The sequence below is a fragment of the Ciconia boyciana genome, chromosome 14 (genome assembly GCF_034638445.1).
Source record: "Ciconia boyciana chromosome 14, ASM3463844v1, whole genome shotgun sequence".
Lineage (NCBI taxonomy): Eukaryota > Metazoa > Chordata > Aves > Ciconiiformes > Ciconiidae > Ciconia > Ciconia boyciana.
In genome coordinates, this window is record NC_132947.1 from 7,818,868 (window position 1) to 7,874,977 (window position 56,110).

The 56,110-nt window shown below is 39.8% G+C and overlaps 2 protein-coding genes across 3 annotated transcripts; one reads left to right on the forward strand and one right to left on the reverse strand.

The window, feature by feature from the left end:
* Window positions 1-26,012: 26,012 nt before the first annotated feature.
* Window positions 26,013-29,319, reverse strand: PFDN4 (prefoldin subunit 4). The gene is made up of 4 exons (XM_072879227.1): window positions 29,070-29,319; window positions 27,933-28,040; window positions 26,760-26,903; window positions 26,013-26,424 (listed from the first exon to the last, which is right to left on the reverse strand). The coding sequence occupies exons 1-4, from the start codon at window positions 29,091-29,093 to the stop codon at window positions 26,293-26,295; spliced, it is 408 nt and encodes a 135-aa protein (XP_072735328.1). The 5' UTR covers window positions 29,094-29,319; the 3' UTR covers window positions 26,013-26,292.
* Window positions 29,320-41,661: 12,342 nt separating this feature from the next.
* CYP24A1 (cytochrome P450 family 24 subfamily A member 1) lies at window positions 41,662-51,122 on the forward strand. Of its 2 annotated transcripts, none has more exons than XM_072879091.1 (12): window positions 41,662-41,919; window positions 42,010-42,200; window positions 42,635-42,728; window positions 43,450-43,546; window positions 44,764-44,855; window positions 45,650-45,761; window positions 47,145-47,290; window positions 47,605-47,771; window positions 47,958-48,036; window positions 48,463-48,657; window positions 48,767-48,878; window positions 49,751-51,122. In XM_072879091.1, the coding sequence occupies exons 1-11, from the start codon at window positions 41,662-41,664 to the stop codon at window positions 48,875-48,877; spliced, it is 1,542 nt and encodes a 513-aa protein (XP_072735192.1). In that variant the 3' UTR covers window position 48,878; window positions 49,751-51,122. The 2 variants fall into 2 exon arrangements, with proteins under 2 accessions (XP_072735192.1, XP_072735191.1); XM_072879090.1 differs by having other exon boundaries at window positions 49,746-51,121.
* The last annotated feature ends 4,988 nt before the right edge of the window (window positions 51,123-56,110 follow it).

Below are 56,110 nucleotides of genomic sequence, written 5' to 3' on the forward strand. Positions count from 1 at the left end.
TAATAGCCTTTTACTACTCAAGTAATAATCTGAGTGAATCTACTTCATGGGCATGTCTCATTTCTTTTTCATCCAAACAAATGTCCCCAAGTTATCCTCATTGTGCAGTATGGGGATGACCATGTTTTGAAGAGGATCATCCTGGCCAAGTGGCATGAGAAGGATCCAAAGGCCACAAGGACCAGTTTTTGTATTTAGCTGTCATGTGAAGACAGTTGAGTTGTTTTCTGGAGGTGGTAGCTGTGCCATTCTGTAGCTTTTCTGATTGAGATTCAAGAAGTCCTCCTCATAGCAAGACATGTAGTGTGCAACTGAGCAGACCCCAAACAGAGGGGTCCTAGAATTAACTACTCCTTTAATTAAAACTTGAGCTGGATATACTGTTTCCTGTTTTTATTTATTAAACCCAGTTGTAATAAAAGCTTGCATTTGAGCTTGCACAGTATGTGGTAACAACTATAGGAGCTGGCTGTAAAAACCACCTGTCTAGCACTAGTGATCTGTACACATATACTGAATTAATTATAGCAATAAAAAAATATTAAAAAATAGATTATGTTCCTTGATATTTTAGTGGCCAGAGCAATATGTATCTCTTCTTAAAAGCTCACTAATTAAGTAACTATTTGTTTTTACAAGTGTGTAGCTATTCTCATCTCAGTGGGTAATTTTCTTTACTTTTTAAGCTTCTCTTGATTGAAGCCTTTACATTTCGAAGTGACTCACAACACTGAATTAGAAAGGGTTAAACTTGCCTAGCTTATGTTAGGCAGATTCAGAAGACAGCTACGTATCTATATGCTGCAGTTATATCTTTATTTTACAGTCAGCTACATCCAGTATGTCTGTACAATGCAACTCTTGGCTTTACCCCAAGAGCAATCAAATACACAAATGACACAGATACACTTTTCTTTTAATTTGTTTTTCATATATTCATTTTTCAATAAATTCAAAAATTGTTCTCTGGAACTTGTTTCTGTTCTAGTTTACAAAACCCAGCTTCAAAAAATTATTATGGAATTTCAAAATAACACTGGCTATGGATTTTCCTGAGAAAGGGTATAATCTTCTATTCAACATTTTGGCTGTGTTCTTAAGCATTTGTTAAGCTAAAAAGCCAATACAGAATTGAACCATTATGAATTTTATAGCAGTCAGAACCTTTCGGGTATCTTTTCAGGAAGAAAAGCTAAATGATATACAGTAAAATATCTCCAGACTTAAAACATACTGGTCAGAAAAGACAGCTGTCTGGGCTGGTTGCTTTTCATAACCATAAAAATACCACGCAGAACTAAGTCGCAAAAGAACAAAAGCGCTATTTGGTCACAGTGGGCTTTTTATGTCAAGATTAGTTATGAATATATATTTGTTATGGAAGAAAGTGTATATTAAATTTTTATATGAGCTTCCAGTATCCATATAACAAATGTACTATCAGTTCAGTAACCTGCTAAACAACTGCTGCCTCCTCACCTCCTTCCTCTGCCCACGTCACAACTGTCAAACTGAAGTACCGTCAAAGCTGGGAGTTCAGCCCTGCAACTTCAGGATAAATAATCTCTGTAGCTGGTCAAAAGCTAGCCACTAAAGTTTACAATTCTTTTGAATAAAGCCTAATATGCTTAACTTCGTGCTAATACTGCCATTTCTCTTTTTGAAGAGTACTTTTTTGTACGTGTAAATTGTAGTGGGCACAGTAGGACTCCCGAGGGGACTTGTTTGAGTCACGGGGGTTACACAAATGCCTTATTAACTGTAGTCAAAATTGATGTACTCAGCATGATTAACTCGTAGCTCCATTACAAAATGCTTAAGTAAAAAAGCAGAATAACAGTTTAAACAGAAAAGGGTCTTTAAAAAGGAAAAAAATTAAAACCTTAAATAAATGGAGGCAGATGGGAAGGTATTTGTTTTAACCCTGTTGTGATTGCCCTGGTACAGAAACAAGTGTATTGTAAAACAGATTCAAAATAGCTTCAGAAATTATATCGGTAAGCCTTCTAAATTCAGACTAAGAGCTGTTTGGCCAGGCCAATTTCTAGGTTAGAAATAACACTTAGTTGTTGTCTTTTCTAGTCCAGTGCAGGCATAACTTCTAAGAGCAATAATCTGCTTCAGTTATTAACTGGACCTAAGTCATGAGTCAGCAAAAATGTTGCAAGGTTCTGTCCTGCATTTTTAAATGATCTAATATCTAATAATTTAATCACACATTATGCTTTATGCTCTCCTATGAGTTATTCTACACTACCAGGTCATCTGCAAACACTGTAGTGATCCTGCTTTGATTAGTTGCACGCCTTTTTCCTGTTCTTTCTAATCTATAAATTAACAGATCCAACATGAGATCAAAGGCTAGCAAAATGATCTATCCAACTCTGACGCGTGTTAAATGAGTAATGAAACACCAGTTTTCAGTTCAAAGTAGGCCTTCCATAGCTATTTTTAAAAGTGTTAAGAATTTTTGTTCAGTGTCCACAGAATATAATAATCATGAGAAGCAGAATTCCGCTCTTTGGTGTATGTATAAATGCAACACGTAGAAGTTGATGGTTTGTTTTTGCCATCTTTTTTTGAATTTTCTGAGCAACCTGATGTGTTGCTAAGACTTCTCTTTCAAGCTCAAAAAACTTTGTTAATTTAGCTATTGAAATTCTTGATGGTCTTCAAAATTGACCTCAAAGTAACGGCTCTCTAGGTTCTGATGTCATTTAGTTTCTCTGGGTCTGAAGCCTCAAGAACTCAAACTGAGACTGTTTATGAAAAAAGCAATTTCTCAAGGCAGCAAATGCTTTATGACTTGGAGTTGGCACAAAAGGCTGATGTGAAACTAAGTGTACTGTTAATTAAGCACTGTCAGTGCTAATTTAACAGCAAGAAGTGAGCTCAACTCTTTGCAAGGGTAGGCCAAACACTGCAACAGGAGAACCGGTCCGTAGTAGGCCAGTCTCTTGTTGATCTAAGACTGTCAATGCTCTGGGATAGGGACCCCTACGAGAGTGAAGCAGGGGCAGCTCTTACCTGGTAGGGCTGGACCTCACAATCTCCAAGAATTTTATAAGCCTACCATACGTTGTCTTTTGACTTTCTGTCTTAACAGTGACAAAATAATATCTATTATGCTTAATAGAACGATGTATTGTAAAACAAGAACAGTATAGCCTGTTTATTTTCAAGATGATACTAATATGATATTATTCAGTTGCTGTTTGTTGGAAAATGTAAGGCCATTACTTCATGGAAGACTTAGCTTTTTCTTTATGGCCTTTTTCTTACTCAGCCCAAGTTGTCATGTGCCTGAGAATCCTTTAAGGCACTTAATCATTACAAAAAAAAAAAAAAAAAAAAACCACCCAAAACCAAAACTATGAAGTATTTGGAAATCTGCATCATGTAACAAGTTGGCTTTTTTATCTAATGTTTAAATGTGTTTGTTGTTGGACGTGTGCCAATGCTAGCTGAGTGTTACTCATTGGTATTCATGAAGTTGAAGAGAACTTGTTTCTATGTAGTCCTTGCGTTATATGCTACCACAAAAAGAAGGACATGAGATATGCCCCTACTTTTTATGGGGGAAAACAATCTTAAACAGGTATCTCTCAGTTCAAGAATAATGTAACCAGTTTTGGTATCTATAAATTCTATCAGAACACTTAGCAACTTTTTATGAAAAATGAAATGCTTGTTCCTTGTCTTTTTGCAAGGCACTACAAAGATTTTCTATCTGAATTGCAGTAAAATTAATGGGAAGTCATTCTGGAAAAGTTTTAATTAAAAACACTATGTAGCAGCATGAGGGGTGAAAGAAGACATGCAGAGTATGGTCAGGTATTCTGACTGCAGTTTTTTATACATGTCATGTCAGTGAGTTTAATTGTTCATAGAAAGGATATTAACATTTTTATCAATCCAAACAAAAAGCAAATTCATTAGTGCCATGAGAGAATAATTGTCAGATCGTCCACAGGTAGTTATGCAGCTAATGACCTGAACATGGGAGTGTAATTAAAGCCTTCACTCACAGGCTTCACTCACTCTAATATCCTTTCCTGTCTCTTCATTTATGTTCTATTCATTAAAACTGTACAGCTCATTAACTCATTAATAACTGCAGAATGCAAATGCAGTGAAGTAGAGTGAATTTAATGTCTCCTTGGTTGTGAAGTATGTTCCAATGCTGGGGTGATAATTTTTTACAACTGCTATTAGAGTGGTTCTGTCAAGGAAAGAAGGTCCTCAATAAAAAAAAAAAATTAAAGCTAACAAAAATTAATATTTCACTGTTAAATAGTAAACCCAGCCACCAGACAAGTAAGGGAATAAACTGCTGTTCTAAAAGATACATTTCAGAATGTTACTCTTTACTTTCTTGAAAAAAAGAGCTGTTCCTAAAGGTACCGGTCTTGCCCTTTTTTCCCATTGTAATATAGGAAAAACTACCTGCATCTTTTCATTGAGATTATCTCATTAACAGAACTCTAGCAAACACGAACAGAGGTTAGGCAGAAAAACTGGAATGAGTTATGCATAATGATTAGTTGCATAATATATCACATCATATGTGTGTCAGAGGGTTTCTTCCTCAAATCTGAGATCTACTTGGGCCAGTTGAGGGATCTGTTGAAGACAAGCATCTTGCCACCTGATCCCGCAAACCCTACAGTCGCTCAGCTTCCACTTAACTCACTGAAAACCTTTTGAGTCAAGAACAAATAGTAAAAGATCTCATAACAAAAACACTGTTTCAGAGCTATTTCCTCTTGTTTTCCTCTTGATTTCCTCTTGTGACTAAAAGTCCATTGATGCCAGGACATAGACTTAAGGTAACTTCTAATGAGAAGGATGGCCTTGCAGACTGCATTCAAGACTTGGGGTCAGTCCTTGGCTATGCCATGTTTCTTCTGAGCATCCTTGCCCGAGTTCTCAAGGGCCAGAATTTCAAAACAGCTCCACTTCCACTGTCCTGATCTCAGGAAAAACATCACTGCTTAATGGGAGGTCTCTTTAGACTTTCTTTTTTGTGACCTTTAATTTTTCTATGCCTCAAATTCCCATCTTCAAAAGGAAGATACAGGTTTCTCTGTCACTGTTATAACAAAGTTTTGCTTGGTGGCAGAAAAGTAGTAAGAGGAGGAGTGTTCATGGAGGTACTGCTGTAGTAATAAAATACTAACTTCAGCATTTTGTTTTACATAGTGTGGCATATCTGGGGTGCACTATATGTTGCTGTTATTCATAATTAAATCACTGATGGGGCAACAGTTCACCCAGATCAAACTACTGGTCTTTTTCTAGGCAGTTCAGTAAGCTTTAAAAAATTATTATACTTTTACAAGTATCATAGCAAAAAAAGTTAATTAACGGGCACTTAATCACTTTTTGGGCACCAATACATCAGGTATAGATGTCATTTTCATTAATAGCCTCCAATATTTATATTTCTCAAGACTCTGTAAAAGTACTGTTAATGGACTCGAGAAGAAGAGATAATTTTCTTGCTGAACCGCGTCTGTGTGATTAAGTGCTCAGTCTCTGGTATCAAATGAATGCAACAACCTTTAAATCCTTTCCATACAGGCAAATTAATGTATTTCTCATAATAATATTGCTGGAAATCTAGACAGGCCAGTGCATCTTTGTGACTTGCTCTGCGTGAGTCAGATTTACAATGCTGCACTGAAAAAAAAGAAAGGGCTATGATGACAAGCTGATAAACAAGTTAAAATAATATAATTTGTACTGTGTCATTTGTATGCTGTCAGCATACATATAATTCCAAAAATTACCATGAGTAAATCCATTATAGGTCTGCTAAGTACTGCTGCGGGGTACATTGAGTCCTGATGCCTCCTCATGCTTTATACCCGTTAGCAATTTGCATGGCAGAGCTACCTAGCTCTTAACTGAAAGATGGAAGTCACACTTCCTATTCCAGTAGTGCTGACATTTAAATTTGATGTCAATGTTAGTCTCATCCTAATTTCAAAATCCCTTGTGCTAATAGTGCTTAAGCCTTAATTGCACGTTTAATCATAAGAATTACAGAATCACTCTGGTAAGTTAGACAGAAAAAAATGCAATGGACATAGATACCAAAGCAAATCCAATAGGAAAGACAAAGAAAAGAAGACATTTTGTATTTTATGGAAAACGTTAAACATGTTTTTCAACCAATCAGCACAAATGGTAAAATATGAGATCCCTGTAAATATCACCTTTGTGCTGCTAAATGTTGTGTGCTTACTGTAACTAAGTATCTAAAATTTGTCTGTTTATCTACAATTCTAAATTGACTAAGGGACTTACTGCCTGCAACTAAAGTCATGGAGTTTTGTGTAGCTGGCTTTTTTTTTTCCTTTTTGAAAGCTCTGCACACCAAAAAAAAACCCCACATAAAAAGTATTCTGTATTTGAAGGGAGAGACAGATTTTTAACATGGTAATTAAAATACTTGGCCTCAAACAGAAAATCAATCCTATCTACAGGCTCTCTGAACCTGACACTTCAAGACTATCAATGAACTTGCTAAATGACTGCAGTCACCAAGGAAATCACCAAGTTAAAAAGTTTGTGAAATAATGAACTTAAACTGGAAGCTAAGATAGTTGAGAATGTTCAGTGTTAATGCTGAAATGTCAGAACTGCAATTTATATATCAGTGCATGGATCTCACGCAGCATAACTATTTTGAGAAAAGTAAAAATAAAATGTTGAGCCAAAGTCCATAGACATTAGAGAAAGCCTTACTACATGTGTTACCCTAACACATTTGTTACTGACATTTCTTCATACAGTGAAAGTCTTTTTATTAGGTCCGTAATGCCTAACATGATACTCTGATTTCATAATTACGCTGCCAGCTACTATCACATCGTTAGAACTGGGCAAAAATAGATCTCGCTTTTTCAGAAAAAGTTGCCCTTTTCTCACTGAAAAGTGATTTGTTCATAAAAACTTTAAAAGCTTTTTATAAAACATCCAAAAGTATGAAACTGATCTGGAGGCTGACCAAAGACATGATGAAAGACATAATCTAATCCTGACAGAGGGAATAGGTTTGCTTTTGTATCCAGCTAAATTCTACAGTCTACGCTCAGAAAATTGATTCAACTGCTTCTAGTTTAACTGCCATCAAAACCAAATTGATACTATGGGGAAAAAGAAAAATGATAAATTAAGATGTTTTTGACAACAAAAACTGTATGTTTGTTCATGAACTGGAAGCAGAAACTACAGATCTTTTGATACTCTATCTGATCATTACAGTTGTTGCTATTAGCATTCAAGATAGCAGCACAAAAGCAAAAAGAAGCTCAAAGTGCAGAGCAATGCTGGATTACAGCAAGACAAAAAATTAGTCTTTAAGATGTGAGTTTTCTTTCAGGCTTCAGAGGTGCCTGGTGACATCTGAAGGGATCTCTCTTCTCTGATAAGCATCATACTGTCTTTTGCTGCATCTTGAGATGCTGCAGTAATCAATGGCATTATAGCAATAAGTACTTCTGAATCACAGACAATACACTGTTGTATTGCATCTTGGGTCATCAAATCCTGAAAAGTCCAGTGGATGAATGGCATTCATTCCTTTCCATGATCAGGTGTAAATAAAGTCAGAAAATCTTGGAAACTCTGCCTTGTGAACCTGTCAGTTTTTGGTGCCATTTTCTGTGATATCAGCTCCGTGTTGCTGGTCAGACCAAACAATCCCAATGTAAACTGCCAACACAAGCATGCCTTCTTTGCTGTCAATAATTCCCAGCTGCGTTGATATCAATGTCATGTTGCTTGATGTTGTGCTTCAGTATTTCCTTAAATATTTTCAGGCTGCCCTGCTGACATACTCCCTCTTTTAGTTCACCAAATAACATCTGACTCGGCAATCTTCTCAAACTGTTGTCTTCCATTCCAGATATAAGACTAGCCCAGTGATGTGTGCTATAACGATCACGGTTTCAGCTCCCTGGAAGACTGCTATGCTCTAAAATGATTTGAAAGAAAACTTCTTCCTACCTTGAATGCACAGTGTGGTAAGCAGATGAAATCTCTCCTGAGCTGTATGCATTATCAGTAGCAAATCTGTGCCTTCTTGTATAGAAAATTAGATAAAGTATCCACTTTGCAGACCTTTAATTTAATCTAGAGACTGATACCATATTGCTTCCAAGCTTGCTTTCTTAAAAAAAAAACACAAAACAAAACAAAAGATGGAAAGGCTGTGCTAATTATATTTGACAGCTCTTTGTCCAAGAGAACACCCTCCAATATATTTCCGAAATAGCAAAAATTTTCATGGCTAACATATGTTGTGAATTAAAATGACTAATGATGGGCTGTGATACAAAATGACATGCATAATGTTCTTTTTCCCCAAGTTTATTACGAGTCCATACCTCTGAAACCAAGCTCATAATCAGCTTCATGATTTTTTGTGTACGTGCTTGCTTCCATGGGGCAGTTATCAGCAAATCAATGTGATTCAGTGCTTGTAAAACTTCATAGTTGTTCAACTGTGTTCACAAAACAGTGCTGGCCCATCAATGATACAAGGAGCAGCTTGCACCATCTGCCAGGCTTTCTGTCACAGAACAATTTCATGATACTGTCACACCTACTCATCTTAACTTGCTGTGGATGCTTTCCTGGCTTGCATCTGATTCTGTCTCTGGTTGCATTCTTGAGAAATGATCCTCTCCCTCCTGGGGCATGCTAAAAACCCAAGGCTCCTGAAGGCATTTTACAGGTATTTTGGATTTTTTTTCTTGGAGAACCTAACTTGCAGGTCATTGTGAAAGTCCAGGTCTTGACAGTGTCAAATGTTTTGGTCAAATTCACTGATAAGAAACAGAACAGATATGCTACTCTATCCTTTTCTGAGAAATACCTCACTGGCTGCATCTCTTCTGCATTTTAAGCTATATCATGAGTCAAATAGCACGTACTGGACTATATTATTCTCAAGAAAGCATTCTAGTAATGTGCTATCCAAGACAGGATAATTTTTGCTGGTTTTTCTTTTTTTAATTGTCAATGGTAATGAAAATGGCACTTTTGAAATCCTGCTTTTCCTATGTTTTCCAGTTTGAGGGGACAAAGCAAGCCCTGAGAGACCATTTTGAGGGAGTAGAGGGATACATATAATTAATAGCAATTGCTGACAGGATGTATCTTAAGCAAGGCACCAGTACACTGCATTTTCTAATAGACTTGTACACCTATTCATCAGTTCATCCACTTGATCTTTCTTATTTGTCAAGGTTTTTACTTGAACGTACCTGTCTCTTTTTGCTAGGTCTTTTATTCCCTCTGAGAGCCCAGCAGAATCTCAAAATGAAAAGCTTTTGTATTATTTATAGAACTTATGCATAGATTCCCATAATGTTACCTAAAGCTCCACAAAGCCTGTGGTGGGTTTTCTTCATTTATAAGTGTTTTATAACTCTAACTGTTTGCTTGGCTTGGCTTAGGTGTGAAATAGGTTTTATCTGGGTACCTGTCTAGCCCAGTGTTGCATACAGAGCCCTGATTCTAGATCAGTCCTTTTCTTCCACTCTTTATTGATGACCCTTCATAAATCAATCTGGGCTCAGTTTTGCTCTGACACTCATGAGCTATGAAGTCATCAGGAGCTTGCAGTCATAAATCAGGTAGCCAGGGCTCATTGTGCATTCATTGTTCATGTAACAATGATTTGAGATAAAAACCCAGATAAAACATGATACAAGCTCTACAAGCAGTAGGATATTATACTCTTGGCAACAAAACACCATGTATATCATTTATTGTTATTAAAGGTCAGTGAATGGGACTACACACACAATATTCAGAGGTATTAGTGTGCCTAATGTCTTGCTCACAATTTAGGTACCTATCTGGCTGTAAATATAAAACAAAATATTTACAGTAAACAGATATTATTTGCCTGATCTGTTCCTTGCTGCTGCTTAAGACCTGCAACTCTCACCAATTTCTGGCAGCTGAAGATGTTCAGTATCTGTAAATACCAAATAACTCTCTCCTCTGTTTATACAGAACTGAGTTCCTGATCTGGACTAGGATCCAAGTTCCAGATCCTTAGCACCACTCAGAAAAGCACCTAAGCCACAAGCTCACGTGTGAAGCTCTCCCATAATCTGTGTAATACAGATTAAGCAGCCTATCTTCCTTCCCCCAGATAGGAAGAAGTGTGGAACTGGACTACCAGACATATAGAGCTCAGTCATCGTTCAGCTTTGATCTCTGGCTGAGACCAGCCAGGGCCAAAACACAGAATGTTATAGCCCCAGTGTACAATATTTTTGTCCAGAGTTTTGAAAAACTTTGGACCTACTGCACATATGTCATGCAATTTTTTTTTAGTATATGCACAATATATCTGATGCAGCCAAGAATGCTTTTGTTTAGTGCAGATGTACAGAGCTTCCCACAAAAGCTGGAGTTACTATGATCTTCAGCACAAATACCTCTAAGCAACAACTAGCATCTCCGCTTACACTGGAAAATGTCTGAGACTTTTGAACATAGGGCAGCCCAGCGAGGAGACCTGGGCGCGTACAGTACTGTCTCACATTTCCATCTGCTAGTTCTATCAGCTCAGGCACAAATTCTTCAGAAAAGTACTGGACAGTTTTTTCCAGCAGAAAGAGGACACATCCAAAAACACTAGGCATACAACAGAGTTGCCTTTTTTTATATTTGAAAAAGGTAACACCTAAACTTGACATGGTTCCTTAGGATAAAGGCAAAGCTCTGTATTGGTATTCTGGTGTAGTCTTGCCCAAAAAAAAAGGAAGAGCGGTGTCATCACTTCTGTTGTCCTAGAAGTCAAAAGCAGGCTGGAGAATGGACAGGTCCAGCATTGTTCTGGTCCAACTAATTATTTAATCACTGATAGAATTTTAATGAATGCCGTAAGAAAAAGCATTAATTATCACCTTGAACATAAATGTTTTATTTGAATTATGCAGTATAATAAGCAAATAGAATTACATCCTTGTTTTCAGAATTAACTAGTGGACTCTGAAAACATCTTTTTGCTTTGCACCTGCCACTCTGTGTATCAAACAAATAACTCTTAAATCTCATCAAATGAACTCCCAAAGTCATTGAAGAGATAATAAACTAGGTTACAACACTCATCTGGTATACAGTTAAATGTCTTTCATATATCTTTAAGTGGTTATTAATCTCTGAATTAGTTTAGAATACATTAACCTTCAAGGTAAATTAGATCAATCAAGAAAATGACTCACAAGACTAGGTCTATCTTTTTTGCTCAAATTCGGAGTGTGTGCCAAGAACATAACAGCAGCGGGGATAAAGCATTCAAATGCAGCTTTTCCCTGAAAGTATGACATTTATCATGGAGACGGGCTGGACATTCATATTCTTCTTGATGCTTATGGATAAAGTTGTTCCTTAGGATAAGAGGAATCAATGACCAGAGGAGAACAAAATGTTTACAATTGTGCTAAAGGGGAATTACGCTGTGAATGCAGAATGACATGAAGCCCATGAAAATTAGGTGTCATCATATCCTCAGCTCAATTTATTTTCCACTCTGGGTTTATTTTAGCCTTGTTTACTTTAATTATAGAAGTGGCTGAAAAGCTTATTCTGTTCCATTTTGCATATGGCACAGTCCAGACATTTGTCACATTCTGCTTCAAAATTACTTCAATCTTCAATTTTTTTACTTCAGATCTTACAGAAGAGAGGTACTTAAATACTCATGTGGGAATGGACCATTGTTACAGTTACTATACATAATGTCATTCTGTGCATTGTTCTAAGAACCTATGAATTCAATGTTTAGCTGCTATTTTCTAAAGGAGTATGAGAATATTAACACTGAGTAGCAAGAAGACTAACCTGAAGTCAAGTGGTTTTTAATGTGAATGACTGATGGTATAAGCTTTGTGGTGGTTTAAGCTAATGATTTATTTTGCTGTTGCAAAATGCCATGCATAGTTATTCTGGCTTAGCTGACAAGTGATAAGTCACTGAGACAAATTCAGGCTCCTATGTTTGTGAGAAGATAGTTAACTATTTTTACAGGATACTTCAGATCACACCAGTGATCAGTGTCACTATTTATAATGCTATATTCCAAATCTACACTTAAAATCCTTAGCTATGTGAAGTGTCACAAGAGGTGCACTTCCTCTAACTGTAGTTAGTGAACCGCAGCTTTTGTGCATAGTCATAACACAGTGAAAACCTGAAGTAAATTGATATCTTGAAAACCTTTCCTTTGGCTGGTATGGGGATTATTGTATTAAAACTTCAAAGACTGCAGTTCGCAGTCTTTGACATCAGAATATGTAGAAGCATGAGATTTACAGTGCTGATAGTTGACATATTAAGACTCAATATGCTGCTTTACAAATAGACAAAAAAAATCTAAAACATAAATCAGACCACCTTTTAATACCAGTATAGTGTGTTCGAAGGTAAAAGAAAATACAGATAGAACTTGCAAAGTGAGATCTGAGAGCATGATGCAAAGGACGTAATATTGAATATGGGCTCTGGCTTGCAGATACTGCATATTAAACACCTGACTTAGGAAAGCATTTTGCTGTCATCAAAATTCTGAAATATTTTTATATTGTTTTCAGTGAGACTGCTTACAGGCTGGGACTACGTGCACTCTTCAGGCCTTTGCTGGACCAGAATCTAAGAGCTAGAGCCTGCCCTTCTTGCCTCTGGGGCACAATATGGTATAACCCAAGTAGTCTCGTTTAAACCATTCCTCCAGTCCACCGTTACTTTCCAGCAGGGACAAGAGCATCTTGCATAAGGCAAATTATGCTAGCCCCAGATGAACAAGATAAGATGAATATTTCTCGTCTTAGAGCATCGTGCCCTTACAGTCCCACAGAAGTCACACTGAGCAGAGTGAAGGGGAGCAAAGGATCTGCACCGTGGTTGTCTGCAGCAGTGCCACTTTCTTGAGGCATTAGTCATATCGGTTGTGAAGAATTTCAACACAGGATGGTGAACTCTGCAGTAGAAGAGGGAGATCTAACTACCACAACTAATTCCAGCTTCTCTTGAGCCTGTGTTTGTGGACTTTAGCACAATAAATGTAGGCAACCAGATCTGGTTTTGGGGCAGATCTCTAGAATATTACAGCCATTCAGCCAGCAGGGCCACAAAAATCTGCTCCTCAGCTCTTCCCTTCTGAGCTATCCTGCACCTGCTGAGATAATGTTCCTACTTCATCCTAATTGCAGAGAATTGAGTAAAAGCTTTGTCCTTGTGCATCCAGGAATAAAGACAGCATTTCAGCAATCTTGTTGCAATTAAATACAAGTCTGAATGTGCATGCTGTAATTAAAAATGTCTGTTTCTTTAAAACAAATCAGTTTTAATTGGCATTCTAATTGAAAGCCTATTAAATACAGTGATAAACGTTATCTGAGAGATTACTTAAAATCTTGACACCTACATGATGCTTTACAAAGCTCTGAAAATGTTGACTAATTCACCCTTGCAATAGCTGAGACAGACAAGTAAATACACTAGCTAATCTGAGGAGGAGAAAAAGAACTGAACCGAAACTTCATTTAAAAAAATTAAAATTTACTACAAATTTTCAAGAGCATACTGATTTTGGTTAAATGTTAAAAAAAAAAAAGAGAAATTAAGCTTTTTTATATTCTCACAGCATCCAATCAAAATGAACAGTTATTGTTGTAGTGAGTCAGAATGCTGTCCTGAAATGCCCTGTGCTCCTGGTAGTTTCAGAAAGGCCACACCAGCTTAGCTTAAAAATCCTTCTAGCCCATGTCATTCCTTTGAGAGCAATCCATTGTGGTCAAAAAAAAGGTGAGTATGAGAACAAAACTAACCTATGGCAACATTTTCTTTGTGTGGCCCCTCAGCCTGGAGAACTGTTGCCCTGACTTCCTCAATCGGAGGTGTTATTTTTGTGATTTTTATGTAGAATATAAGAAAGTCTTTGGTCAATGACTTTGAAATTATCTATCTGGAGAGAAATTTTATCTTTCCTATGTTAATGGTTGGCTTATGCCTTAAAACATGAAGTTAATGGTAAGAGTTGGACTCCATTGATATTAAGTACACTCTATGGTCTCGCTGGGAATTTGTCTTAATTCTTCCACTTGTAATACTCTTATCTCAGAGAATTTGGTGGTGTTCCTTTGGAGGTTGCCACTGTGAATGAGTTTATTTTCAGGAATACTGGCAGCTGTAAGAAAAGAAGCAAACTCAAAGCAAATACAGAGCTGCCTAGACAAAAATCAAATATCAGATGAAAAAGCAAAGCCATTTTAACTAAAACCCTGATTCTAATCAACTTAATGGTTGCCATCACAGAATCATTTAGGTTGGAAAGGACCTTTAAGATTGAGTCCAACTGTTAACCTAGTACTGCCAAGTCTACCACTAAACCATGTCCCTATCATTCAAACGAGATCCATTGCATGAGATGTGTCCAATTGAACAGGTTGCTTTACAAATCTCTCCTATTTTTAATAAAGCTGACACAACAGCATTGGACACCAAGAATTTAGTGAATTTCTTGAATAACTGATCAAATAAAAAAGTCACTATTTGTGGTCAATTTATGAACAGAATGGGAAACTGTGTTTGAATAAACTGTTCATCATGAATTATTTATTCAGCTCTAGTAACTCTTTGCATGGGGCTGCTTTTCTTCATCTGTGTCAATTGTAAGGAGACACATTATTAAAACAGCACATAATTCTGTATTTACCATAACTGAAGAGACAAGTTCAAGTTTTCTGTCATCCTATGTAATCTCTGAAATGGCTAATGTGAATATGCCAAAACTACCTTATGTGCCAAGAAGAGTGTTTGTAACATTTTTGAATCCTCTGCGGGTAAACTGTCCAGAGAGCTGTGTCAGTACATGTCAGGCAAAACTCTCACTGAAGTTTTAGAATACACCTGTCCCTCCCTGCTCCTGGTTAAATGGCTGGAATGCGTCCTCTGCTGAGGACTTAAGACAGACTTCAAGGAGCTCAAGGTCTCATTTGTGTTTCAAGTCTTAGTTTCATTGCATTGCTAATGGAGGAATTATTAGTCCTTCCATGAGGATTTTCATTTCCATAATTTAATTGTCTAAATTCTGTACAATGGTGAATTCACAGCCCCACACTTATACAATCTGCAAGCAGACTGTCTTTAATAAGATAAAGGAAGTCCCTCCAATAAGATTTATCCCTTCCACTTAAATCCACAGATTTCAATTCTAAGTTACCAGATGAAATTACTGTAAAATAGATACCTCCAACAGATTTAGATTCTTTTTTCTTAACTGCAATTCTGGCCTAAAAATTACTTTTTCATTACTAATTCTTGGTTTGGAGAATGTTAGCACATAGCTTCACAAAATACTTGCACCAGTTACTGTGATGTCCCTGAGACACAGACTGTAAACTTTTTGTTTTAGTGAAGCTTCTAGCACTGATTGGATCTTTATGCAAAAGATAGGCTTTTTATGATTATCTGAGAGTAACAGGTGCAACCTCTAAAAGAAGGCCAGCAGAATTATGGAGCTTAAACTTCTCTCAGTTTATAAATTGCACTGTACTCAAAAGGATATGCTCTGTGTGCCTGAATACTTGTCTGTCTTCGACTTTTATGAACTAGTTCGGATACAATATAACACAATTTGAACCTCCTCTGAAAAGTAAACCCAAAAGGAGTAGTGTATAAATGTCAGTATGTCTGTCTTTACTGTGCTTCCTCTTTTAATGACTGCTGTACTTAGTAGGCTCTGGCTAAAAAGCAGGCATCCAAATCTTCAGCTCTTCCAAATATACTTTCACACTCAAAATCCAGCTTTTCTTGGTCCAGACAAATGGCTAGTTGAAACCAGGACAACTACATGCATTTTGTGTCTTTAGCTACAATAGATGGGACATCACAGCTGTCTGGCTCTGTTCCACTCCTACTGTTACAGCAGTTCAAGGAAAAGAATTTTCCTCTCCTTAGAGACTAAGAAACAATCATTCTTTTCTCTTTTAACATTTTGCAGGCACTAGGGATAGGTGTGTTTTTAGCTGCAATCACTGTGCTGTATGCTGCTTTGGAAAGCTGAGATAAGCATTCCAAATACCTGCTTCACAGAGAACAGAGATGAAATAAGATTAGCTCTTTTTAAAAGGCAGGAGAAAAGGGGGTGGGGGAGAATAAAGAAATCAATTCCAAAGAGCTACTAAAAATTCACTACTTCACCTGAATAATTACTTGTGATAGCCTCTGAAATACCAGTGTCACTCTAAGGGGTTTATCATTTGAAGTGGCATTTCCATGGTAGCCAGTATGATGACTATAATCCCCTCCATACTTTTAAATGCTCTAATAAAGCTCAATATCAATAATCAAGGGAGGAACAGTTGTAGGCTTTACTGTATTTTTCATCTCATTATTCTTTATAAAATGGCTGTGTCCTTTCTTCTCACAGTAATGCTGCCTTGCCTACTGATTGTACCCCTTTTTAAGCCACAGGGAAGAAAGAAAATATGATGAGCAATGACATGTGCTTTTTTAGATTTTTCCATTTGTGAAAAAAAAATAATAAAATCTTGACGATTACACTGCAGAGACATTAAAAAATGTATATATATGCCAGTCACTTTTTTTTTTTCAGTTTCTGCTTTTGCCTGTTCTCTTAAGAGTTAAGACCAATTACTACTTTTTATTCTAAATCAGTGTTTCTCACAGGCTTTGGTACTAATTTTGAGTCAATTTTAATACTGTGTCTAGGAAAAATGTAAACTATTTGCTTAATGCAAACTTTTGCAGACTTTGAGTTGAGGACATTTGCTTCTACTAAGGCAGAGATCTTTGCATGTGTGGTCTTAAATTCACCACATTATAGATAGTGGTAAAGTTTGTTTAATTCACTTCCTTCCTCCAGCCTAATGCGTCTGGGGCACTCAGTAATGGTTTAGCAGACAAGGGTCAACTCTAATTCTTCAACAAAACTGAAACGTTAACCACACAGGAAAAGCAGGCAGATTGAGGATTTTCCTGCTTCACACTGCTGTTTCTGTAATGGCAAAGATGTTTCAGACACAAAATGGCTTGGATGTCTGAAAGTATCATCTCTTCTTGTTCCCAACTACAGTCATAAGAGTCCCTATAAACTCTGTAAAAGTTACCACATCTAGGTAAAAGAAAGAATTTAGAGGGAATGCCACAGCTTTCTCTGTGTGGGAGAAAGTCCTAATGTCATAAAATTCAATGACAAGTACTAACACCAATACAAAATCCCAAAGACAGCACAGGAAACAAAAATGAAACTTATTTTCTCATTGTGTTTCCACCCCTAATTCCCCACACAGTGATTTTGTACAAATGCAACAGTAATGAATTCAAGAAATCTGCACAAGTATACATAAAAATGAAGCTTAGGTGTTTTTCCAAAGCATCGTTTGTTTTTCACGTGAGCTCAGAATCCCTTTAGAAATAGCTAGGATGGAACTCATTAATGCACTGTGAACAGAAAACCCTACTGCATTTCTGTTGTCTATAAAATATAGTATAGACATTTCAAACGGTGCTGGATTCACCTTTTCACAGCAAGCTGTAAGTTGGTTCTTAGATCCTTCTTACTCCGTTGCTTCCAAACGAACCATAATAGCTGTGAAATGGAAGTAATTCTATTTTTTTTGAGTTGTTGCAAATTTCCATGTTTGCTTTGTGCCTTAAATAAGTTGTTCCTGTATAATTATGCAGACTACTATAGTTCATTAATTCAGTTCTATTTCACAACCAAAAGACTGAGCAGCATTTTCAAAGCTGAACTAGAACTTTCTCCTTTCATTACGATGATTAACAGAATAGAATGTGACACTATTTTGTTCATATAATTCAGCTAGGTGCAAGTGGTACATTGATACATAACAACCAACTTTGCAGCCTCATTTGAAAAACAGTATAAATAGTATAGAATAAACTTAGATGTACACATTAATGAAGAGGTAGTCACTGGAAATAGCTGAGATTTTTCAGAAAACTTACATTTATAGATAATCTCTCTTATTTGCTCCTTTCAGAATTTATTACGGCTACAGGGAATTAATTTCTTTTGTCTCTGAATTAATAATTTTTTATTTTACATTATTTTAATTGTACGATTAATTATTTTTTCCAATTTGTGAATGGTGTTAATTATCTTAGCATCTATACACCTCCATTAATTGAACTATAAACATTTCAACATGAAGCTACGGGTCACGATGTAAGCAGAGAAGTAAGAGCCTAAATGCATATTTTTCAGCATGCTAGGAAGTGTGTGAACTATAGCCAAGCCTGATCCAGAGCTCATTATCAATGCATCAAATCTACTGTGGAATAAAAAGCAAACTTTGTATTCTCCATTGCAGTACAAAGGACAAATGAAAATAGCAGGTTACAGACAAACTACTCTGAAAAGCTTCCTAATTTTTTTTATCAACTTTGACATCAAGAAGAACTTCACCTTTGAAATAAGAGGCAACTGAAACCAGCATCTAAGGAGCAGAGGGAAAGAGCCTGTGATCTTTCTCTCACATCCTGTTTAGTATAAGGGAAGCTTTGCAAGCTATTCATATTTGACATGAAACTCAGGAAATTCTTGAGATAATTCCTATGCTAACCACAAAGTTACTGCATGTTGTCATAGCAACAGGCATCAGTCGAAACTTCATGATGATATTAAATGTCTTTGCTTTGATATAAAATGAAATTAAATTTTATTTTATTAAATGTTTGTCATATCAAATATAATGGCAATAAAATTATGTGTCAAGAAGTTCTAGCCAGTGACAATAAATAAAAGTCAACCTGATGTGAAATTCTTGTGCTGTCACCAAACAGCATTATAAATACATACAGCTACTTAGAAGTCTGTTGTCTGGAAAAGTGAAAGAATACAAAGCCCAAGCTAGATGTAAAAAGTGCAAAGCACCAGCTAAGCGTCACTTGCAGTACATGTGGCCAAAATGCAAAATACTGGTTGGTGAGCATTACAAGTAGCATGAAAGTTCCATGTCTCATTTGAGATAAAGGTAGCTACCACAGTAGAAAGTAACAATATCATATAGGTGAAATACCGGTTTTTTGAACTTTGTTAAAGTCTGACAGCTACTGTATCCAACGCAAAGCTGACTATAAACTTGTACTTTGTGCCCTCTAGTTACTTTTTGTTCAAGAACTTAAAAAACAAAAAGAAAACAAGAAACCCACAACCAACCAACCCACACTCACCTATAGAGTACCATATACCCAATTCTTCATCCCATGGTACTTTGTACCTGCAATAATGAGGTGCCAGAGAAGTGACTGTACAGGTAAACATGAGTGCTATAATGCACTCCTTGGCTATTAATAAATACCACTACCTCCTTGCTGGCTACATCACATAGGAATGAACTGCAAGGACGATAATCTGGGAGAGAGTAACTGCAAAATCTCTGCAACAGTGATCTCACAGTAACATCCACAAGCAGTCATACAGCTACTCCGTATCACTAATGTCCAAAGCTGGAGGGTGAAGAGGACAGAAAGAAAAACATCCTTAACTGTAGCTCCATCAAATGTTGTAGAGCAAATTAACTAATAAAATAAGTTATACAGCTGATTTTGCTACCACTTTCATAAAATTAAAGATCATGACCATAACAAAATGTGTAATCACGGCCAAAACTCTTCCATGGTGAAATGCATTTTGCTCCTTTTTTAAAAAATAGTAATTCTTAATATTTGTATTTGTCTGTATATGTGCTGTAGCAGCATTTTCTGCAAAGTGCATAGTGTACCAACATGGTCCCATCTGCTTAGATAGTCTATATGTATTTGTGTACTCCTACCTTGCTTCAATAAGCCTACCAGATTTACTCTCTACTGCAGGGGGAAAAGTAGACCGGGAGGAGAGAAGGAGGTAGAAGAAATGCTATAAAGAGGCCTGCCTTCATGAAGGATCTTGGCCACAAACACGAAATGAACAGTTTGCTAATATTTGCATCTATCTGCAGAACAATTACAGATACAGCAAGGACTACGGATCACTTCAACTACTGACTTTGAGAGAGATGTTTGTATTAACCTACCTAACCATGTATCTGTTTACAATTCTTATCTCCTAATTGCTGTTTCTTTCATGTAAACAACTGTATGAGCCAAGGAGGGGGGGGGGGAAATGTACTGTCACCCTTAATATGATTTTGACTTTGCATCTCAAAAGAAAAAAATTAAATGTAAAATGGTTGGTACACATTTTTACATGAGGTTTAACACAGCTATCTACATAAGCAGCACAGGAGTTGCCAGGATTTCCATCTGTGGCTGACGTTATCCTTGCTTCCTTCATCAAAAGTCAACCACTATAAATGCTATCCTGAACATCTCATCCATTGCTCTTCTTTTCAAGAGCATACATTATGATAATGTATTTGTCTTAGGTAGCACATACATGAAAAACATGAACACTTCTCCAAGCCCTACAAAGGGGAGACAAGTCTCAAGTTTTTAAACTTCCCCAGCGGCTGTTTGAGAGCATAACCATGTCTAACATTGTTGGTGGCAGACGTTTTCAAAACCAAACTAAAGCTTTTATGGATGAACTTTTAATAGCAACATTAAGCAACTGAGGAAGAAAGAGCTTTCACAACAGAAATGAAACTGAAAGTTTTATTATTTTCCCCTGAAGCGTTAATAAAAAACACAGTCTTGGGTGTAGAGTTACCATCAATCCTTAGCCATGTGCATTGAGATTAATAATTTTCATCTGAGTTTATTTACCACTATTGTGTACCGAAAGGCAGTCAGGTTTTATACTTGTGTGCTCTAGGTTGTTGTTGTTCAATGACTAGCCCTTACCAATGAGTCTGGTTTAATTGACACTTCTCTCCAGACAGCTAATATACAGTAGAAATTTCAACTGTAAATATATTTTAAAAGAAGTTGTAACTTGACCAGAGCACTGTAAGTCTCGTATGCACAATCCTATCAGCTACAGTTAACAAGGCAAGAAAATCATCCAGACCTGATGATATGATGGACTTCTGTACCATGCTTGAAGGGGTAAAACTTGACAGAATCGAAAAGTCCACTAAACAATGTTTTTCCTCACTTTTGCTGGGCTATGCTGAGAAAGCAAACAGGAAATTTTTCTAATAGCTTAAGGAAATGGCCAGGTGTAGTACTGGCCAAGCCTGTATTTCAACATCAAGTACATCTTGTCCCTCCTCTCCCCTGTACAAGTGGTAAGATGCCAGACCAGACCACAGCAGTTATCCTGAAGCAATCCTTTGATGAACTTACATTATAACCCTGCACCCCACCACTCAGTGTCCCCAAGCGTGGCGTTTGCTGGCATGAGTATAGAGGGCCACCTAATGACACCTGCAGTTTATAGATTGAGATCAAAGTCACAGTATACTAACCAGCTTTGGAGAGCAACAGCAAACAAGAGATTTTTGTAAATCTGCAGTAAATGGCTGGTGTTCTACTCAGGTTTGTAATTTTTTATTACATCTCTTTAACAGCTGGATGCAGTCCCCCTTAACTGTAAACCTGTTTCACCTCTTGCTGAAGGAAATCCTTCAGAGCCATTTACACCTGTGTTCGGTACACTGCGTTCTGTGCAGTCCGATCAGCAGCTAACGTTTAATTACAAAATAATTTGTTTTTCTGTATGACTCATGCAATCAATATAAAGACAAACTTGGTTGTAAATAATTCCTGTCAGGCCTTATCATGCCTATATACATCCACATTTTTTTTCCTCTTTCATGAATCAGACTATTAGAATAACATTAGATAAATTATCTGAACCACTGACTCATGCAAACCAAACTACTTAATTCTGTTGCTCCTACAGAAAATATGGCTTTAGTATTCAGCATTCAACCTCTTTTTGCTCTTTGAAGTGATAGTTAATACTACAAAATTATCTGTACTTCAGCTACACACCACTTCCTATAATTATTGAATAATTATCAAACACATTTATATTATGGAGTGTAATGGTATACGAGGATCTTCTATACAAAAGCAATGAGCAATAACAAAAGTTCCACTGGAGAAGGTTATGCTAGAGATCATCATGTGGAAAACATTTTTATATCAGCTGACAAGATACAAAATCACAAACAAGCCCCTGAAAATATAATAAGTATAATAATTGTGTCCTACTATGTTCACAGAGTTTTTCGTAGGCTACTTTGAAAAACTGGTATATTAAGTCTCCTTGACATCATGCACTGAAGTGAGCTATATTTCACTGGCTGCAGTTTTGATAGTTTATCTGCTTTAATTACTGCAACCAAATGAAAAGCCAGCCACTAGTGGCTCTATGACTTGCAAAACAAAAACAGTATGGAAACTGTATTTTAATACAAAGATGGAGCTGAATAGTTAATTCAATCACTAAGAGATTATAAGAGATCATTGGCCCAACACTCTAAACAGAGCCCTTAGATTAAAATAACACTTAGCACTTTTATGGTGCATTTCATCTTTGAAGTGCTTTACAAATGTCACTCCCTTGACAATATAGAGAATGACAGTAAGCTATCTGCATTCCGACAATTATATTAAAAAGTGTATATTGTCAAGTGCAGCAAATGATTCATGACACACAGAGGTGCACAGAGGATCAGGTTTTTTCATGAACTTATATTATCTGAACAAGATAACTTTAAGGCAAACATTATTAGAGATAACAGAAATTTCCAATCTACCAAAAATAAAAAGTACTTGGAAGATGGGGCGCTAAACAGAATAAATGCCAACTGAAAAACAATTGCATATATTCACCAGGCACGAGAAAGGTTATCAAAAGAAAACACTAGGACTCTGTCAAATACTTTCAAGCAACTGATGGACAATCTGCAAATTAACTTCTACAATGACAACTTAAGAACAAGAGTTTCCTGCATGTTCTATATTACGCATATAAAAATATCAAATGATAGCCTGGGACAGTAGTTCTATAAACCACAAAAATCCAGAGAGTAGTCTGAAAAATGTTGTTGGATAATTACTTGCCTATCTTGCAACCACAATTGCCCAAGCCATACAAGGAAACTGGACGTTACACATGCAAAAAGGCACCTAGATTTTCAAGGCTGCATGGACATACAGTATGTAGTAAGGACTAAGCAAACAGGAAAGATGCATCATACACATAAAAGCCTAAACTCTAGTAGTGCAGGAAGGCCTAGTGAAACAGGCTAAAATATACCAACACCATAATAACCAGAAAAAAGAAAAAGAGTAAGGGGGTGGGGTCACAAAACAAACCCCAAAGGACTGAAATCCAGCACCAGAGAAGAAAGACCTTTGGCATTCACAAGAACACTCTAACAGCCTTCTTTTTCCTAAACACCAGGGCTGTATATACGGACAATTCCAATTCTAGGATACCAAAGATCTGCAGGGATAATGCAAGCTCTCCACACCTTGCACCCTTTGGGTCCTTTACTGAGCTAAGGTCCTCATCGGCTTTATAGCTGCCACTGGAATCACAGTTAAACCTTACTAGCTGCCTTTTTCTTTTCCATAATGAAGCCATATCCATACTACGGCCTATCTGGAAGTCACAATCATTTTAAACACCTGCAGTCTGCACAGCCATGAATATGCTCAGAACAGCAAAGTGGGCACAGCAGTCACTTAGGAGTGACTTTTAAAGTGTTACCAACCAATTAATGAGAACGTGATCATTGCGGCCAAAGTTTCACTTTACTAAAATCAGCACTGGCACTCACAGCCTAGGCACGGGCTCACCATAAAATGGGTTTCCCAGTTCTTTGATGCCATCTGCTGGATGCTTCTCATTACGGGTCTAATGCCATCACTAGCTCAGTTTTCACCTGGAAAAATAAGTCTTCTACATTTTCTTTGGTTTATAAAGACAAGTGCATTGGATGGTTTACTTTAACATAACAAATTAATGGTTTGGCCATTTAGAAAAAAACTCAAGATACCAGCACCTCCTAAGACTGTAACCTTGCATTACTTCACTCTCAAACTGCACTGTCCTGAAAGACAGTTTTGGACTAAGAGCTAAATCTAATAAAGCAGGATAAGGCAGAGCTGAGTCACCTAAGTCAGAATCACAGAATCGTATAGGTTGGAAAAGACCTTTAAGATCATCGAGTCCAACCGTAAACCTAACGCTACCAAGACCACCACTAAACCACGTCCCTAAGCACCTCATCCAAACGTCTTTTAAATACTTCCAGGGATGGTGACTCAACCACCTCCCTGGGCAGCCTGTTCCAATGCTTGATAACCCTTTCAGTGAAGTAAAATTTCCTAATATCCAGTCTAAACCTCCCCTGGCGCAACTTGAGGCCAGAAAGTCCACAATACTCGTAACAGCTGCTCTCAAATAAATGGCCACCTTCTCCCTTTAGTACCTAAAATAACAGTAATTGGTCAACCCAGAACCGCTCTAAGTAGTTTGGTGCCAAACACCTACCCAACACAGAAAACTGTATGGAGGGCTCAGAAATTATGAAGAGGAACACTTTTATCCCCCTGAAGGCCCAACACACTTGATTTGCTACAAGCACTGGCTGGCAGATAGAGCAGCAGAGTTGCCATGGCTACCATATCCACATTTTCCCTAAGAGTAGCTGAAGTATTCACTCAGGAAGTAAGGAAAAACTTGAACTCTTTCCTGAGGCATAGGCTTGAACTAAAACTGCAACCAGTTAGAAAACAAGGTTAAAAATCTGTACAGTTATAGCCAGGGTATTTGTACACATGTCCAGCAGCAGAAGCATACAAACCACTGGAATTCTACCAAAGAGAAACTTGGGAAACGCCAGGGCTAGACAGAACATTAGCACAGCTTTTGAGACTTACAGCCATCAGCTGATATAAATTGCATGTAATACAAGTGCTTCTGTTGAGGTATTAGATCTTCACTGTCGAAGACAGTCTTCTCTTATGGCTATGCTAAACCTTATATACAAGGTTAATAAACTTATGTAAACAACTATGTAAGTTACAATGCTGTAATTCATAAACAACAATGCACTGGTGAGATCCTGCTCAGGTGTACTGAAGATCAAGTTCCATATCACTACTCTGTTAAAACTACTTCAATAATAGAGAAACCAAGTGGGGGTTTTTTCATCCACATTCACGCTGTTTGAAGAAGAGATGCACAATTGACATATGATAGGTAGGTATTAATCACTTAATAATCAGAGTATATTTTTATAAAGAACAATGTCTGTAGATTAGTATTTGCCCAACTGAATTCTCTGTCCACTGTTTTGGAAAATAGCTTAAAAAGAGGATTTAAGTATGCTAAGATTTAATTTTTAAAAACAAAGTCATAATGAGCAGCTATTTCCACAGAACAATACATTAATCAAAGCAGGCAAAAGTCCAAAAGCAGAATTACAGTGAGACAGTAGATAATTTTTTAAGGATATAAGGAGTCAGCAAATTAAGACATTTAAAAATTACATTCAACTCCACACAGTGATGGATACATAGTTCCAGGGATTGATGCTGACATAGCAACATCATCCATGAACAATTCTGATATTAATTTGGTATATAAATGTGTACTTAGAAAATGATTGTTCAGGAAAATTAGAAGAAGTTAAGACTCACCATTCTGAGTTACAGCATCTTTTGTGATTCCCAAATACAAAGTACTAAATGACTGAATATGACTGTGACTCTAAAAGCTTTTCTTCAATACCAACGTGAGCTTTAAAGAGCCCTCCTTTCTCCCCTGTCAACTTGTTGCCACGTTGTGCACTGAGCTAACAGTGTTTATGCTATCTGAGCCAAGATTGAAAGACAAAGGATAGATTTAGTATTTCCAGGAGGGCTGCTGAAGACAGCTAAATAGCATTACAGCTCAATGTGAGATCACGCCCTATATATTACAGGGAAACTTTTATCCAACAGCCATTACAGTGCAAATCAAAAATTTCCCATTTCTATTGTTTTTATACTTAAGTATTTTCATGAGTGGAAAACAAGACCAAGGAAACTACAATATGTGCCTGACTTTATTACTTTAATAAACAATGCAAATATTCCAATCTTGATGCTTTACCAACAGTATGAAGCTAATGCTTTCCTGAACAAATAAATAACTGCAATAACCAAAATAAGAAAGCTCTCATTAAATAGATGGAACCCAAGACAGAAAAGTAAACAAAAAAAAAGGAAAAGAAAGTGGTGGATCTTTTTTAAATGTAAATTGTAAAACAATATTACCAAAACATTTAATAAAACAAGGAAGAGTTGTACGGTATATTTAGAAAACCTTTAACTGTCCTCAGCCTCAAGATTTATGTTATTTCCGAACTTTGCATAGAGCTGAACTTTCAAGTCAGATAACACCCTCTGAATTGATTCCACTCGGGATTCTAACACTTCAATTTCTTCTTGTAAACTTTTCTGAAAAAGAAAAAAATCAACTAGTTAAGTAAAACAAACGGAGTCATATTTATCAGCAACATATAAACAATAAAGAGGTACCTCTTTGCCAACTTTTTGCCAAGTCAGGCTGTAAGACTTATTACAGGGCCAAACACAGGCTAGCATAACTCTGTATACTGACATGCCAGTTATGACCTACTGTGCACGCACATCCCCCTCCTCAAATCATAAATCAAACATGAACTTTAGAAAGTAAAAGGTTCAAAGGATGAACAGATAGATCATCCCATTCCAATGCTCATCACACTACAACAGCCAGTACAGTAAAGGAGCTCCCTTTTGCCCAGACAAACCTTTGCCTCCTCCAGCATCTCTTGTGTCTCTTCTTGGGAATGACTAATGAAGACATCTCCAATTTGGTAGGGTATCAGAAGTGAATCACCATCATCAAGCATCATGATGTCATCACAAGCATCTTCCAAATTCTGAAGTTGTTTCTATTTACCATGACATAAGAAAGGTGGTCACTTTGTACTAGGTAAATTATTTCAATGGATACATTGTCATGTTATCACTGTTGAATAATTAACTCAGTGAGCCCACATTTTGGGCAAAAATCCTACCTGCCAACATGATATCGACATGTTTCATAGAACAGTTCCAGAGCTGCAATTTAGTATAAGTATTAAATTCAATGGAGCTGTACCAGTAGACATTTCTAGTCCATACTCATTATCTGTCATTAATAGGATAATTAACTATCTAGACAAGGAAAATACAGCGGATTCAAATTTCACTAGTATCTGATATGCTCTTATACAGGATTTTTTTAATTTAGCTAGAGAACAGAAGAAAATAATAAATAAGACAGCAAATGTTAATTACTATATTGCAAAAGTAGGATTGCTTAGAGTCCCAACACCTTAAGCCATCAACGGAACATCAACATAAAAAGGCAACGTTTTTACAATATACATATCAGGCAAAGTAATTATAGAAAACATTTTGCAACAGTACTAGCATTTTTAAAAACTCAGTAAAACTTATTTGAAAGTGCTATGACCGATGTTGAAGAAAAGTGAATTAATACTAAAAAAGAAAATTAGAATGATGTATCCTCTTCAGCCTAGCAAAAGAAAGCCTCTATGCTCATAACTACAATCTCTGTCAACACATCTGAAGAAGAACGCAACAAACAACTGCCTTACTGGTTCAAGAAAAAATAAATATGAACAGTCTTGTGCAGGAAATTTTAAGAACACTACAAACAGCCATTATATATAGACAATGCTTCATATATGACAACTAAGGAGTTCTAAGAACTGCATGCAGAAATATACTAGTGGCCTTTATTTCTCATGACTTCTTTTTCCACTTTAACATTCTCTGGCTATTTTCCAAGTATCAGAAATCCCATATTAGAACCAAAGCATTACTTACAGTAATCCACAGGTCCCATTTTCTGTGTTACAGCTGAAAATTAATTCAGAGCAATGAAGAATAAATGATATTTGAAGCAAATATACCTTTTTCACTTCTATTTCTTCTTTCAGCTCCGTGATCCTGCTAGTATTTCTTGCAAACTTGTTAATTTTCTGTTGATCTTCAAAAGTAACATTGACATCTTCTGCAGCCTGCAAGAAGGAGAGGTCAAAATGAAGACTTCATTTCTTACATTAACTTGAATCTCACTACAAGATGACTCCTATAAAACTTCTGAAAAATAGTCTTACAACCACTACATTCTGCTTATACACTTGATTCCTTAAAACGTCTCCTCAAGGACATCAGCAATACCCACATTTAGCTGGGCAGAGACCCTAGTAACATCCAATGAAAACACCAGCTACCCATGGCATCCTAATGCCAAAGGTTGTTTCCTTGACAGCACTGGCAGTTGAACCGGACACCTCTGCTCCAAGACCTACTGCCGGGTACAGCATAACATGTGGATGGAATCGGTCAGCAATATCATTTTATGCTAATTGGTTAGCTGTGATGTGTCACAGTGCTACAAGAAATCTGAAACCCACCGAACCGTGCAGACTTTCCGTGACTGACCTGCGGAGGTGGCGGCAGGGGCTGCCGCAGGCGACCCGCTCGCTGCTGGACACGGGCTGGGTGTCCTCCATTTACAGGCAGTTTGTGCAGCCAGAAAGAGCTTTTGCCGGTTTAGAACAAAATGCACCGGCACAGACTCGGTAACGTCAGCGTAACCAAATCCGCACTCGCACAGTTGACGGCGCGATAAGCGATTTCCATAGAGCCAAGATAACAACGCCAGGACCTTAATCCACTGACAAGCGACCGGGGCATTTTCGGCAGGGCCTAACCCGGAGCGGGCCTGACCCGGCAGCGGCCTAAGGAAAGAGGCCGTCCCCCCCTCCGGCCCCGCACAGGGCTGCCGCCCGGGGGGCTGCGTGAACGAGGGAAGGCACCTCGGGGGAGCCGGAGCAAGGGGTGGGAGGCGGCGGGAGACAGCGCTGAGACGACATGGCCGCGCCGCCCCAGCACCCAAAGACGGCGACCCCCAACGGCCAGAGGGCCCGGCCCGCCCGCCCCAGGAGGGAGCAGAGGAGCTGCGCCCTCCCCGGGGAGAGCCCCCAGCAGAAGGAGAAGCCGGGAAGGGAAAAAGCCCCGCCATGCCCTCCTCCCACACTCACCGCTTTCTTCATGGTGGCGGCCATGTTGGTAGGACTGAACTATTCACCCTCCCCACAGGGAAGGGCATAGGAAGACGAGGGAAAGCGCCCGGCGACCCTGAGCATCCCGGCGACCCTGGGCGGCTCTGAGAGGGCTTCTCCCTCTCCTCACCGCCCCCAGTCCGGCGGGCTGCCCGGAGGCGCCACAGGGCACACGGTAAACCTCAGCCCATCCCCGCAGCGCTTGGTACGTCCTGCTTAAAGGGGAAGAGACCCGACTCCGCCCCTGCGCCGACAAAAGAGGGCTGTGGTGCGGGCTGCCAGCGCCGCCGCCAGGTGGCGCCACGAGATGGGGCCTGGGCCGCGGCTTCCCGCCCGCTCGGTGCTGCCGCCGCGAGCGCCCGGGCAGGGCCCGGGTCGGTGCCGCAGCAGCAGGGCGGGTGCAAGGCGCCTCCTGAGGGAGGACGGCCCCTGAGCGGGGAGCAGGGGGCGGGCGGGCCGTGCCCAGCCTGAGGCTGGGGCCAGGGACTGCTCCGAGCTGTCCCCAGCCCTCGCCAGCCGCCTTTCTGGAAACGGAGGTGGAAGAGGCCTTCAAGTTCAAATCATTGCGGAGGGACTTATTAAGCAAAAATAAATATTTTTCTGGAAAGGCTGGTTGACAACTTCTAAACAGAAACAGGGGTAGCTGGCATTTACACTACATAATTGCCTCCACATGCTTGAGTTTATTTAGCTTCTCACAGCTACAAAACAAAAAGAAAACCCAAACCAGGGCATCGTAACATTTCACAACCGCGGGGGAGAGGCCTGGCATTGCGTGTTCCTGACGCTCAGCTGCAGTGGGTGCAAGGCCCGTGATCCAAAAGCCTGTGGCCTTGGTGGACGGGCACACGTGGATGTTAAGCGACGCGAGGGCGCAAAACTGACAGGATTTCTGAAGGCATTCACACTGGCGGAGGCTGGCCTAGCCACTGCTGCTGGCAACAGTGGCTGAAGCTCCTTGAGACTCTGTGACTGGCTCTTCTTGGGTCTGCCAAGACCTTCTTGAAGAACGAGCAGCATCTCCGGTACCCATGAGCTTTCAAAAATTTAAATACACCTCAGCTACAAAGATTTCTGAGCAATATGCTGTCGTGCCAGTGTCAAATGGGGATGGGAACAAGCCTGCAGTGTAAGATTCAGAAAGATGTTTGAAAATACCTTCAGGTGTTTTGCTGTGATTCATCTTTCTGCTATGCCCTCCTGTGAACTGCAGTTGAAAGTCATTAGAGTTAGACCCAAAGAAAGTACCTGGGTACGGAGAGTCCAGCGCCCTGGACGGTGTGCTTTTAAAGTGTCTGGCTTTGGAAAGGAATTTGGAAAGCTAGGTTAGAGTCTGCAGCTCACTGAGCAGTGTCTGGGGAGAGTTTGCATCTCCAGAAAGAAAACCAGACAGTGCTGTGACCAAGGAGCTGTCTAGGGTCAGCACATTCAGTCCCAGGCAGCCAAAACTGCTGAACCTTTTCTCAGAGCTGCTGAGAATTGCCTCCACCAGTTTGGAGTCCAAAGATCAAAACCATTTCCTGAAGGCAAAATTTATAACCTTTCTTTCTCAAGCTATGCTTTAAACAGCCTAATACCCTGATTGCAGGCAATGCTCTTGTTCTTCGAACACTTGTTCATGATACGGGTGGCTGATGTACACTCCCCTGCTGTCTGATGGCATCCAAATTCACGTCTCCCGCCCCCCTCCTAACGGCTGAACCATAAATAACTCTGGCTGTTATCCAATGACCATTTTAATGAAAAATAGAGGAACAATCAGTGGAACCGAGTGCTAGTGTTTGCTTTTGTTAGAACCCCTTGTTGCTGAGGGAGAATCCAGTCCTGCAGCTGCAGGAGAATCCGTGCTCCACGATAGCTCATAAAAGTCCATTCCAAAGGGGATCTGGGGAGAACAATAGAAGACAACACCCAACAGAAGAATGGGTGTATATTTGAAAAGTTTCCTATTAATTTCCTGCAATTAGGCCTTATTAGGAAGAGCTGAAATATGGCATGCTCCATTCAAGTCTTAGAACATACACTAACACCATTCTCTCTCTGCCTTGACTTTGTCCATCATAGATGGAAACAGTATAGCAGCCCTACTGCGTGTGAGAATGAAAAGTTTGGGTTCCTGCTTTATTACTTAGGGAGATGGAGCCTACACCAACGGTGTTCAGCTTTATTTCATAGTAGAGCTGGTTTGGGAGCTCTCTTTCAGTAACTGCTTTTTGCTGAATAAATGTAAGAAAGTCACAACTACTTGTGGGAAAGATTGCAGCAGGATTCTAGCTTAAACATTAGTTGAGGGGGAAAAAGTTCAGAACTATCAAAATATTCTATAATGGATATTTACTGAACTAAAAAGTTCTGTCTTTTTCAGTTCAGAATGACTGTTCATTTCAAAACTCCTGTTACAAACTAGTAGAAAAAACAGAATAGAAAAGAAAATATTTTGAGTGACCGTCAGGCTGACTGTTACATTTTATTTTGGTGCATAATTTTTACTTGTTTCCCACTGAGGGAAAAAATTAATCACAGAAGTTCTCCCTGGAGAACTATGTTATTATTATTTTATGTAAAAACATAATCCTAATTCTTTTTCTCAGAGAACAAACTCTCATCTGTCTGGCCATTCTCCTACTCTTGCCTAAGTCAGCTATCTTCTCTCTTCTTAAAGATCCTACTATGAAAGGATATAGTCTAAACCATGGTTATTTCCACGGGTGGATTAACTGAATAATACATGTTAGGTCCGAGCCAATGTAATTTCCTTCAAGAGAAAAGGAGTGGATTTCATAAGAATTTGATGACTTGAAGGCTTTGGAAATAAATCTTTTTCTCCCACATGCTCAGGCAAGATTTGTGGTGTGAGCATGTTGCCAAGAGTAACTTACTGTAGACCTTTCTTATGTAAATAAAAGTGAAAACAGTGCACGAGTGCAAACATCTAGTGGTGGAGTAAGATAAACTCATTGAACTCAGTGACCTCATTTCTCTTTCAGTTGCATAAAAGGACAACTTGCTCTTTCTTGTACTGGTCCTCGTTGTTGTTGCAAGTGTGGTTAGCTTCACATTGCACTTTGGTGGGATCCCTTCCATGGTGTGTATAATCTCCACGCCCTTCACCTTCCGTCTCCTTTGTGGTTCTTTTTCACATTTTCATTTCATGTTACTTGCTGTAGCCTTTTGCAATACAGCTCAGTGGGAAAGAGTCTTCCCATGCTCTTTCCTGCCTAAGTGAGTTGTTTTGAATTACCAAACTCTTTACCCTTTTCCCTGAAGTTACACAGAGCTCTTTCTCAGTCTTTGAGCATCTTGAAACACCCACACATCAACAATGTTTGTTAATACAAGATGCATTAGAAATGGAGAAAACTTAATGGAGACAAAGTGGTCGGTTTATCTAGATTTAGCCTTTATGAAGTGGATCGCTATTAGCAAAAGCCACACAAAGTTGTACTATATTAATTGTGCCAGTATACTAAAGGTGTACAGCTTCCATATCATGTAGGCGCAGAGCTAGCAGTAGCATGGCATTTCCAATATTAGACAACGTGACTTATTGTGGTATAAAGGCCCTTATGTCAGAATGCGTGTGTCTGCCTTTCTCGTACCAGCATTGCGGGAGGAATGCAGGTTGAAGAAAAAAATATCCCCTTCTAAGGGTGTTCTTTTCCAAAAAGACATGCCAGCTCTTAATGATACAAGTCTTAAGTATTTATAGGACAAATCCCCCTTAGTTTTTATTCTTTTGTGGTCTGAGGAAGGGAAGGCATTTTCTCGGATTTCTAACCTCATTCTTTCAAAGAAAGAAAATCCCTCCTGATAGTCAAAAGCAACATCACCATTTCATCATTCAGGCCCTCCTCTATGTTCAGATATATCCAGCATTAGAGTTATTAAATTGCATTAGGTCCCTTCTGCAAGTCATCCCAATAAGCTTTACCTTCTGTGAGGGAAACTTCTCTTTTCCCTTGCTGTAGTGCTGTCATCATTTAACCCCAGCCAGCAAGTAAGCCCCACACAGCTGCTCGCTCACTCCCCCTCAGTGGGATGGGGGAGAGAATCTGCCAAGTAATGGGTTGAGATAAAGACCGATCACCAGGTAAAGCAAAAGCCACACACACAAGCAAAGCAAAGCAAGGAATTCATTCACTCCTTCCCATGGGCAGGCAGGTGTTCAGCCATCTCCAGGAAAGCAGGGCTCCATCACGCCTAACGGTGACTTGGGAAGACAAACGCCATCACTCCAAATGTCCCCCTCTTTCTTCCTCTTCCCCAGCTTTATATACTGAGCATGACGCCCTATGGTGTGGAATAGCCCTTGGGCCAGTTGGGGTCAGCTGTCCCAGCTGTGCCCCCTCCCAGCTCCTTGTGCACCTGGCAGAGCATGGGAAGCTGAAAAGGCCTTGACCAGTGCGAACACCACTTAGCAACAATCAAAACATCAGCGTGTTATCAATATTATTCTCATCCTAAATCCAAAACACAGCACTATACCAGCTACTATAAAGAAAATTAACTCTATCCCAGCCAAAACCAGGACAAGTGCTTTGCAGATAGTTCTGCAGTGTCAGCTGAACCCATGAAGCCAAGGGGAGTTTCTGCTGACTGTTTGTGCCTGAGATGGAAGCTGGAGATTCCCTTTTGCTGGGAAATCCCTTTATGGTTAAGCACAGTAGAAGACCTTACTCCACCTTTGTGGACAGGATATTCTGTAAACATAGTGCTTTATAATCCCATAATTCTGTCCCAGCAGAACAGTTGTTGCCTCATGCTGGTTTTATTTAAAATAAAAGGTAAGAGCTATCTCTGCAGCTCTGCCCTTCCTTACCACTACTTGGCATCTCAATATCAACACGGAATATACCAGGGTCCAAAATATTAGCCATGTATTTCTGTTACTCCACAATCCATCCCGTTCTAGAAATGTTTCTAGTGGTGGAACATCTCTCAGCTTACTGGGAACTTTTTGTGGCCCGTACTGAAAGTCTCTCTACAGGGCCTACAACTGCAGCGACAGTCTTGCTCTTTTTTCACTTTTGTGGTTCATCTTCAATATGAACTGCTCACAAACTACCTGAAATTAGGTCTTCAGTTACACCTGTATAGGTAGAAGTAATTTCCTTTCTAAGAGCAGCACTGTCAATGCCAGTTTCAACCAGTTTCAAAAGTCAGTATGTACTTCTTGAAAAATACACATAAGGAGGTAATAGAGTCCTGTTCCCTCCTTAACCATCACCCTGTTGGATTCTTTTATCTTAAAGCATTACAAATGTATTTGCCACTGAATCTGGAGGCCGGTTCTAAACTCATAGCAAGTCTATCAGTAACGTGCCCTGTCTGTAGTGTTACTCAGCATTTTTTAATCTGCACAAGTTGGTCTTTTTTTTTTTTTTTTTTTGGCATGGGGGACTTTTGGATAAGAGTTTTCCTCAAGGGGTATCAGATGTGCTCATTTGATACTTTACCAAATAGAGCAATAAATATATTAAATGTTTTCCCAAGGGCAATAGTTGCATTCAGTAGTCATACATCTGAGGAAACTAAACTCTTCCCTAGAGAGGTCTGTGGCCAGGCATTTGAACTGAAATCAACAGCAGGATTTCAGGCAAAGGCTTTATCTGATGAACTACTGATGCAGTCTGCTCTAATCCTTCCAAAAGCAATAAATAGGAGTAACCAGGATGTGGCCCAGAGGGTAGTGAGTTCAGCAAAGCATAGCCCAAGTGCCTTTTGGCTGACTAGTGGTAAAGGGAGATAGAGTTTTCATATTTTCTTATGGCTCTAATGAAGACAACAGAAGCAAAATGCACTCAGTTCACAGCAATTCACTAGTTAAAGTTCAAACTCATCTCTTTGTGGATTTAGAGAAGTACTGCTGGATTAATAGTATCTTTTACGTATCTATTAGACCTTTCATCAGAAAATACTCTAAAGGCTGCAGGCAAGGACTGTTTCACACACACCCTCCCTGGGATGAAACAGCAGTGCTCCATAACAGTCAGTAAAAAATATTAAAAATCTCCTATTTATTTGCCATTTCTGGGAAATGTAGAGATCAAATATTATTACCAAACTGTAATCATGGGTAAGATGATGATAATACTAATAACTAGCACTCCTCTCTGAACACTTGCAAATGGTCATAGCCATGGTGTTGTATATCATTCAGAAGGCATTAGCTGCAAACGGCATAGAAGCTGCTAACAGCTGGTTGGGGCTCTGAGTTCTGTACTGGCTCAGGGTCACTAACTTAACCTCCTAAACCATCTTTCTCGCATAGTGGCAAGAGTTCAACATGCTAACGTCATGAGAGCATCACCTATTATCTTGGTATTTCAGAGGAATTTAGAGACCAGATATTAGTGTCTGTGCAACTCTAATTCTAGAAATATAATACAGTATAATACAAAAATAACACAAAAGGCTTTATTCACACAATTATGCTTTATGAGATTTATAACAACATGTCAGTGCAGGAACAATAAGATAAATATTTATTATTATAAGATTAATGTAAGAAAAATGTGCAAGAGCAATATTATTATTGTCTTTTCTTTGACAAACTACCTAGTAGTGTCTCGTAGAAATAGAGCATTCAAAATCTTAGCAACTAACAAGCATCTGTTTGCTTTCAAAAGACTTGGTATGAGGTCAGTTTTACCTCAGCAGAAACACATCCATCAGACCGAAAGTAAAGTAGTCTGTGCAAACGTTACAGGCTTAATCAACAAATCCAGTAAATTGCATGAGTTTGAGTCTGATTCAAGTGTTTGTATAACCACCTTTAGCAGATTCTCTCAAGAAGTCATATAACAGCTATTTTTCCAGGCAATTAAGACAGTCACACAACTAAAAGCTTCAGATTCATAAACATAGATCTTTATTTTAGATTTCGAGTGTTGTTTGAATTAAAGAGATACTCAACATTTCCTGCTTCTGAAAGCTTTCCTTGCTTTTGGCAAACAGTTTTTGGTCACTTACTTACATTGTAGATTTATTAATACCACTAGAACTGAAAATGTTTTCATAATTTTTCAGTACCGTAACACAAGTGCTACTTTGCGCATTAACTGCACGTGAACAAGGCAACTGCACATGTAAAATGTCTTAGCGCAAGGTTAAATGTATAATTGCACATAAAAATTAATACACATGATTGCTCTTAAGTAAACTGTTTCTGTAAGCAGAGCTAAAATCAAGATTAATTTCCCAATGGGGAAAAATCAACAAGAATTACTGTCTCAGAACGCAGATAGCTGCACATTCATTTTGGCAGAGATGCAAGCTGTTAGGGATTTTTACAGCTGGAAACATAAATACATCAAACCCAAGGAATTTAGGTGCCTTTTGGATTTGGGATGCCTGAGGACCTACATTTTGAACTGTATAGAGATCTAACACTCCATGTCTCCAGGTGACATGGCAAACTAACTGATTTCTTTGTCCTGAATCTTGGGCAAAACTTGACTACCCAAATGCTTCTTTAGACTTTAGGCGGAATCCTTCACAGTTCTTCCTAATACTTCCTAGGACCTCCCTGCCCTCTATACCTTTAGGATCAGTTAATAAAGATAGGTATCTAGATATTGCGTATCTGTCTGCAGGTCTAACCTGAAGTGGATGCAAGCTAGCTTGATTCTTAGATACATTATCTAAAGTCACTAACACCCACCACAAAAAATAAAGAAGTTTAATGGTAATTTATGGAATCTATATAATTACAGGCCTTTGCTGATACTGCTAAACTAAAATGTTGCAATAAAGACTAGATCTAAAGGCACAGTGCTTACATGTCATGGATCATTAGGCAACATAAAAAAGGGTAAGTCACTCTGTTCAAGTGGTGAGGAAAATACTATTTACATTATACATTTTTGTGTTCTCTAAGATTTTCTTTGCATAACATCACGTTATGCTGATAACATCAGCAATAAATTAACACATATTTTTACACAGTCATAAACATACATAATTCTTTTGCAAGTAAATAACCAAATTACATCCCTACTCATTGGGACAAATGTAAAATATAGTTAGATTGTACATTAAGCCTATCAGTAATTGCAAAACAGAGGAGGACAGGATGGGTGTCAACAGGAAAAAGATGGGTTATGGACATCTGGGAGAAACAAGGCTGAGCGAAGCAACAGGGCTTGTCCTATACTAGCTTAGTATGAAGGTATCCACCCGCAGTTATTGCTCAGTCACAAAATTATTATTCCAGTAGCTACTCTGGGCCATCCTGAGGGATTCAGTTCACTCTGAATTCCCTCAATTTCCCCCTGGAAGTGTTTAAGACTAGTAAAAGGAAACCAGGACTTCCAGTATCACCTTCCATGGCACAATATTCACTAGAGAAATTCCTACTTCCTGAACATGAACCATATGCTTTGAAAAATGAAATATTCTGACAGATTCCTAAATACTACTGCTTCTTAAACTAAATGTGCCTTCCACAGTGCTGTGTGGAAGGTGAAGAAACCTTCTAGACTTCTGTCAGTTCTGTCCAAAGAGAAAAATTTAGCCTGAGACAGTAACTCATTCTCACAGCATCCTAATGCACAAATCCTTTGCTACAACTCCCTTCCCTGCTCAGGGAGGACAAGATTGCTAAAAGAGACAAGAAACTGAAAAAGCCCAGAGAGTAGTTCCAGTTATCAGAAGAAAAGGGAAGAGCCAGTCAAGTCCTGAGTATTTCCAAGCTGACTGTCATATCATCGTGTCATGGACCTCAATTTCTTGGTCTATGGTCACCACTTTCTCCCTGACTTATTCCCCTGTAAGCTTAACCTTGCTAAAGAATGAAGTATGCATGGAGCCTTGCTTTTTTCATGTAAAGCAGATAATAAATACTCACAGAAAAGATGGTTCAACTTTTTTTTAAGTAAACATTAACTATGCTTAATTTAAGTCAAGAAATCTCTTAATTTTCTTGAACCGTGTACTTACTTAATTAGAGACTCCTTCAGTAGTTGAATGTTGCAATGTTTATTGCAGAGGTAGATATCTGAAACAGGTCATGGCCAGCTAGAAGATTCCTTGGCTGGTGGAGTTTGAGCTGTTCATCTACCTTTCTGTTTTTCTAGATCCCTCTCTAAGGATTACCTTGGTCTCAGTTTGCTCAGCAGACCTTTATTTCCACACTGCTACTGTCATCTTGTAGGAGTGTACTCATCTAGTATGCAGTGAGATCAGAAGAGTTTAGTGTTAAAAAGCTAGTGTTTGAGCAAAAATATAATAAAGATTTCTTTTGCTTTCATTTTACAGGGAGTGTCTATATAACAACTTTGAGATCTCAAGTTTCAAATAGATTTCAGTTTCTTTTCTGTAGAATGGGAATTACTGTACTTTCCCATTTCCTAAGCTGAGGCTAAATTCATCAATATTTACAAAACTCTAAGATCCTCAGCTGGAAAGAGACAGACAATTAAAACTGCATAAACAAACATGAGCAAAAACCTGGAATAACAACTTTGTGTTTTGACACTAGAGTTTAGAAGTTGCATTCAGTTTGTCTTCCCCAGCATTGTGAAATACCTTGCCTGTGACAGAGATTCTCCTTGTGTAGTCTACCCATTCTCCTATAGCACTTTTATGTTGTAGCATTTTAGAAAATGCAGGAGACTTCAAAAGCATTTTAGGGCCAAAATAGCAAAAAGCTTTTTCCAACAAGGAGAAAGAGTAGAGGTCAGGAGACAGGGATTGTGTAGTATGTCACAAAACAAACCGCCTGGAATTACAGGTATTAAGAAAGAAAATCCACTACCACTCTAAAGCTCTTTCCCACTGAGGAGTTATTTTGGTAATATTTAGTGTATTTTAAATGCGCTATATGGAAAGCACTCAGTTCACTTCGCAGGAGCTCAATGCTTTCAATATGTTTTACAATACACTGGAAGTTCAGCTGTTGGGTTTCAATGAGATTTCCAAGCACACCTCAGTCTCTTAAGTCCTGGTGAGGAGTTCTTAGCTTAATGGGATTTCCAAGATTTATTTAAAGACTAGGTTACTATTGTTTCCCAAGAGGTAGGACTAGCAATTACTTCTGCTTAGGAAGCAGCTCTAAAACTTGGACTTCAGGTACTGATGAAATATTTTAGTGATGAAAAAGATATGCTGCGATAACAGCCTTTCTGTACCTCTACAACAGTCCCCATCAGATCTTCTACAGAAGCATCACACCGGCAGGTCATTTTTCAAGGAACATTCTCTCCTGACATCTGAGACTGCAGAAATCAAAACACATTTTTTTCTGTAACAAAAGAGAAGCATAGAAGAATATGTATCATAAGCTATTTAGTTTTGATCTTCAGATATTTCCAGGTCCTTGACCTAAAAATACTCCTTGCCATAGTACAGAAGTGAAGAGGGCTTTTCACTCACAGTTGTCATTAGCTGTTACAATTATTAGAAAATATTGGGAAGTCTTGTGGATAGACATCTGTGGGACAGTGGTCACATCTTCACTGTTACAGGTGCCTCAGTGGAGTGCTACTCCTGTGAGGATATGCCCCCAAAATTTGGTTCAAGAACCCTGTCACTACTGTTGTTTTAAGATAACCCTTGATATGTTCTAAAGGTCACAAGAAAAGGTCTTGCTGAAAATTAAAGGCTTGTTTTTGAGATCTCTTAAAAGGGAGGGGAGGAAGAAGTGAAGGCTGAAAATGCCCTTAGAACTGCACTTTACCAGAAATTGAGGCAATCATTAGCTCTCTCAGCTCCAGGCCTAGCTGAGCTACAAAAATACTAGCTTCCCTGCCAGAGAGTTACATCATGACCACAGAAGTTAAATAAAACCTTTTCCATTCTGTAATTTAAAAACAGCTTAATAGAGGAGATTTCGTATTAACAGGGTGGTCACTTCCCCATAGCAGCGACAAACGTGGAAAAATTGACCTGTGCCCAGTTTAGTCATCTTGCCTATTCCAGACTCTTCTAAAGAGATCGTTTCACAGGCACTAAGCTGTGACCCTCCAAATGAGTTCATTTTGATTCCTTGAATAGACAGGTGTCCACAGGGCACACAAGTTGTCTCTTCTTGTCTGGTTTCTCAGAAGAACTTATCATTGAACAAAGCCCGAACTGCACTCAGTCTACAAGGACAGCAAGATGCGTTTTCAGTAGAACTGCTTCAAAGAAAACAAATCACAAGAATATCAACTTTACGTGGTGTTTCCCTAAAAAAAGTTTGCAAACCTTTGAACCAGCTTTTATTTTAAAGCCTGCCTAGAAAGTGCTCTGATCTTGTGGCCCACGTAGTATGATCCCATAGAAGAAAATCACTGAAATAGAGGGGCAGGATTGGGAAGGACGTACAAAAATCACAGAAGGAGTCAGCAGTGAGATGTCATGCTTTCATACATTTTTCTCTGTATTGATCACTGCTACCTTGGTCTTTTTATTGTTATTAATTTGACTTTGAGACATGTGCCTTTATGGGTCTCAGGTTCTGTGTCAAACCCATCTTCTGATTATTCCTCTGCTTGTCCCTTGTCTAACACACCCATCTATCTGCACACGCTGCATCTTACTGGCAGACACTTAAATAAAGGGGATTAGAGCTGAGTCACAAAACGCAACTTGGGAAAGATGAAAAACGGTAGTGTGGGGTAGGAGAAAATCAAGTCCTCGTTGTAGCATACCTGTCTTTCCGGGAAATCCTCTGGTTTACAGGTAGCTTTTTGTCTTGCAGCAAGATCCACAGCCTGTCTGACTTCTCTTGCAAGGAGAGGACAGGGAGCCAAGTACCCAGGTGACCTGAGCTGCTTTATCTGTGCTAGCACCTCTCCTGCCTTCACTGAGCATGAAAACCTTTGGCCCTCTCTGAGGGTTACTGTGCAGTTTCCGATTAAAAGACTCATGGCAATAACTGATTTTTGTCAGAATTTAGTGGCTGCCAACACTAACAGCGAAGGGAATTTTGCCTGCTCTGGTGATGCACTCACATGCCCTTTTCATAAATAGGTGGTTAGTCAGCCTGATAGGGTAAGAGCAACCACCCACCAAAACTTGTTATTCCTCAGCTCCCTGCATTTTTTACTCCATCATTTCAAAGGGCAAACAGTGAAGGCAGACTGAACTCTTCAGCCACCTGTGCGTTGCAGCATGAACACCACAGCCCCCCCACGCTTCATGCGGATGCGCCCTGGCCGCCTCGCCCCCCTAAAAAGCCGAATTCATAAGAAAAAAAAGAGAGAGAGAGAAATTGCTTTAGGAGACGGTTCGCGGGAACGCCAGGCAGCTTCGCCAGGGAGCGGGTGCCCCTGCCCGCCGCGCTGGCCGCTGCCCGCCCCTGCCTCCCGCTCGCCGCCCGCGCCGCGGGGTGCGGAGCCGCGGCAGCCCCCGGGAAGCTCCGCGGGCGGAGGCGCGGACGGCGCTGGCGCGGTGCCCTCCTGCCTCGCCTGAGCCCTTTCGTGAACCACTTGCCCCGCAGCCTCCCCGGGCCGGGCCGGGCCGGGCCGGGCCAGCCGGCCCCACCTCACCCCACCCAGGGCTCCCATTGGCCCCCGATGAAAGTCCAGCGAGCCTCCCGGCTGCTATATATATACATATATGCGGGTGGGTGTCTGGCAGCGCGGCCATGGGAGGCTGCAGCATCTTCCTCCGGCACCACGCCCTCACCTGCGGCCGCGCCGCGATGAGCCCCGCCGGGCGCGGAGCCCCCGCGCAGCGGTTACTCGCCTCCTCCCTCTGCGCCCTGCGGCCGGCGGCGGCCCCCGCTCCGGGGGGCCGCGGGCACCCCCTGGCCGCCCTGCCCGGCCCCCCCAGCTGGCCGCTGATGGGCAGCCTGCCCGACGTCCTCTGGAAGGGGGGGCTCAAGCGGCAGCATGAGACGCTGGTGAGGCGGGCGGAGGGATGGGGATGCTGCGGCGGGGCAGGCAGGGGCGCGCCTCGCACTCACCGGGGGGGGTCTCTTCTGCGCCCGCAGGCTGGGTACCACAGGCGGTTTGGCAAGATTTTCCGCATGAAGCTGGGGGCTTTCGACTCGGTGCACATCGCAGCCCCCTGCCTCCTGGAAGGCCTGTACCGCCGGGAGAGCGCCTGCCCCCAGCGCCTGGAGATCAAGCCCTGGAAAGCCTATCGGGACTATCGCGACGAGGGCTACGGGCTGCTGATCCTGTAAGTGGCAGCCGCAGCAGCCGGGCGGCCCCGGGGAGGTGCAGGGAGGGCCGGTTGCTCCCCGCGGCGGGGGGGGAGCCGGTGCGGGCGGGCTTTCTGAGGCCCCCCGGGGATGGATGCTGCGGGCGGGCGGGCGGCCGCCGCCTGCCAACCTGCCGCGCCCGGCTCCGCGGGGACCGGGCCGGTCTCCCCGGGCTCCGCTCCCGCGGGGCGGCTGTGCCGGAGCTGCCGCCCGGCGCTGCCGCCCGGAGCGGGTCTCATCCCCTGTCCCCGAGAAGGGGCGGCGGCGGCCGGTTTGCGCCCGCCGGTGCGACGAAGGCGCGGCGGCGCCCGGCGATGTCTTGCTGCACATGCCGCGGGCTTGGGGTTTTTTCGTCTTTCGTTCTTCTTTAAGCCTTTCTCTTTTCAACCTCGCTGTTTTTAACTCAATCTAGGGAAGGAAAGGACTGGCAGCGGGTAAGAAGTGCCTTTCAAAAGAAATTAATGAAACCCAGGGAAGTTGCGAAACTGGACACCACAATCAATGAGGTACTGCGCTTTGAGAAATTCTCTCTCTCTCCCCTGTTCCCTGGAAACCTGGAAATAAAAGCAGATCAAGTGACCAGGCGTACCTGGAGAGCTCTTGATCTGCTCTCCGGTGGTAAAACCAGGAGTTAATACTCTGAAATCATTCAGGGAATAGTAAGTACAAACTGACTATTAGGGTCTGACCAAAAGTGAGACCACACAGAAACCTGTAGTTGAGATTGTCTGCCTCCACAGAACAATAAGATGATTCCACAATGATACGGGCTCCTGCAAACAGAGTTTTTGCTTACTTTTCTTGCATTCAGTGTTTTTTGCCTTTACTGCTTCATTCTGATGTTCCTCCTGTCAGGGAACACCTCCCTCTTTAACATCTGTGCTCCTCATTGAGTTTGAGGAGCATCTGTGATAAACAGCTTAATCCTCTTTATTGTGAAACTCCAGTATTATCCCAGCGTCAGACTGAAGCATTTCATCCCTGTGGAGGAAAGCTCAGTTCACTGAAGTACAAGCAGTACTAGCATGAGAGTCATGTAAAATCCAAACATACGTTAACACAAGGGGAAATTGAGTCTTGTTCAAATAACAGGAAACATAAGTATTCCTCTCTTGTGGGAGATAGTTACCTATTTAAAAGACAGTCGAAATGCTAACTTACACAGGATTTGTATTAGTTGATGTCATTTTATTGCCTTCTTTTCTCCCTCTTCTCTCCACCGCTTAGGTCCTGGAGGACTTTATGCACAGAATAGATGATGTTTGTAACCACAATGGACAAATGGAAGATGTCTATTCAGAATTCAACAAATGGTCATTTGAAAGTAAGTTGTTTTTTGCCTGAGAATGGTATGCATTTTGTACCTGCCATGGCATTTCAGTTAAAGTACGATCAGTGGTGAATGTGTAGGCTGATTATTTCCAACCTATAGCTACAATATCATGGAAAGTGGGTTGCAGAAAAACCAGAGGACTACCAATGCATGTGCAAAATTCAGCAGCAGCTATACAAACTCTCCTGTCTGTTTATCGATGTGGCTTGTAAAAAAAATCAAAAATAGTGACTTATAAATCCAAAACTTGAGGGAATCACAGTGCATTTATCTAGAGTGGGATCAGAGAGCACATGACCATTTTTGTCCATCTGATACTTGTTAATTACCAGCAGCACAAGATCAATGAAATGATCCTGTAACAGTGAAGAAGTGTTGATTGTAGACAAGGGTTGGAAAATCCCATTTAAAATGTTTATATTGGGATTGAGAAGCACTGAAATAAGTTACCAAGACAGGAGCCTCCATCTTTAGAAACCTTTCAGAGTACATTAAGGAACCATCTGCCAGGAATGACGTAGGGCAGAAGAAACTGCATCCGCGGTGCCTAACAAGGAGGGATGGTCGGGTATAGTGCGTAACTGAACAAGCTCTGCCAGGCCTGTCCTGCTCTCGGCTGGCTCATCTCAGCAACCTGTGTACTGAGTTCCTGAAAATGTTTTAAATGCGTTTTTTCCACTGTCAGTGGTGATGGCTGCTTTTGGGAAGGGAGAAATAGGAAGTGACAGCTTTGGGGGGAAAAAAAAAAGAGCAAGTGGAAAGAGGTGGACGCTGGTGGAGTGTGGGATGCTGCCAGTGTTTGCAAGTGGTTTCTGGCTGTGGAAAGGGCTAGGAGATGCTGGACTAGATGGCCTCCTTAGGTCCTGTTTTCCTGTGACTCAGTTCTCTTCAGTAGCTTTGCCGAATAGCTTACTTGCCAAATATGCCAGCCCTGCTTGGCAGAATGATCTGCTGCTCGTGAGGGGATCAGTGGTGATTCTTATTTGTGAAGAAAGTGCTACTGTAAGGGCACCTTAGCTAGATATACTGCTACTTGGGTCTGAGGCAAACACGCAGAAGGTGTTTTGAAGTGCTGTTCTCACAGGTGTGTATCATAGAACAGAGACCATTTTTCAGAAGGATAATCCAAGCCATTCCTTGACAATAAATGGTGGGCACCATGCACCCTTTTGTTTATATCATTTAATGATAATATTGCTTAACAACAGGTATCTGCCTGGTGCTGTATGGAAAGAGATTTGGTCTCCTACAGCAGGATGTAGAAGAAGAAAGTTTGAACTTCATCAAGGCTGTAAAAACGGTATGGAAGGGTCTTTACTGGGGCTGTCGTGGTTTTCTACCCCTACTACTAATGAGAGTGTAGCAGTTTAAGTGGGTCACCTGAAAAAAGAAGCTCCAGCTTCTGTGCTACATGTTGTATTGGCAGCCTTGCACATCCAAGGCAACACATATGTGCAGTGCTAGTCTGACTGTCCCATTTATGAAATGCCTAAAGATGTAGGGGGGAAATGCTGTATGGACATCAGGATACTCCTGGAAATAGAGTTGTCAGGTTGGTTGGTTAACTTTCCTCTCCCTCTGAGACACCTGTTGTGCAACACTGCTGTTAGTTGGGTGGGACTCTTGGAGTTGTGTGGGATTATGCAAATACACTGGATTTGGAGGTTAGTCATTCCTGCAAGCACACCTGCTGTGCATCTTGCTGCAACTTGGACTCCAGTGATATATATCTGCCTAATTTTAGCCATCTAAAAGATAGGCATCTAGCCTAGCCTAGTTTTTTAGCTCCATCCGTTGTCAAGGGAGAGAGAGGCACTGCCAAAGGGTGGCTTGTCCCATTCTAAAACAGGTGCCTAAAATAGATAGGATGAATCACCTACTGGAGAAGCCTCCTATTCTCCACTGGCTGTCCCTCATTTTTAGCCAGATACAGTCTAAGTAGGTTGAGACCCAATCAACCAGGATGTCAGGATGGAAAATCTGCCAGAATCTAGACTTCCTGAAAATGGCCTCCTACTTTACAGTCTAATTTTGTTCACAGATTGCAAGTAGATAGAATAAAGAAAGATTTCAAAAACTCTTTCCCTATCACAGATGATGGCTACTTTTGGAATGATGATGGTGACCCCCGTGGAACTTCACAAGGGTCTGAACACAAAAGTCTGGCAAGCTCATACTAAAGCATGGGATGACATTTTTAAAACAGGTTATTTTTTTAAACACGATTTCTCTCCTTTCCCTTCTACTCTATTTCCTACTTGGTGGAATTAACTTTCTTCATGCTTCCTACTGCCCTATGCTGCTGTTAATTGCTACCTTCAGCACAGATGGAGACACCTTTGCTGCAGCTAACCACAAACCTATTCCAAGCATAGGAGCACTGTCTCCTTATGACTAACACTTAGCTCTGGTTGTGGGGCAATACCCAATCCCCAGGGAAGCCCCAGAAATTTGGGAGCCAGCAACATCATGCGTCCACTTTAATCTGTCATAAAAGTAAATAGCCAGAAAGTGTATAATCTCTTTAAAGGCAAGGTATACGAGTGAGAAAAGGGACCTTCCTCAAAGGGACCTCAAAGGGAGTTTTCTTCTTGAGAAACAAGACTTTTACATGCAACAAAAGCCTGTTTGCTAAAAAAAGAAATGATAGGTTTTCTGAACAACCTGGAATATAGTTGTAAGTTTTAATTTAAATCATAAGGTACAGTTTGTCTTTTTGACAACATTTTCTGTCTATTTAAGATTAATTGACCTTCAAAGTTACAAAAATTACTCTAACTCAGATATGAAGTTAAGTTTATGTTTTTCAGTATTTTGCTAGACAGTGGCAGTTATGGCTAAAGATTAAGAAAGGTTTTGGCACTTGGATGATTGTAATGCTGTGATATATTTCTCTTAGGTATTTCAGTACTTGATACTTCAGGAGTTTTGGTCATGCCAGCCACACGTGCACTTATTTTATTGCTTCTTAGTTTATAGGTTTTAGGAAAGACACTTTAAACCAGTTTTGTTCAGAAAAAACAGTTTGACACCTTCACTTGACTTGAATAGCTCCTTGCTAGGAACTGGTCTTAACAATTGGGATATTCATGAGAAAGGGTGGGCAAAATCTAGTTCTCTGTATTTAAAAAAAAAAATAGCATGTAGAAATTTGGCATCTATTTTTGCCTTCCCCTAGTAAGTCAAAGGCTTAAGTTTCCCCTCAGGGAGTCTGACTGCTAAGTCTCTTTGATTTTTTTAACACCTTGATCCCCTTTGAAAATTCAACCTAATAAATTTTACACACTTGTATTTCTGTTTGCTAAATATTTCACTCAACACTTCACTGATTTCCTTTCCTAATTTAAGAAAGCAGAATTCCTAATAGTTTGCAGGAGGTCTTTCTGTTCAGAAGTGATTTTTGTGACTGAGTTCTTTGTTTAAAAAGTTAAAATACCATTATTTATTCAGTATAATGCTCATCACTTGAAAAAAGAGCACAGCTTGGTATCCTCTTTCAAAATCCTGCATGTAAGATGTATTTTTGCTTTTATTTTTATAGTATTTTTAGTGATTTTCCATTAATTACCTCCTGCTCCTCCCTCCTCAGCCAAGCACTCAATTGACTGTCGACTGGAAAAACACTGTGCAAACCCTCAGGAGGATTTCCTGTGTGACATCTATTCTGGAGGACAACTTTCCAAGAAGGAGCTGTATGCTGCCATCGCAGAGCTCCAGATTGCCGGAGTTGAAACGGTAAACCTGACTTTCCAAGAGCTTGTTAAAATTAGCATCCTTCCAACTCCCTGCTTTCTTCCATAACATCTGAGAGTGAGCTAATCCTGTAGGTGCTTCGGTGGCCTAAATGTAAATGGATTTTTACCTGAAATCACTAGATTCTTTATTCTGTTTGTGACTCCTAGAGAACAACTGAGATGGCTCATAATCCCTTAGGTTTACAAAATACCATAAGGCAATGACCAGCCGTAAATGTTGCTTTGAACTTTTGGCAACTTCTTGTTTCTGTCATTACAAATGGAGGTCTTACGTTTCTTTTTGGTTTGTTTCAGACGGCCAATAGCTTACTGTGGGCTTTGTATAACATTTCACGCAATCCACATGTTCAGCAGAAGCTTTTCCAGGAGATACAGAGTGTTTTGGCTGCTAATGAGAGTCCAAGTGCTGAGAACTTGAAGAATATGCCTTACCTAAAAGCATGTCTGAAAGAATCCATGAGGTAAAATTCTCAAATAATTGCAAAAAGCAAAATTATGACAAAGTTTTTTACCAGCTAGTGTGTACTAGGGAGAAAGAATTTTCTAGTATATATAATTTTGTTCACCTTGTTGTTTAGGGTAAACTATGATAGATACAGGAAGAAAAAATGCTGGAAATTTAACCCATTTTGTTCTTTTCACTGCAGATTAACACCCTCAGTGCCATTTACCACTCGCACCATTGACACAGAAATGGTTCTGGGAGATTATGTACTGCCCAAAGGTGTAAGTCAATTAATCTAGTTTATTAGAATATTTTGTCATTGATTAACTGTCCTGTAAACCACTGAAGTTGGTCATATTTCAGTCTCAAAATGACTTTGCCAAAGGATGAGTCCCAGGATAAGGAATGAGAAATTCACACCAAGAATTCCCATAAACTGAAAACCATACCTGCCTGCACTGCTGTTGAATTTAGACAAAAATATTTTGGTGTGCTATTTCAAAAAAATTTTTCAAACTTTCCAGTGATTTTCTGAGGAAACTATGACCTTTTCTGTGTTTGAATTAATCTTTGGAGAATTACATGACATCTGCTGAAGAAACTGCCTTGCCTTTACTGTTGCATTATTTTTTTCCATTAACAAGCTGATTCACTTGGTAGCTCTAAGCCAATTTGTAATGAGACTCTCTCTATTGCTTTGTTTATAGACCGTACTAATGATAAATAGCCATGCCCTGGGTTGCAATGAAGAGTACTTTAATGCCTCGACTCAGTTTAAACCAGAGCGCTGGTTTCAGAAGAACTTAATAAATCCTTTTTCTCATGTTCCATTTGGCATTGGGAAGAGGATGTGCATTGGGCGCCGCGTAGCAGAGCTACAGCTTCACTTGGCCCTTTGCTGGGTAAATACTCTAAAACGGCATTCTGTACACAATGCCTGGTTGTTCAACATTTAACCTAATCAGGAGACCTAGAAGCCAAAGCATGCTAACTGCAATGTTTGTGTTTCAGCTCATTCGGAAATACCAAATTGTAGCAACTGACAACAAACCAGTAGAAACACTCCATTCAGGAATACTGATTCCCAGCCGGGAGCTTCCCATTGCATTTCACAGACGATAAGGTATGTGCATAAGGGTCTCCTGAGTACATGAGACTTTTCTTTGAACCTCATTTAGAATTTTCATAGAACTGTCAGTGTAAGAGAACAGATGTTTTTCTAGGCTTTATTCTCACAATGTCAGATCTGTTAAATGCCATCACATTTCGTTACTTTTAACAGAAAATATCCTATGTGCTAAGAAGACAAATTTTGTATGGCCTATGGCTCTGAAGTTAGCTGTCTAGTTTTAAACTCCAAGAGAGCATGTCTTCTGATGCAGATGATGCAGATCAGAAATGGGGAAACCAAAATGTATATACTGTTGGGGAAAATAATAGCCATTATTTTGTTATAACATAACTTCTCTACTGCATTTCTAGAAGATATTTCCTGAAAAATAGCATTTGATTTTGAGCATCAATGTACAGATTAAAAATAAAATGCCCTAGTGAAGGAACAGTACACCAGGGCACTACAGAGTTTAGATTAGAAAATTTTATTTTAGGCAGAAGGACAAAGAAAAGAAATATCTATTTGTAAATAGTCGTGCAATGTTGCAACTTATTATACATTTTTGGTTCAAAAAAATTGAATGTAAGATTTCCTCTGCTCACAAGCTTATACAAAAAAGCTAACAAAAAGCTTATTTGTGTGAAAATCTAAATTGGAAAACTGGGTCCTTGGTCTCAAATTAAGTCCACAAACTAGAAATCAAGTGACATTTAACTGCTATGGAAGATATTTTTTTGCTGGCCAACACCACACAAAAAAATCACCCAACATAATTTGAGTAGGGGTATTAATTCCATTGACTCCTTTAACTGAAGTTTGTTCAGTGCTATTTGCTTTTAAATAATCGATCACTATATAGATTCTTTTTCTCTTTAGTACAGCTTGCAGAAAATAAATGACAACCCTGCTGCTGCTGCCTTCTCTGAAAAAATATACATTGACTGGGAAAGCCAAAGCCTATGGTAACCAGTGGAGAAACTGCAACACACACGCTTGAACAATTCCTGAGCCAGAAATAGTATCAACAAAAGCTCCCATACTGTTTTATTGGAAAGTGTGGTTAGTTAGTTCATCTGTACTTAGCAATGTTAAAAGGAAAGAAAAATACCATGCATGTTCATATACCTATGCAAATATACTGATTTAGTGCAGCTGAGGGACTGTACAGGATAGAGCTTGATAATGAGCTGTGGAGTGTATGTACAGTTCTTCTTAGTGCACAGTGAAATTATTATAGCCTCAAGCTGTTCAACAGGCTAGCTTGGAAAGGGCTGGTTTCCAGTTTGTGGGTATCATATAGGACACCTAGGGGAACAACAGTCATGACTGAACTGGTCCCATTAGCTCAGAGTTGATGAGCTTTGAGAAGTCACCTTAAGCGAAAGAAATTCACTTAGTCCTTACCAAATTACCAATGTCATGAATTAAACTGAGAAGTAAGATGGCAGTCTGTAATAATGCTAACAACAGGGCTTGAAAATTGGGATAATGAAAGAAGTATGCTTTCCCTAATGTTATTCACTTCCTTAACAAAAGGGAAATAGGGACAAAGGTATATAACAGGATTTATTCCTCATGCCTGCACAGTACTTTGATTTGGACGGTTGCAATACTGTGCCTGCCACATACTCTGCTCATACCCATAGAGTGTTTCATGCCTCCAACTCCCAAACAAGCCATTTTATCACACCTTTATTGTAAAACCTTAGTGGCCTTTTATTGCATGAAAGGCCTTATCCGTAAATGGAATCACTGGAATCCTATGGGTTCTGCCACTATTAAATGATGATTATCCTAACAGGATAGTTACTTCATCAGATGAGTAATATAAAATGTATGTTTCAAAGAACCACAGGATATAAGGATCCTAAACATTTCAAAAAGGTCTATTTCTTGTGGAGATTTCAATACCTGTATCTAAAGGTTAAAGTTGTCACTGCCCTGCATGTAATACTGTACGTTAGCTATTATGGTCACTAGTGTATTTTTCCAATGATGCAGTTTCAAGTACAGGTTTTTATATATAACCATGAATGGTTATTTTTATTTTTTTACATTCTGAAATTATACAAGTTCTTAGCATCTGTTGGTCTGTCTCCTGCAGGTTTTTTGTTTGTTTTCCTCTGCTGTTATACTCAGACATGTAAATGTAGCCATATTACAATGTGTAAAGCAATTTGTGCATTATCTGAATCTTTCTAGTCAATTTGGTAATAGTCAATTTTGTAAAATAAAGATTTCTATTTTTTTTTCTATAAATAGTCTTCCATAGTTTTTTATAAAGTCTTTGTAGCATTACAGAAATCTTGTCTTTCATGGTAACTTCTTGTAAAAAAAATTGCTGTGGTACTTTCATCCTTCTGCTTAATATCCTCAAAGGGCTTGAACTTGAGGTTCTACAAAATCAAGTTACTTTAATTCAACACTGAAAAAATTCTGCTTTATGATACCCCCAAGTTGCTTGATTGTATGCTATAACCACACCTTAGCTGGGAAACCATTTGCAAAGCCCAGCGCCCGGCGGGAGGGTATGGTGGGCACTGCCTGGCGCAGGACCAACCCGGGGAGGTGGATCCTGGCTTAGCAAGTACAGGGGAGTTAAGCCCTGCAGTGCAGAGCTTTGATGCCAAACTCCTCTTGTGCCATTAATCTTCTTGCCATTCCTTCAATCCAGGCTAGCCCTAGTATTCAGGAATGTGTTAAATCCATGCCCACAGTGCCTTTCCCTCTGTATAATCCTATCAGACCTCAGTGAACACAAGCTTTCTGCATCCATAGCACAGTCTGAACATGTTCCTCCCCAGCATGCACAGTACTGAGGTCTCCAGGGATGGGATTGTTACATTTCTCTCCTATTATGACAGGATAAAATCAATATAAAGTTTTGAGGAAAGATGAAAATAGTTTGAACCTTTGCAGGATCAAAAGAAATGATGTCTATAAAAAAAAGCCATCCACCCAGCACTGTGACTGACAGCTTGATGGTTACACAAAGAGCAAATTTGACAGTCATCAGAACCGTGCTGTCTTTGCCAAGTGAAGGCTGCCTCTGGCTGAGTGAATGACGGTGTAAGAAAAACCGTCCAGCACTATGTGAGAATATTGCTTTTCTGAAAATCATATTGCAATGTGTACTTCAGAGTGACTGTAGTTTGTGCTGCTGAAACTAATCTGACAGCCGTCCCAGGGTCCCAGAGCCCTGGGAAGGTGGGCTGGGAGACCGTAGGTGCTCACCCGATCCCCGGGGAGCTTTGGTAGCTCCTGCTAAGGTGCAAGACTGTGTGGGGAGATCTACCCAAGCTGCTACAACAATAGTCTCTTTTTATAGTATTATAAACTAATATTACTCCATTAGAGCCAATGGAGTTGTGCCAATATGAAAAAGTGTTAACAGAAAGTCGGGACTATTGTTCAATTCCAGGCATATCACATTGCTCACAAATGTTCAGATGATTTAACTTTTAAAGACAACCAAAGAGAAAAGGTGTTACCTAGTTGAACTGACCTTGACAGCCTAGTTATCAGCTATTTCGAAATCCTTTATTGCTTCTGCATAGTAAATCACAGGTTCATGCTTACTGGACTGCTTATTATTTTTGCTATTTAAATTTAGTGGACTCAAAGATCTATACAAGTGTTGCTCTGAGTAAGGTTTTGACCAACTCTATACAAGCTGAGGTACAAATGTGTGCTGTCTTCTGGATTGCTAAAAGTACAATAACCACTGACCTGGAAAATTTTGTTCCGGAAGCTTTGTAGATTTTCAAGTTCCTGAAGTTTTCAAAGAACTTCATTAATCTGCTACCTCAAAGTAAATGTCCAAAGCAATTTACCTAGGAAATAGGTAATTATCAAACTACACAGATAATGAATGACCAAGCCAGACTTGCACATTAAGAAACCCATATGGCTTTCTTTTGCTCATATTTCAGAAGTATGAAAAACAGCATGATGCCTCTGAGATTAATAAATGCCCATGACACCTTTCGCCTATGGTCAGCTGGATAAATTAAATTAAGTTCTTTGCCTCTTTGAAATGATTTGCTCATTCAGAATTACTTATTAAAAAGACAGTGGTAACACTACTTCCCTGTCATCGTTTCCTACAGTTACTCCTCAGAGGAAGATATGAATGGAATTAATTGGCCTCCACATTAACTTTCTCAACAGGGAAGTGAGCGAGGTTTACATATCCAAAAGGAAGTTAATTCTGTTCAGGCTTTAGGCATGTTAGTGGGAACAATATAGACAAAGTTGGAGCCAACTAATCTGTGCTTTTTTTTATGAATATATATGTTCATTATAAACCAGCTATTATATAGTATGCGCTGAGTCAGTCTCTGCTTACACCTTTCAGTGCTGTGATTAGATGACAGATAATGTGTTCTAGTTTGTCTTCTTCCACACTGAGAAGGTTCTTTGTTCTCAACAGCTAGAGGTAGAATTCATCTCGGTGTCAGTGCTGACTTTAACTGATGGGGCAAAATAACCCAAGCTCTGGAAAATTAATTCTGCAAAATGTTAATAGCTAAAGTTCATTTCAGAACAAATTTTAAGAGAACAGCTCAGCACATGCTTGATTTTAAATATGTGAAACATCAGCTTGACCTCATTATCACTTTTTATAAAAGGAGAAAGTTTAACAATTTCCAACATGTCATTTGTGGCACACATATCCAAAATTCATGTAAGGGTTGTAGCTTTAGAAGAAAAAGCTGCCTTTTTACTTCAGATAATTGAAACAAAGGGCCTATTGAGGTTGAAACTACAAGCAGTCTCATTAATCTCTCACCCTGGATGTGTGTGTTGTTCTGATAACTGGTGGATTGATATACCGTAGTGTGGGTGGCTGCATTCAAATTTTTTTGATGTGTCCTTCCAGGCATGGCTTGGGAAAAAGTATGAATATTTCATTACGAAACTGAGCATTATGCTTATTCACTTACACTTGAGTATTTCTGAGTATCAGCTTTCAAAGGAGTGAAAAACACAGAATGCTAAATTGTTTTGTCACCGAAACAGCACATGTCCCGACCTTCCTGGCGATACTGCCGACTCTCTGCTCTCTTGTACTGTAGCTCAGGGCTGCAGTCCCACTGTCTTAAATCCCTTTCACACACCAAGGTATAAACCAGGAATACATTTGTTGACACTGAGAAATGTAAACTAACATGAAACTGGTAGCAGCCACTACAGAATCAGTACAATTCTTTGGGCAGGGAAGTGTAACTGGTACGGATGGAGACCACACTTGGGATCTGGTTCAATGTTACAGTGTACTTTTTTCAAGACAGCCCAACTCTCCGTGTGATTATTGCTGTTCACTGTCTGAACAGTCTATTGTCGTCTATTTCTTGCCCGTTTATCCAGAAGACCATTAACACCTCATACAATACCTATCTGGACCCTATCTTCTGTGTTCCTATAGTCTTCTTTGCTAGCAGAGGAAGGATTACATTGACTTTCAACTCTTGTCCATAGTTATTGCTCAGCTGTATGATCAGTAGCCTGTGGCTTTGGAACAACACAAAAAGTTAAACTTAAGCTACAGTATCTAGATCCAGAAGGAGTTTGTGGGGTTCGGACGGAGCTGAACGCTTATGGAGCAATCCTCCTCCTGACAAGGAAAGCAACAATGAGATCCTTTATGAGACAAAATATTTTTCTCCAAGGGACAATGTCAAAACAAGTGTGGAATGGAATGCATTTTATAATCAGGGTAAATTACACTTTGCTTTCTTGGGCATGTTCCCCTCGACAAGTTCAAACTCTTCACCTCTAATTGTTAAGCGTGTTGAATGAACTCCAGGCACTGCATGTCAGAGGAGAAGGGAAGGCAGCGGAGGCAGCAGCTGGCAGGGAGCACAAGGCAATAAAGGGGAACGCTGAGTACAAGAGTTACTCCTTGGTCTTCCCAAATTGGTATGCACGTTTATGATACTTTACCCTCCGCTATCAACTTAGATGCCCAGAAACTTGATAGTAAATCAAACAAATCACATCTGATTCATCCTGCTATTGAACTGTGTTCCACATAAAAATAGGAGATAGGAGAGAAGCAGGGGAATGGTGCAGGTCTTGCTTACCTTGAACTACAGGGTACCCTCACTGTCAGATGGACTTCCAGCAGCACGGAGTTGGCTCAAGAAGAAAGGAAAAATGTTCTCTAAATTCAATGGAAATAATGGAAGGAAATCTTTGAAAAACTCCTACTTCAGGCAGTATGGGTTGCACTTATCTAGACTTTCAAGTTCCCACAAAAAAGCCCTTGTTGTTATCTCAGTTATACCAGTGGAAATCACAAATAGTTTTGCAGATGAGGTCAATGCCTGAACCAAGCTTAGTCCCACTTGGTTCAGGGCAAAGGTACCCACATATCTGATCAGGGGTCAGCCAAGAGCCAGCTCAATCCCAGAGCAAAGGCCATCCTCAGTCCTAAAACTGGGAGCTGCTTTGGTGGCTTTGCAGGAACATTCAACCATAGGCTGCAGATACACAACTGCGCTTTGTCAACACACTCATTGTGTTGAGGGTGCAAGCTGATAGCATTAAACTGACTGTCCTACTGTAAAGCACAGGAGAAGGCCTCAGCTAGGATCCAAATTTTAGTCATTTTGAATGGGACCTGCAGAACATAAGTAGAGTATGGAGACTTTGGGAGTAAGGTTCTGGGCAGGAAGACATGAAGATATTTTGGTTCACACACATCTTTTGCTCGGTTCAGGAGATGTCAAGTTTTGGTACTCCAGAACAATCCTGTCTTCCCTCTGGCTATGTTTGAAAGTCAGAGTAATAGAAACGAAAAGCTTTAAATATACATTGCTCCTTGTGACACACACATTCAGTAGCTCATTTCAATGCAAGTGAAAAGCTTCAGAGCACACTCCACTAGAAAAGAGAGCAAAACAGGAGATGTCTTGTATACAGTCACTGAACACACTGATATAAATTCCTCAAGTAATTGGACACCCTGGACATATTATTAGATTCTTACTGGAAGCTTTCACTGTAGCTTTTAATAAGTGTACAAGAGGTTGGAATGCGACAGAAAGGTGTTTTTAATCATTAAAGACTAAACCCTGGAGCATCTTGGATTTTCTACCTAATGGAAGCAAATTGTGCAACTTGCAGAATTGTGAAATCTTTAAATAACTTCAAAGAAGACAAAATTAACTGCTAGTTGTTTTAAAAAAATACTTCACATATTTGAATTGCTAATGTTATCTGATCCACAGCAATAT

What these genes read in the sequence shown, in the direction of transcription:
- PFDN4 (XM_072879227.1), bottom strand. Translation starts at nt 29,093, where the DNA reads ATGGCCGCCACCATGAAGAAAGCG. An exon ending in CCGCCACCATGAAGAAAGCG is followed by an intron (nt 28,041 to 29,069) that starts GTGAGTGTGGGA and finishes TCCTTCTTGCAG; the next exon opens with GCTGCAGAAGATGTCAATGT. An exon ending in AAGAAATAGAAGTGAAAAAG is followed by an intron (nt 26,904 to 27,932) that starts GTATATTTGCTT and finishes CATGGTAAATAG; the next exon opens with AAACAACTTCAGAATTTGGA.
- CYP24A1 (XM_072879091.1), top strand. Translation starts at nt 41,662, where the DNA reads ATGGGAGGCTGCAGCATCTTCCTCCGGCACCACGCCCTCACCTGCGGC. An exon ending in GGATGACATTTTTAAAACAG is followed by an intron (nt 45,762 to 47,144) that starts GTTATTTTTTTA and finishes CTCCCTCCTCAG; the next exon opens with CCAAGCACTCAATTGACTGT. An exon ending in AGATTGCCGGAGTTGAAACG is followed by an intron (nt 47,291 to 47,604) that starts GTAAACCTGACT and finishes GGTTTGTTTCAG; the next exon opens with ACGGCCAATAGCTTACTGTG.